The sequence below is a fragment of the Plutella xylostella genome, chromosome 20 (assembly GCF_932276165.1).
Source record: "Plutella xylostella chromosome 20, ilPluXylo3.1, whole genome shotgun sequence".
NCBI classification, from domain to species: Eukaryota; Metazoa; Arthropoda; class Insecta; order Lepidoptera; family Plutellidae; genus Plutella; species Plutella xylostella.
In genome coordinates this window covers 7,845,469-7,917,557 of record NC_064000.1, presented here as the reverse complement: position 1 = coordinate 7,917,557, position 72,089 = coordinate 7,845,469, and the positions used below count along the sequence as shown (strand labels likewise).

General features: G+C 39.7%; 5 protein-coding genes and 1 long non-coding RNA gene across 6 annotated transcripts in view; 1 reads left to right on the top strand and 5 right to left on the bottom strand.

Moving 5' to 3' along the window:
* Nucleotides 1-1,689, top strand: part of LOC105388755 (arabinose-proton symporter) — a 5,510-nt gene extending 3,821 nt beyond the window's left edge. Inside the window, exons 5-7 of the mRNA XM_048628254.1 lie at nt 440-566; nt 936-1,174; nt 1,482-1,689. Coding sequence (XP_048484211.1) covers nt 440-566; nt 936-1,174; nt 1,482-1,688 — 573 coding nt within the window. The 3' untranslated portion in view covers nt 1,689. The remainder of the gene's footprint in view (nt 1-439; nt 567-935; nt 1,175-1,481) is intronic.
* A 10,703-nt stretch (nt 1,690-12,392) lies between these two features.
* LOC105388363 (venom serine protease) lies at nt 12,393-22,447 on the bottom strand. The gene is made up of 12 exons (XM_048628343.1): nt 22,397-22,447; nt 21,270-21,348; nt 19,992-20,132; nt 17,781-17,907; nt 16,582-16,691; nt 16,075-16,155; nt 15,542-15,662; nt 15,321-15,384; nt 14,789-14,922; nt 14,291-14,442; nt 13,760-13,802; nt 12,393-12,549 (listed from the first exon to the last, which is right to left on the bottom strand). The coding sequence occupies exons 2-12, from the start codon at nt 21,342-21,344 to the stop codon at nt 12,413-12,415; spliced, it is 1,185 nt and encodes a 394-aa protein (XP_048484300.1). The 5' UTR covers nt 21,345-21,348; nt 22,397-22,447; the 3' UTR covers nt 12,393-12,412.
* Nucleotides 22,448-25,238: 2,791 nt separating this feature from the next.
* Nucleotides 25,239-27,342, bottom strand: LOC105388737. Its single transcript, XM_011559694.3, has 4 exons — nt 27,230-27,342; nt 26,477-26,614; nt 25,775-25,892; nt 25,239-25,535 (listed from the first exon to the last, which is right to left on the bottom strand). The coding sequence occupies exons 1-4, from the start codon at nt 27,335-27,337 to the stop codon at nt 25,318-25,320; spliced, it is 582 nt and encodes a 193-aa protein (XP_011557996.3). The 5' UTR covers nt 27,338-27,342; the 3' UTR covers nt 25,239-25,317.
* A 6,588-nt stretch (nt 27,343-33,930) lies between these two features.
* Nucleotides 33,931-36,830, bottom strand: LOC105388738. The gene is made up of 5 exons (XM_048628258.1): nt 36,680-36,830; nt 36,286-36,383; nt 35,801-35,941; nt 35,329-35,446; nt 33,931-34,084 (listed from the first exon to the last, which is right to left on the bottom strand). The coding sequence occupies exons 2-5, from the start codon at nt 36,379-36,381 to the stop codon at nt 34,008-34,010; spliced, it is 432 nt and encodes a 143-aa protein (XP_048484215.1). The 5' UTR covers nt 36,382-36,383; nt 36,680-36,830; the 3' UTR covers nt 33,931-34,007.
* A 1,236-nt stretch (nt 36,831-38,066) lies between these two features.
* LOC105383463 (trichohyalin) lies at nt 38,067-53,317 on the bottom strand. The gene is made up of 13 exons (XM_048628101.1): nt 52,877-53,317; nt 52,390-52,559; nt 51,998-52,138; nt 51,659-51,755; nt 51,177-51,312; nt 48,013-48,167; nt 47,497-47,604; nt 46,765-47,058; nt 45,917-46,079; nt 45,240-45,407; nt 44,732-44,867; nt 44,156-44,343; nt 38,067-39,048 (listed from the first exon to the last, which is right to left on the bottom strand). Exons 1-13 carry the CDS (start codon nt 53,007-53,009, stop codon nt 38,883-38,885), a joined length of 2,055 nt encoding a protein of 684 aa, XP_048484058.1. The 5' UTR covers nt 53,010-53,317; the 3' UTR covers nt 38,067-38,882.
* A 4,905-nt stretch (nt 53,318-58,222) lies between these two features.
* On the bottom strand, nt 58,223-59,332 carry LOC125490126. The gene is made up of 2 exons (XR_007267472.1): nt 58,932-59,332; nt 58,223-58,588 (listed from the first exon to the last, which is right to left on the bottom strand). It is a non-coding gene; the product is annotated as an uncharacterized LOC125490126 (long non-coding RNA).
* Nucleotides 59,333-72,089: the final 12,757 nt, after the last annotated feature.

Sequence of the window (72,089 nt, the reverse complement as noted above, 5' to 3'; positions counted from 1 at the left end):
GGCCATAAGATATATCCTAACTAATATTATAAATGCGAAAGTAACTGTGTCTGTCTGTCTGTTACTCTTTCACGCCAAAACTACTGAACGGATTTGAATGAAGTTTGGTATAAATACGGTCTAGACCCTGGGAAAGAACATAGGCTACTTTTTATCCCGGAATTCCCACGGGAAAACTTTTTAAGGCGAAGCGAAGCGCGCGGGGACAGCTAGTATGTAATATTTATGCTTAATAATAATTAGGGTAGGTATAGACTTGACCGATTAGGGGTTAAGGTTGCTTTGGATTGACTAATAACTATGCTCTGATTTCCTCTGAAGTAGATAAGGTAGTTTGTTAGAGAGCTACCGTAACTTGTGCCCAGCAGTCTTTTCAAAGCATATTCTGTTAACCCTAACCTGGAGCAGTTTTAATGACCTCCCATGTATTTATTTCCAGAAAGCCTCCGAGACGCTCTGTTGGCTGAAATGCGTGAGCTCCACCGACATCACAGTCCGGGACGACGTCAACTCGCTCACGATCGCACAAGTACATGAATCTACTAAACTGTCGCCGTCACGTATTTGTAAGTTACCTACTATTTCTCCCCTAATGATTTGAATATAATGGTATTTGACGACCTGATTGCGCAGTGGTTGTTGCCTCTTATTACTGTGCCGATGGTCTGGGGTTCAATCCCCTGCCGGGCCAGGTATTTGCTTTCAGTTTTGGGGATTTACTGAAAGTATTGTTTGTAACGCTCCAGTCTTGTAGGAGACCCATGTTCTGATGACATTATTAACGTAACTAGAAGCTGGCGGGTTTTCTGGGTCCTGGGCAGCTCAACATGATATTCAGATAGGTGTCATTATGTTACCCCTGGATTAATCTTAAGTGAGGTTGGCTAGGGTTTTTCAACAACGTAACCATAATTTCCTTTAACTTTCCGTTTCAGTCGCAGACAAGACAACCATAGAAGCGTTCTTCATAGTCCTCCTACTAACAGTTCTGAGAGAGCTATGCGGATCCCTCACCATCCTCACTTATAGCAATGAGATATTCGATGCTGCTGATCGGTTCACTCCTACCAACTGCTTCATTCTGACCAGCAACCAGCAGGGGATCCTGGTGGCTATGGCTCAGGTGTTGGGACTCATGTTGTCGTGTCTGATTGTGAACCACTGTGGAGCTAAAGTGAGTAAAAGATGTTTTGGTAAACCTACTTTTACCTAATAGAGGAACATCATTATGATAAATACTGTATCATAAAGTCCATTTAACATTTAAGAACGAATATTCTCGAGAATATTCAGAGCTCGTCCTTGCCGCAATAGACGACCTTGCAAAATAACCCTTGACACATTCCATCCGCAGCCCGCAAAATGATCAAATCGCGCAATAGTCAAAGTCAAAGTCAAATATTTTTAAAGTACCGTGTACCGTAATAGTCATGTACCGTGTTACCTATTTCAACATGCCTTAACCTAAAACTTCCTTCCAGCCGCTCCTCCTCGCGTCCACCATGCTCATCTCTCTCAGCACCAGTCTGCTAGGCGTGTGGTACTTCGTCTCTCACCACGGCGCGGCGCTGCCGGGCTGGGTGCCCGCGGCGGCGGCCTGCGCAGGCTCGCTCGCCGACGCCGTGGGGCTTCGGCTTGTCTGCTTCAGTGTCGTCACTGAGATGTTCTACCATAGGGTGAGGTTCTAGTAATGGTGTTCGGTGCATTTGCAACCTAACACCTTGTGTGCGCCCGCCGCGCCGCCGCCGCTTGGCGACACTTTACCTAAAGACATCAGTTCACGTTCGGACAGCAATTACGCCGCGTGTGCTCACCAGCATATCAATAATTATCATTGTTCACCATCAGTCCATTCTAGTTATAACATATTGAAGTGAAATAAACTATTATTAATTAATCAAGCATCTTATCATTTGAACTCTAGTACTTTAACGTACATTTTTGGTCCTTCGAAACCTATCGAGGATCACGCGCGTCGGTATCGGTTACTCGGAACTTTGACTCGCGTGTGACTTGTGTGAACCAGTGAAGTGGTGGTGAACCTAGCAGATTGGATTTCAGTGAGGATACTCCTCGCTTATCAACTACAGATAGCAAGGCTTTGCGTGTGACGCAAGCTTGCACTCAGCATCAGCAGCAACAGTAATCAAGTAAGATCTACCCTTACTATACCTTATCAACCATGAGCATGGATACAGCAATGGATTCTCTCTACGAGAGTCAAAAGAACATCTTCGAAGCCATGACCAAGCTTCTTTCTAATATGAAAAAAGACCCTGCCGATAGACGGACTGTCGACAACTGTAGGCGGAAAATGGAAATGTTAGACTTATTATGGTCGGAGTATGACGCCAATAACAAAAAACTCCTTCCATATGAGTCTATGGAGCATCAATACTTTCAAAAAGGTGAGTTCGAATCAACAAAGAAGCTCTACCGTGACATCAAAGCATACATCGAGAACTTGGAAGGTGAGATCAAATCAAGCGCCGGCAGGACAGCAGCAGGTCAGCAACCAGCACAGCAGCAGCAGACTAAGCAACCTCCCGGGAAACCCCAACCTGGGACATCAGCACAGCAGCAGATATCAGCCACGCAGGCAGTGGAGCCTGCAGCACAACCAGCGGTACAGTATAAGTCGAGAGGGACTAACAGCAAACTCGACGACTTACTCCGTAAGCAGACAGTTAATTTCAAAGCATTTATCAGAACGGTTAATACCATAAACATCGAATCGGTTTCCGAGAAATGGGAGTTTCAGGATTTATTGAAGTCTCTGGACAGCCGGTGGACGGTGATTGACTCTCTTCACTGGGACATCATCGACGCATTGGAAGGTGAGGAGGACGACGCATATGAAAGTATGTTTAGCAGACATGAGTCAACATATAATCGTATCAAAAAGGCGCTAAATTCTAAGATGTGGTCAGTTTCACACATTGAAAAGTCTACACCTACAATAGAATTACCAGTCTTCACGGGCAGTTATCAACAATGGGTGTCATTTCGAGATCTATTTTTAGAAACCATACATAAAAATCCATCGTTATCAAGTGCACAAAAGATGCAGTTCTTAAAAAGCAAAGTGAAAGGCGACGCCGAGCGACTTATTCAGCATTTATCAATCAGCTCAGAAAATTACAGCATCTGTTGGAAAATTTTAGACCACCGTTTCGAAAACAAGAAGTTAATTTTTACTTCACATGTCAACACTCTTCTGAATTTACCTAACATGCAAACGCCAGCATGTAACCAAATTAAAAAGTTACATGACATCACCGTGGAAAGCCTCCATGCTATTAAGAATCAAGGCGTGGACATAAGTACTTGGGATCCTCTACTTGTGCATCTCCTATCGCAAAAATTAGATAGCATTACGTACGGTGAATACGTCGAATCATTAGGCAACTCGCGAGAACTACCAATTCTACAGGATTTCCTAGATTTCTTGGAACTCAAATTTATCACGATGGAATCGGCGCGTAGAAGGCAGGAATGCACACCAAAAAGCAGCAACATTCAACAACAGCCACTTCCCCATCAAGTACCTACTCAGAAATTTTCGGCAACTTCAAGCCCAAGAAAAGCATTCGTTCCCAGGAACGGCAACAACGAAAACGTGGGCAAACCATTTTTCAAGTATTCCCACGCATCAACAAGCATCAAGTGTCCGCTTTGTGAAGCCGAACACGGTTTGTTCATGTGCGACAGGTTTCTGAACATGCCTAACGATATCAAATTAAAGACACTGAACAATCATCAACTTTGCATAAATTGCTTGTATGACCATCGCGGTAAAAAGTGCATTTCGACAAAAACATGCCGAGCATGTAACAATAAGCATAACACGTTGCTACATGACGCCTTAGCAAAGCAGAAATCCCAGGAAATGCCGCCGCCGGTAACTAGAGTAGCAAATAACAGAAATAATAATTCCCATGTGTCACAGTCACAGGGTGATGCATCGGAAATTTTACTAACTACAGCATTAATTAAGGTGACTTCAAGGGATGGAAATCAACACATTATGCGAGCCTTAATAGATCAGGGTTCCCAAATTTCCTTGATAAGTGAACGCGCAGCACAGCAACTAGGTATAAAACGTCAATCATGCAACGGAGTTATATTTGGAATAGGAGAAAAGGAGAACAATTGCAAGGGGATGCTCGACATAACTTGCCAATCATTACACAGTGACTTTGTTTTTAATGCAAGGGTAATGATAATGAATAATTTGATTAAAAATCTTCCGCAAAAAACATTCAGCAAACCAGCATGGAGCCATATATCAGATATCAATTTAGCAGATCCCGAATTCTATGTCAGCCGCCCTGTTGACATTTTATTAGGTGCGGAAATTTATTCAATAATCATGATGGACGGAATGATTCGTGGCGATGAAACGCAACCCCTGGCCCAGTTGTCGCAACTAGGGTGGATTCTTTGCGGCAGCGTGACTACTTCGTATCACTGCAACGTCGTTTTAAATCAAATTGAAGACATACAGCAATTCTGGCACATCGAAGATATCCATGATCAAACCGAGATGTCAGCCGAAGATCAAGAATGCGTGGAATTTTATAATTCTACTACGCGTCGTCTACCCAGTGGCCGCTATGAAGTAGGGCTACCACTAAAGCTCGCTGAAGTTGAAAAATTAGGATCAACAAAAGAAACCGCCATGGCGCAATTCAGCAACTTAGAGCGTAAATTAGCAAAACAAGATTATCTAGCAGAGCAATACAAACAGTTTATGAAAGAATATCAAGAATTAAATCACATGAAAATATCAGAAGACAGAGAGAAGAAGGGATGCTATCTCCCACATCATGCTATTCAGAAAGAGAGTGAAACAACGAAGGTACGAGTTGTATTCAACGCAAGTAGCAAAAGTACTTCCGGTCTAAGCCTCAATGACGTCATGCACAAGGGCCCCAATCTACAACAAGATCTCATGGGACTTATATTGAAATGGCGACAATATCGCTATGCGTATACCAGTGATATTGCTAAGATGTACAGGCAGATTATGATGAGAGAAGTAGATCAAGAATATCAGAAAATTGTTTGGCGCGAGTCACGTGATCAACCAATACAAATATATCAATTGGCGACCTTGACCTATGGAATGAAGCCAGCTTCGTATATAGCAATGATGACCTTGAAGAAACTAGCAGCTGATGAACGCCAACATTACCCGGAAGCATCAAAAATTGTAGAAAGTTCATTCTTTATGGACGACTTAGTCCATGGCGCGCACAGCATAGAGGAAGGGAGGCGAATTATTTCTGATCTTAACAATCTTCTTCAATCAGGAGCATTCACACTAAGAAAGTGGGCATCTAACGAGCCCACACTTCTATCAGACATTCAGCAAGAACAACACAGCAATAACAACAATTATACATTCAGATCAGAAAGCACGGCGAAAACTCTAGGCCTCCAATGGAATTCCGAAAATGATACATACACATTTAAAACGGACATACACAACCACTCATCATCAAAAATAACAAAAAGAGTTCTTCTATCGGAAATATCACGGTTATTTGACCCGCTCGGTTGGATAGCACCCGTAACAACAAAGCTAAAATTACTTTTTCAAAAGGTATGGTTAGAGCCTAATTTACAATGGAATGATCAAGTCCCCAAGGACACACAGGAAGAGTGGCTGAGATTAAAAAATGATTTAGCTACACTAAGCGAGTTCGTGATTCCGAGATGGCTAAACAGTCTACAGGATGACGTCATAGAGTTGCATGGATTTTGTGACTCATCGACTAAGGCTTATGCTTGTGTTATCTATGCACGCATACAGAGGGAGGGTCAGGTTTCCGTAGTGCTCGTTGCCGCCAAAACCAGATTGGTACCAAACTCAAAATCAGTGTCGCTTCCGAGATTGGAGCTATGTGGAGCAGAATTATTATCAAAACTTATGTCAAAGGTTACAGAATGCCTACAAAATTATCATAAAAAACTATTTGGCTGGTGTGATTCTATGGCAGTACTTGGATGGCTGCAGGGAGAGCCCCAGCGATGGAAACCATTTGTGGCAAACAGAGTTGTAAATATTATCAAAGTCATGGGACCCGAATGTTGGAGATACATAAAGACGAAAGAAAATCCCGCTGACGCGGCTAGCAGAGGCTTGACGTCATCGCAACTAAAGGAGCATTCGCTATGGTTTAATGGGCCGGCGATCTTATCAACAACAGCTGATTTGAATAAGGAGCAACAACAAGCAAACTATTCCACCAATCAGGAAATAAAAATTACCAAGCAATCAAATGTTGTCCAAAAAGAGCCACCATCATTTAACATTTATGAGAGATTGTTTGAAAAATACAACTCATTCACAGAAATGTGCAGAAGCCTTGCATGGATTCTACGTTTGAAAATACCTAGAACAAGCAAAAAAGTAAATTACCTAACATTACAAGAACTCAATCACGCAAAAATGCTCATAATTAAATACATACAAAGAAAAGAGTTTCAAGTGGATATCGAGAGATTGGAAAATGGACTTTATCCACAAACAAACAGCAACCTATTGTGTCTCAACCCGTACGTGGGCGAGGACGGCGTGATGCGAGTCGGAGGCCGACTACGTAACGCCAACATCGACGAGGAAACGAAACATCCCATCATAATACCATACGATAGCAAATTAACAACGTTACTTATCAATCAAGCACATGAGTTGTGTTATCACGGTGGACCACAACTGACATTAGCAATTTTACGTAAACGTTATTGGATTATAAAGGGTAATCGAGCCACAAAGAAGGAATTGCGTCGCTGTATCACATGTAGAAAGCACGAACCACTGAAGCAAAAACAATTAATGGGGGACTTACCAGAATACAGAGTCAACCCCGCACCAGCATTCTACCATACAGGCGTCGATATGACAGGATTTGTTGAGGTCAAGGCCAATAAAGGCCGCGGTATCAAGACGACAAAAGGCTACATTGCGCTCTTCAAGTGTCTCGTAACAAAAAGCATACACATCGAGATAGTATCAGATATGACCAGTGAGGCCTTCTTAGCAGCACTGCGTCGGGCAAATGCTCGCAGAGGCCCAATACAGAACTTATATAGCGACAACGGCACCAACTTTTGCGGCGCCAATAGGCTATTACAGCAGGAATATGACCAAATCCAAAGCACATTCGACGACACCTTACTAGGAAGCATAGCCGACATGAACATTCAATGGCATTGGAACTGTCCATCCTGGCCAAGTGCAGGTGGTATATGGGAAAGATCAATTCGCAGCTTGAAGCAACATCTGAAAAGAGTGGTTGGACATCAGAAATTGACATATGAAGAGTGGAGCACTTTGCTGGCACAAATCGAAGCGTGTCTTAATTCACGGCCCTTATGCGCCCTATCAGATGATCCGAATAACCTGGATTTCTTAACACCAGCTCATTTTTCAACGGGAAGACCAGGCCAAAGCATTATAGAGACCGCACACGATGCCAGAACTAGATGGTATTTAATCTCTAAGCTCTTCCAAGACATATGGCAGCGATGGAGAGATGAATACCTAACCACATTGTCACCGAGAAGCAAATGGTTAACACCTAAATCGAACATCAAAGTCGGAGATCTGGTAACCATCCATGACGACAACATGATATCAGCAGGAAAGTGGCCCATGGGGCGTGTAACCGAAATACACCCAGGCAAAGACGGCCTAGTGCGTGTGGTAACACTAAAAACTAAAAATGGATTTATAAAACGGCCTGTTTTAAAGTTATCAATCCTACCCCTACACAATCAAGAAAACAAACAAGAAGAATTGCCAAAAAACAACACGGACAGTGAAGCACAAGGCAACCAGCATAGCAAGACAAAACAGCAAGCAGCAACTCAGCATTTCAGCTTTATGGCAATAGCACTTGCCTTAATATGTTTTTTGAATATACTGTGTCCAGCATCAGCATCATATAATATAACAGATTTAGAAGGCAACAGAACATTGTATTTTGATTCATTAGGGAAAATGCAAATTCTGGGAGATGAGTGGCGACTCATCACTTACTATAACATGACACCATATTGGGAAGCAATCACGGCAGTAAATAAATATTCAAAATATATAGATCATACATGCAAACAAATACAAGAGCAAAACTACTGTCATATGATATTATTACAAGTAGGTCACGATGCCAACGAACTCCAGCATTACAACGAGTTGTTGTTGAATCAGCACTTCTCACGGTCAAGGACTCGTCGAGGCATTATAAACATTGTAGGCAATGTTGCAAACTCCCTGTTCGGAGTATTGGATGACCGCTTCGCCGAACAATATAAACAAGATATAGAGCATATTCAAAGGAATGAGAATCATTTATCTTATTTACTTAAGAACCAAACTTCCATAGTTGAAGCCGAATTTAACCTATTAAAGAGAACTGAAGAAACCATCGCTAAACAACATACCATCATAAATCAACACATCAGTCAGCTTAGTGGAATCACCAATTCAATGCAAACAGAAATACAAGGAATGTCACGATTGCAAGATGTTACCCTGTCAGCATTAGCAGTCAGCAATATGATTCAGAACTTACGAAGAATCCAAGACACTCTTTTAAACACAGTTACTGATATTTATCACGGCCAAATAAATGTGCACTTGTTAACACCCAATCAGTTGAGAGAACAACTTCAGACCATATCAGCCCAATTAACAAATGATTTGAGACTGCCTATAGATAACATACAAACAGATTTTTATAAGATGTACAAACTCCTTAATATTCGCGCCAGAATGTTAGAAGACTACTTCATTTTCGAAATCACCATACCATTAATTAGCCGAGAAAACTACAACCTATACAAAATAATACCTCTACCACATCAAATAGATCAGCATATGATAAGCGTTGTCCCAGAGTCAGAGTATATAGCAGTAAATTTGAGAAAGGACTCGTATATCCTAGTGTCCTATAACGAATTATTAGCATGTAAATATGAAGATGGCTCATACAGGTGTCATTTATCATCTACTCTCAATCATCTAAACTCTGATGAACAACTCTGTGAAACCGATTTAACCAATAAATGCAAAACAACCAAAACTGTCTGTCGAAATAAATGGACACAATTAAGCAACCCATCAAGCTACTTATACTTTGTCTGCAACACATACACGATAAGAGTCATATGTGACAAGGAAGTAGCAGTTCGTCAACTCAGCCAGGTTGGGATCATTGCCCTCGACCATACTTGCATAGCAAAAGGAAGAGATATCACGATACACTCCCGTCAGCAGAACCCGAAGTCTGTAGTAAACATTGAGGCAGACGTATACATACCGAGTATATCAATAAACAATGTGTTGAATATTTCTACACCAATAGAGACAAACTTAAATGAAAATATGGACCCTAAAATTAATGGGTCCTTAAGCAGACTAGGAGAACAAATTAGAGAAATGAAAACTGTAGTGAACAGCTACGAGAATGAGAGTATATCGAGTCACGACATACACCAGTACTCCATAATGTACGTGCTGGTGTCAGCAGCGATAGTGGCAGCAGCAGTGTTCCTGTGGAGACGCCGCCGGCGCGCAGGGGCCGCCGGCCGGAGCGCGCCGCGCCCCCCCGCCCGGGCCGCGGCTGCCGCGCGCTCCCGCCACGCTTCTTGTGAGATGGCAGATATGTGTAGTGCGCGAAAAGTCTCTTTATCCGTAAAAAGTGATTCATGTGAAAATAGTGTTAGTGTGCATAAACCGAATCGTAATTTCGGTCGTAGTGTTAGTGAAAGAGTGAAGGGTAGGCAAAATAAAGCCACCTCACCAATTATGAACAATCGCGTATTTAGTGTGCACGATTCTTTAGTTTAGTTATCATTAACATTTAAGAATATTGTTTTATCACCTTGTAAGCATTTCATTCATCTCATCATTCATTATTATCATGAAGTACTATCAAATATTGTAAAATGTCTTCCAGCATCATTTCCCGGTCGGGAGCATGTTCGGTGCATTTGCAACCTAACACCTTGTGTGCGCCCGCCGCGCCGCCGCCGCTTGGCGACACTTTACCTAAAGACATCAGTTCACGTTCGGACAGCAATTACGCCGCGTGTGCTCACCAGCATATCAATAATTATCATTGTTCACCATCAGTCCATTCTAGTTATAACATATTGAAGTGAAATAAACTATTATTAATTAATCAAGCATCTTATCATTTGAACTCTAGTACTTTAACGTACAAATGGTTACAATGTTCCACTGCTTTATAAACGGTTCTTGCAAAGAGTTCTATTATCTTGGATAGATGCGTCTACAAGGGCTTATCTGCTTCACTTGGTTTTGCTGGTTCATCACCATCAGGCAACGATCATCCACTGTCTAGTCTCCAAACCAGCTTACCAAGGTAAGATTCGGCGACAATCAACGCTCTTTCACTGCTGGACGTAGTATTCTCCCAAGAAACGGCGACACAAGAGACACTACACTCTTTTGCTATCGGCTTTCCTCATCCATCCTCTCCTACAAGTCTCCTGATCGTCTGGTACTGGGTCTGCCACTACGGGGCGGCGCTGCCGGGCTGGGTGCCCGCGGCGGCGGCCTGCGCGGGCTCGCTCGCCGACGCGGTGGGGCTCCGGCTGGTCTGCTTCAGTGTGGTCACCGAAATGTTTTACCACCGGGTAAGATGGTTCTTCAGGGATAGATGCTTTTGCATAGTCTGGTCTGCTCTGGCAATAACTTTCCACTGCTCTGTAAGTCGTTCTTGCAGAGAGCGCTAATACCTTGGATGTACCTAAGCGTTCGCGAACGCTGGTCTTCTTCACTTAGCTTTGCTGGTTCTTCATCATCAGGCAACGATAACGTAAGTAATTTAGCGACAATCCACTGCTGGATGGAGAATTCCCTCTAGGAGCTACACTAAGGGACACGACAGTCTTTTGCTATCGAAATTCCTCATCCATCCACTCCTACAAGTCTCCTGATCGCCTGGTACTTCGTCTCCCACCACGGGACGGCGCTGCCGGGCTGGGTGCCCGCGGCGGCGGCCTGCGCGGGCTCGCTCGCCGACGCCGTGGGGCTCCGGCTTGTCTGCTTCAGTGTGGTGACTGAGATGTTCTATCACCGGGTAAGATTGTTTTACTGGTAACAGTCTACCACAGCAGCTCTATAAAGGGTTCTTGCAAGAAGCCCAATTCCTCGAATAGATTCGTCTACGTGGGGCGGTCTGTTTCATTCGGTTTTGCTGGATCATGATCAACAGACAATGATATTCCACTGTCTAGTCCCTAATACCGGACTTGGATACATCCTATATTTTAAAAATTATAGTAATTATTCAGGTATCAGATGTTCCAGCATTGGGTAAACAAGATCCATTATACAACAAACTTCCATTTCTGTACAACAGGAGCATCACTACCTCAAAAGTATATTTTCATTATCATCAAACATTTATCTCCTTCCAGATTCACCACACGGCGTCTACAATCTTCATCGCCATCACCGCGCTGATCAACCTTGGCCAGACAAGGTTCTTCCTCCCTCTGGTCTCCTGCATCGGATATCACCATGTCTTCTTCATATTCAGTGGAATCTCCATCCTACTCTTCTTCTACGTAGTATTTAATGTCCCAGAAACAAAAGTAAGAGAGGTTGATGAAATTTATGATGAGTTGAAGGAAGACAATGGTGCTATTACAGAGGATGAATCGGATATGGTGTACCCTCAACTGCAAGACGCCATTTTGAATGAAGGTTCTGCGTATATTCTGACTCCGTTCATGAGCAGACGGATGTGGAATCGTTGAAATTAATAAGGGAAATTAGTTTATGCCTAAGGATGTGTAAATATGTATACAATTATAAATAAGTAAAGTACTTATAAAACTAGGTGGACCTCTAAATTACTATTAGTAATAAAATTTTGTATCAAATATTGTTTCCTTTTTACAGTACCATTTTACCTTTTAATAATGATGATTGATGATAGATCTATCGATGCACTAACATCTTTATGAGAAATCAGTATTTTAAACGATATAGGTAAGTACCTATTCTTACTTAACTTTATGGAATATGAGACCACAATCTAAGTAAATACTCACGTAGAAATATACGACCTTATACTTACTTGGTCTACATTTTACAGTTACTGCGTGGCAATAGAGCGACACACATTTTAAATCTATAACGCACCCATTTTTAACTAAATCCATCGGGGGTTAAAAAACTTCATTGGTTTTAGACACACTTCAACTCTTCAACCCATAGAACAACGCGCACTTGGGTTATCAACCAAATTATCACACCCATAGACTTAGTATACTAGCGTAAGTATATACTAAGTCTATGATCACACCATACCTTTCTTGTTGGAGTAAAAAAAAAACAAAAGAACATTGCTCAGACATCATTCATTTATTTCCTGCAATAGTTGACGCCGGGCGTGCTAGACACGATCCAGGACAGTAACTCCGTGACCCTGGCGTTCACACTGGGGGAGGTGGAAGCACAGAACTTGCCGTAGCTGATGATGCCCACGAAGTACTGGAGCCCTATATGTATACAAACCTATAACGATAACGCACCCATTTTCAACTATTTCCATCGGGCGTTCAAAAACTTTCATTTGTTTTAGATCTACTTCAACCCTTCGATCTTTCATGTTGGTGTGCTTTCAACCAAACCATACCTCTCTTGGAGTAACATGTCATTTTTACGAAATACACATTTAAAATCTATAACGCACCCATTTTTTATTAAATCCATTGGGCGTTCAAAGAGTTTCACTTGTTTTAGACACACTTCAACCCTTCAACCACGCCACAACTAAATCAGATAAAAAAAAACAAATGAACATCATCCAAAGTCAATTTATTTCCTGCAATAGTTGACGCCGGGCGTGCTAGACACGATCCAGGACAGCAACTCCGTGACCCTCGCGTTCACACTGGGCGAGTAGGAAGCTCAAAACTTGCCGTAGCTGATGATGCCCACATTAGATTTTTTAGAGCGTGGCCATAGATCTACACACAGAGATACACATTTGAAACCTATAACGCTTTTTTAGTAAATCCAGCCAGGGTTCAAAAACTTTCATTTGTTTATTAGACACGCTTTAGCTGTCGCTGTATTTCCTGCAATAGTTGACGCCGGGCGTGCTAGGCACGATCCAGGACAGTGACCCGCGCGTTGACACTGGGGGAGGAGGAGGCACAGAACTTGCCGTAGCTGATGATGCCCACGAAGTACTGGAGCCCTATATGAATACAAACCTATAACGTACCCATTCCATCGGGCTTTCAAAAACTTTCATTTGTTAAAACCTGCGTACAGACCGGCCAAACGAACGCCAATGAACGGGTTTCGTTGACCTTCGTTGCTGCAATCTGCCCTGTATTATGTATGATAAATATTCATCGTTGGGCGTTCGTTGGGCGTTCGTTGGGCCGGTCTGTACGCAGCTTTAGACACACTTTAGGGCTTGTACACATAACTGCGAATTTGTTTCGCATCAAAAAGCCGTTTCAACATTCAACCCCACCTTTATTACTTCTATGACCGAACCTTACTTTCTGGTTCTTGGAGTAGTAAAAAAACAAAAGAACATTGCTCAGACATCATTCATTTATTTCCTGCAATAGTTGACGCCGGGCGTGCTAGACACGATCCAGCTCAACAACTCCGTGACCCTCGCGTTCACACTGGGGGAGGTGGAAGCACAGAACTTGCCATAGCTGATGATGCCCACGAAGTACTGGAGCCCGTTGTTGGCTTGCGTGTAGAGGAGAGGGCCGCCGGAGTCGAACTGGTGGAAGGTTTTTATTAGTTTTGTACGGTAGAATTAATAATAAATAGGATTATAGCTTAGTTTGAAAGGAGCCTCTTCAAATAACGTATCAACTGTACCTTATATAGTACGTTGGGCACACCTAGGGCATTTCTTTGAACCAGCATCTGCCACGAAGCACAAGTTGTAGCACAGAACGTTTTAACGACAAATTACGCACGTGCGTCAAATACTACAGCCAGTACGATGAGGTTGTCAGCTCTAAGTGCGCCAAAAAATTATAGTTGACACGTCACTAAATGAAACATTTCGTGAGCTCGGAGATGAATTGAGTTATGCTGTGGTTATGCTATAGGAAGCTAGAAGTTGACCAAAACTATTCCGAACATAATTAAGCCTGGATCTTTCTGTCACAACAGAGATTGTATGACATCTCCTGCCTCCTGAAAAGGGAGAACCCTGCCTAACATCCTCCTCCAATCGTCTTATTATGTTAATGTCTTCACCTGACAAGCGTCCTTCCCAGGAGTATACGTGCACATCTGCCGGCTGGTCAGGGAGCTGTAGGTCCGCTGGCACGTGGACTGGTTGATGACGTTCAGGTTCACCTTCTGAAGAGTGGGGGAGAGCGGGCCGCCCGACTCCTTCGTGCCCCAACCTGGGTGGGAGATACAGGGTGTTGATAAAATGGTATTCAGAATTGGGAGTCATACAGGTGTGGAAAAGGTTTTTTCGGGAAAGCTTACAGGTTTCTTAGGGGTACCAGTGTTTTGGAGTTGCTGATTGGTGGAATGGTGATGCTGGCTTGTTATGAATTTAACGAGCTTACTTTGGACGCTTCAATTTAATACAATACTGGATTCCATGCCGCTGTTCCAACAATCGGGATCCGTCTGCTGTTATTGGATGAAAAAGGCTGAGGATTGACAGCAGCGTTGTGTTGCTTCTTAAGAGAAGCCTTAGTGGAGCTATCAGAATTAGCCAATAACATATGATTATAATACCTAGAGCAGTAACAATGGCGCCTGCAAAGTCAGTGGTTCCGTAGTTGAAGGGCAGACACACGGGGCCCACTCGCTCGCTGAACACGATGTCGTACTGCAGGCGCAGGATCGAGATGTCGTAGTCGAATGTGTCACTGCGGATTAAGACGAAGAAGGTTACATAAGATCGGTGGTGGTCGTAAGGTCAGTCAGGTAAGGCTGGTTTTTGGCAACAGAGAGAGGGTTAAATCTAGCGCGTGATATTTACATATTTACAATGAGAAGGTTACGATGAAGGAAGGAAACCTGCATATTACGTAGATTTAGCACATTTATTATATGGATCAGTGTTGTGGGTAGGTAATTTTTGAAGCTTATGATGGAAGATTACACCTAGGGAATATGCTCAAAATTTCAATAATCAGGTACTTACACCCTCACAGATAATAATAGAAGGATAGTCAGAAAACAGGTTTTTACTAAGCATTGCTGTGATGTGCTGGATGTTAAGTTTAAAAGTATATAAATAATGAATTACATGTAAAAGACTTACGCATTATAATTTGGATGGATCAGAAATTGGGTTACTGGGATAGACTGGGTGGCTGGGGATTCTCCTGAAAACATGATACAAAAATTAAAGACTAGTGTCTGTAGACAGATAGCCATTAATCAGAGGTTAGATGAGAAAAATGGTATTTTGGTATTTCTTGAGATTGTTATCCAGAAGTAGATGAACATTTGGATGCTGTTAAAAGCAAAAACTCCACCTACCAGTGTTTTCAACATTATGGTCCCCCACCACAGCATTGATATTCGCCGCGTCCATATCCTGCATGCAGTGGGCGGCCGTGACCACGTAGCGCCGGTCGATGATGACCCCCCCGCAGTAGACCTGGTAGATATTGGGATAAGGCATTAGCAAACAGCAGGATTACTTTAAACATACATATGCACTCACGACTGTAATCCCCGAAGGGGTAGTCAGAGGTGGCTCACAAGAGCCACCCACTTTTCGCAGCACATTTGTACTCATGTGATAGGTTGCGAACCATATCGCCGTTTTGGAATAAGTACAATGCACTAAGGATTTAGGATACACATCTAGAAAGTAGATGTGTATCCTAAATCCTTGTAACTTCCTCACGATTATTGTACTTAAACTCCTTGATTGAAAACACAATTGAAAGAATTCATTGGTACAGACCAGGATTTTAACCCACGGCCTCTCGATTGAGAGGACGAGGCCTTATCCATTACGCCACCACCGCTCTTTCAATAGAATATATGTATACACATGTAGATACCTGGTAGATGCGCTTGTCGTAGATGCCGGCCATCATGGGGTACTCGTTGACGCCTGTCTCCGTGCCGCCGACGATGCGGTTCTGGGGAGAAAGTTGGTTGAAAATGCGAAGAGGTAGGTGATTTTGGTGAGACTGATGTACTTATACAGGACTTATAGATCTATTTATGTATTTACTTAATTGTTAATTGGAACAAATAGTACACAATACAACTCGTGCTTAGACTATAGTTACATAGGTCTTATTCTAGTACCTTGTACTAGTTTTATATGTAAGTATTCATTCACAACATTTGCCAAAACTTTTCTATATCTAAGAAGTATGAAGATGGAACAGTAGCATACTGTTGGTACATAAATAACACTGCTTGCGAGCTTCTTAAAAGGTTTACCCGTGGGTATTTTGGGATAAAATCAGCCCATGTATTAATCTAGGGTCTCTGCTGATGCTGTAGTATATGCCAAGTGTTAACCTGTAATAATAGTAACTGTAATAACCGGCACTCACCACTTTCCTGTACCCACAGCTGCAGGTGGGGGCGGGGGCCGGGGTCCGCGGTTGCGCCGTCAGCGTGCAGAAGAACTTGCCGCCGGGACTGTTCCTGGCCGCTTGGAGACCTGGAACATACTTGTAGATAGGTCACAAGTCCCTCTGACAACAATATATTATAGTCTTCTGAGCTCCTCACCAATAAAATTTCTACTTCTCTAGAGAGAAGCTGATTCAACTCAGGGTTAAATATTTGTTTCACTGGCCTCGTTGCATAATACACTTCAGTACCTAACTGAATCTCTGAAGGACACCAGTTCGATTTCCCGCTAGGCTTGCATAGGTATTTATTGAATCAGAGATGATTAAAATGTAGTCTGTTAGAGATTTATCTTGAACATAATATATATATAAAAATAAAAATATTGAAACCATGCACTGCTGGACATAGTTTTCTCCTAAGTGCCCGAACACGCTGTCTTCGGTCTCCCTCATCCAGCCACTACCAGCCTATGGATATGTCGCAGGCAACTGGTTTAATCTCCTGTTTGATTGAACCACTAGCCCGTTCATTGGATGGCGCTATTCAGTTGTATGACTAAAGGACAACTCGTCAAGTCGTTGATTGTAACGTTCGACGTCTTGACTGAACGTCATTCAGCGAAGTCGTTGAATGGGATATAGTATAGCAACTTTGTAATGTCTGGTTAGGGTGACCATCACCAGACAAGAGTCAACAAAAAGACTATGTTACAAAGCTCTTATCTCACAAATTAACTAAACAATAACAATAAACGTTCCTTCATATTGTTGTTCATAATTATCCAGTTTCGCCACTTTTTTTCTTTGAAACTATCCGCCCGCGGCGTAATAATAGGTAAATCCATGTTGTCACACTATTTTAACACAAATAACGCACTTTAAAGCTAATTTATTTGCAAAAAACTAACAATATAGGTGCTTTTTGTGTCAGCTGTTAGCTGTTAGACGCCATATTTGTTTTATTCACCACCTGACTGATTTTAAGTCAGCTAACTAGTTGGACGTTTTGTGACGCTTGTACAATCAACGTTCGGCCTAGTCATACAATTGAACAGCGCCATCCAATGAACGGGCTAGTGGTTCAATCAAACAGGAGATTAAACCAGTTGCCTGCGACAGATATACAACGTCGACAGTATAGCGGAGGGCGTTGAACGCTACGTAGGCTGACTTACCGACGCTCAACTGCTGTCCTTCCGAGCTGACCGTAAGGGTTCCCCTGCCGCAGTAGGACTGCGCGCCGGCCAGCGTGGGGTCTCCGGTGCGGGAGATGAGCAGCCGGTCCAGGGTGCAGCCCGTCGTCTGGTAATTAAAGGAAAAGTTTAGTGAGACTGGAAAAACCTTTTATGGTAAAGCAGTGAAAGGAAGCGATAAGCGGTAGAGTAAGTAAGTAAGTAACTACCTATGTAATACGGCTGTCGCTACACGGGTTCGTTATCGACGTCGATAAACTCGTTTAATGCTCGATCCCTTCAATCACAGCGCCATATTTATTGCGAATCGTGATATAGTGATGTTTATCTACGTCGATGACGAACCTGTGTCCGCTACACAGCCGTACTACCTGCTTATTATCTACCGCTGCATGATAAAATGAGCCTTAATTCTAGCGTACAGTTGCGATTATTCATCATCTCACATAATTTTAGCCGCTCGGCCCCGCGGTAGTTAGCTACAATACGGTCACTTACGTATGGCAGGTCGATGTCGGAGCATTGCAGCTGGCAGTAGTACCCCTGGGGGCAGGCGGCGATCCAGCGGCAGCTCGTGCTGGGCGGGTAGGGGTTGGAGTAGTACGGACTGTACTATCTACATACTCTATGAACGCACTTACTTGCCAGTGTCGTAGTAAGGACAGCGGCTGCATGGATTCGTTATCGACGTCGATAAATACCTTTAATACGTGTTCCACCAATACCAGCGCCATATTTATGGCGAATTGCGATATAGTGACGTTTATCTACGTCGATATCGAACCCGTGTAGTGGCAGCCTTACTACCTAGTTACTCTATGAACGCACCGTTGTCACTGTGTCAACCGCATGCTAAAATAACCACAACCTCTAGCATACAGCTCTGTATATTCCGCAACGCATTGAATTTTAGCCGCTCGGCCCCACACTAGTTAGCTATAACAGGGTCACTTACGTATGGCAGGTCGATATCAGAGCACTGCAGCTGGCAGTAGTACCCCTGAGGGCAGGCGGCGATCCAGCGGCAGCTCGTGCTGGGCGGGTAGTTGGAGTAGTACGGACTGCACTATCTACATACTCTATGAACGCACTTACTTACCAGTGTCGTAGTAAGGACAGCAGCTTCATGGGTTTGTTATCGACGTCGATAAACTCGCTTAAGACAGGTTCCACCATCAAAGCGCCGTATATATGGCAAATCGTGATATAGTGACATTTATCGTCGATGACGAACCCGTGTAGTGGCAGCCGTACTATCTACTTACTCTACCGCTGCATGATAAAATGAGGCTAAATTCTCTAGCGTAGCGTTTATTCTGCAACGCACAGAATTTTAGCAGCTCGGCCCCGCGGTAGTTACTTATAAGACGCAAATATATGGAACTTACGTATGGCAGGTCGATATCAGAGCACTGCAGCTGGCAGTAGTACCCCTGGGGGCAGGCGGCGATCCAGCGGTAGCTCGTGCTGGGCGGGTCGGGGTTGGAGTAGTACGGACAACGGCTGCTACACGGGTTCGTTAGCGACGACGATAAACTCGTTTTATGCGCGTTTCCCCAATACCAGCGCCATATCTATGGCGAATTGCGATATAGTGACGTTTATCTACGTCGATGACGAACCCGTGTAGTGGCAGCCTTACTACCTTCTTACTCTATGAACGCACCGTTGTCACTGTGTCAACCGCATGCTAAAATAACCACAACCTCTAGCATACAGCTCTGTATATTCCGCAACGCGTTGAATTTTAGCCGCTCGGCCCCGCGCTAGTTCACTGTAACAAGGTTACATACATATGGCAGGTCGATGTCGGAGCACTGCAGCTGGCAGTAGTAGCCCTGGGGGCAGGCGGCGATCCAGCGACAACTCGTGCTGGGCGGGTAGGGGTTGGAGTAGTACGGACTGCGGCTGCTACATCTACATGGGTTCGTTATAGACGTCGATAAACTCTTTTAATGTGTGTTTCGCCTATCACAGAGCCGTATTTAAGTTGTTGAATCGCGATATGGTGAAGTTTATCTATGTCGATGACGAACCCGTGTAGCGGCAGCTGTACTACCTACTTAATCTGCCGCTGCATGATAAAATGAGCCTAAATTTTCTAGCGTATTTCTTTTTATTCCGCTACGCATTGAATTTTAGCCGCTCGGCCCCGCGGTAGTTACTTATAAGACGCAAATATATGGAACTTACGTATGGCAGGTCAATATCAGAGCACTGCAGCTGGCAGTAGTAGCCCTGGGGGCAGGCGGCGATCCAGCGACAGCTCGTGCTGGGCGGGTAGTAGTTGGAGTAGTACGGACTGTACACGTAGTACTCTTGGTTGGGCTGGACCTGGTAGGGCAAATGGGGGCGGGGTTTTATTATAAGTATTTTTTAAAATGGGTTTTAGGAGCGACGAAAGTAAGCTAAGATAACAATTAATTATTGAAACATTATCCTAACTAATATTATAAATGCGAAAGTAACTGTGTCTGTCTGTCTGTCTGTCTGTCTGTCTGTTACTCTTTCACGCCAAAAGTACTGGACGGATTTGAATGAAATTTGGTATACATACGGTTTAGACCCTGGGAAAGAACATAGGCTACTTTTTGTCCCGGAATTCCCACGGGAAAACTTTTTAAGGCGAAGCGAAGCGCGCGGGGACAGCTACTTTTTTATAAAACCAATTTACAAGTGCACATGAGTACTGCCCTCTGAACTATAAAACTCTGTAATTCAGAGAGAGTTCTCTTCCAATGATCATAATTTCATTACTTGTGGTTATAAAAGAAATTTGAAAAGATGCTCATTGCTCAAGCATCTTTTTTCTCCTTAGAGCCTTTAATGGTACTTAGTAGAGTATTATTTCATTGACTAATAGGTCATTGTAAAATTTTACTTCGAATTACAAGGTTTTATTTGATTAGGGATGCAGTCGAGTTATCCTAGAATGGAAGGATGATAATGAATGACCATCCGCATTAGCATTAGTAACACATAAATCCCAAAAAATGTGCAATAATCTCTCTTATTTAAAAAAACATGAAACTATTGATATAAGTGATCGATTTTAGCATGCAGATAGTTATGATGACGTGCCAGCGCTATAGAAAACAAAGCCTCTATGAAATAACCAACATTATGCTCTATATCTTTCTGTAAGGTGAAAATGGTCGTGACCCGGTCATATCTCCCGAACAATCGATGATGTTAGTACATGAGTTCTCAATCGGAGACACCAATCAGTGAAATTTAGAGCACCCTCCGTTCAACTAAACCAACTACTATACACAGGTAGGTGACCCAATGTTGTAGTGGTTAGCAACCCTGACTGCTATGCCGAATTTCCAGGGTTCAACGGGGGTCCGGGGCAGTTATTTGTTACATGACAAATATTTGTTCTAGGGGGGGCGATTATTTGCGAGTTTTCTTTGGCGAGGCCTATGTCCTATGATCATTGGCTCATGATGATTATTATGAAGCACTTACATTAGTATAGTAGTCACACTGGCCCAGCACTGAGTTGGCCAAGCTGATGAGGGTGGGCACCACAGCCAAAATCATCGTGCTGTAAATGAATAAAAAACATACATATACAGATGAACTTCCTCTTTTTTTCGAAGTCGGTTAAAAAATAATTTCTTTCTATTCTATGTTATACATAAATACCACTACAGATATTTCCCTCCTTAAGATTACTATCGACAATCGATTTTCAAGAAGTACTTATTATTAATTTATCATGGAGACAGTCATGATGACGTAGCAAGACTGCTTTCCCAGTAGGCAAACGGTTTAGTATGCCGAGAATTCACGGCTTGTAAGTAAGTACAAAAAATATATTTAACTTTACCTTTAAGGCACCCGTTTAAGGGGCCGTCCATTAATCACGTGAGGTCGTTTTTCTAATTTTTTGACCCCCCCTCCCCCCTGGTGATATTTGGTGAGGTTTGGGACCAACCCCCCCTCCCCCCCCTTGGATCACGTGTATTTTTTGGGAGTCTATGTAAAGGCTATTTTTGACTAGAAAAAATATAACGAAAATTGCGTTTTGAATTGAAACGCAACGGCGGGCGAGTCAATCAAGGTAAGGCCCGGGTCTCCTATTTACTCCGTAGGTCGCGTCAAGTGTCACCGCCGTAGGCCGCGTCACAATGCTCATTATGTCTACGCGCCAACGTCGGCGTGTGAGGGAGACCGCATCAGTACATTTCTATAGTGAGCATCGTGACGCGGCCTACGGCGTGACGCTGGACGCGACCTACGGCGTAAATAGGAGACCAAGGCCTTATACTACAAATCGTTCAAATTTTTGCGCCCTTCAAAATTTCGGTTTAGAAATACCTAGCGCTTTTTGGCAAAAAATTAATACACGTGATATCTAACGAGACCCCCCCTCCCCCCACGTGATGTTTCGTGAGGTTTTCCGTACCCCTCCCCCCCTTTTGAGCCTCACATGATTAATGGACGGCCCCTAAGTACTTCATTAAAGTTAAATATCCGGGAACATTCAGCTACTGACAACAACTGGCTAATCCCTTCACTAACGGTAACAAACCCTAATTAAATGAAAGTAAATTAATAAGTAGAAGAAGTAAATATTAAGCAATACATACCATGTATAATATTAGCAGACACGTCAATAGATACTGAACAAACTGTTATCAAAACCGAGCACTCGTTAAACTTGAAAGAATTTTAAACACCACACTAAACAAATAATTATTTATTTGCTTACAACCATTTACATGGCAATACACGATATTCAGTTAAAACACTTGCACGGGATTATTCCATTAACTTATTATTATTTAATTTATGGCACTTATTGAAAGTTTAATTTCCTAGGATCCAAAACCGAAATATTACAACCTTGTCACTATAAAAATCCTTACAAAGGCTTTGGGAATTTTGCAAAATCGCGGCAAAATAACTTTAACTGAGTTTTCACTAGCAAAATTTTCCGACCTTATGGCGAGTTTTCCCGCTCCTTGTTTGACAGATCTGTGCTACAAAATGGCTACAGATTTGTTTTTAAACCTCATTAATAAAGTGACAGAGATAACGTGAATCGGGGCGGCACCATTAATTACCTATTAGAACCGAGATGAAGATAAGGCTTTACAGGAAAACATTTTGCGGAATAAAAAATTGACATTCACACTTAACAATTATCCAAGCCAGGTTAGGACACTTCTTCGGAGGTTAGAATTTTCGGGATACCCAGGTATATAATTTATGGGTGGCTTGCTACTCCTAGATACACATAGAAAAAATCATGCTTACCTGTATAAGGGCTTCATATTAAAAGTGTACCTATTGTACTACAATTTTAATTCAGCAAAAATCTGGACAGTATGAATTAAATTACGGAGTATGAACCTGCATACTTTTTAACGTAAACTCATCTATTCGCAATGCTGAATTTCCCAAAAGGTATTCTTATCTTTATCAGTCGGCAATTTACTGATAATAAAATTAAAACATTATCAATTTAATCGATAAAATAATCATCATTTTGATTCATATCGGTCGGAAACTATCTTGTTATTGTATTCCGAAATCTTTAGATCACATCAATGGAAAGTAATATTTTTCATGTGATTTAGATTCTAAGAACTTCTTTTATTCTATCAGACAATGTCAAGGACCTTTGATTAACAATACGTAAATTGTTAATCAAAGTAGACGATAATTATATTTTTTAGCAAAGATTATTTTCTTTAATCTAAGAGTTGAAGTGCTAGAGTCATTAAAAAAACAGTTACGCTTGTTATTTTAGTTTATTCTGGAAGTAGGTATAGTTCCTGTAGGTACTTGGCTTTCTCTAGTGGCACCTTTACTTGTCCTCGTTTTCAGATCATTCGTTCTAGCGTCTACTGTTACGTCCTCATATTTTTGGTGACTCTTTGTCCATCCCCGTGTACCTGAGTACTTGGCAATCATTATGATACTTACATCACACATGGTCTGGATCAGAAAATATTATTGTTGGACCTTTCTGAAGCTCCACACAGCTCTCAATTCTCGGCCATAGACTAATAGTCTATGCCTCGGCCTTCCTCGTCCCTCCAGTGGTTATCTATTTAATTTATTTAAACACTTTATTGTATACAAAACATAGTTTTAAACAAAATATAAAGTTAGAAATAGTAAGTACACATAGGTAGGCTTATAGCCAAAAAGCAATTTCCTCAAGAAAACCCTTGATTGATGGAGATTAGTTCTCACATTTAAGGTCATCATCCAGTGGCATCCCAGGTTTTCCGGTTTAAATCTCATGCTCTATCTCATGGCCTTTGAGGTTACATTTTGGCATTGTTGTTTTTATTTAATAAATCTCTCTTGAATATGGTATCATGGTATTTATTTGACATGCAAGCGATAAGAAGTGACATAGTACCGCTGAAACATTCGTGCTTCAGTAAATAGAATGTTTTCTGTCGGAGATAACAGATGAGGCTTGATTCGATATTTTTTGCCAATTTTCAGTTACCATATTTTTATGAGAAATCTTATTTTGTTGATTATTTATTTATTTATAAACACTTTATTGTACACATATACAAGCAAAGATAAAAGAGAACAGTTACAACTAAAAAACACATTATAACGTATACAAAAGCGGGCTTATTGCCGAAAAGCTATTTCTTCCAGCCAACTTTCGACTGGGTGAAAGATTTAAATAACATGCATTCGTAGTAAGTAGACAGAGATGATGACAAACACTAGACTTAGACACTAGTCGTGCCATCTTCACCCCAGAGTTTGCCTCCGTGGTGAGGGATTTGCCAGTGAAATAGTTCCCAGGGCGCCACTCATGAAGAGTACTCCTTTTGGGCACCCCAAAACTACCAAATAATCAATCTACCCTTTCTGATTTTTTCATTACTTTTGATGCTTAGATTGCATAGTCGGTTATCGTTACGTTTTAATTAGTTTCTACACGAATTAGGCTATCGATATTCACTGAATCCGGCTGCTGAAAGACAGTGAGGCCAGCTGAATAATCGTGCGGGCGACGAGTATGACGCTGGTGTATATTTGATTGTATTCACTTATTAGCCTTGTCTTCAGCTGAATTATTGTCAGATGTCGTGACGAGGACGATGCATCGAAACGTGTTCATTTTGTAAAACTACTGCCGTATGTGGGGTTTGTTTTTAGTTAAAAGAAAAGTATGAAAGTTATGTTTTAACGAGTAGCGGTCGCGTGACGCATAAGACTTTTTTGGAGAGTCTGAGGGGTAACAGCCTAGCATGTAGGTACTACAGTCAGCTTCATTAATACATACTGAAAAATACAGTAGTTGACTGAAAAACTCATACAAGTTTCTATCACTTCAATGTTACTTGAAGTTGAAGAGCATGATGAACTTAGGGCTCTTAAATGAAATAAAACAAACCAACTACTCGTATGTTCACCAATTCAACTACGAAGGTATAATAACAACAATTATAAGTATTTACATTCTTTAATCTATTACCAACATGAAACAACTCTTAAATCGTCCGTAATTTTCGTTATACATTTCAAATTATTCATAATCATCATTTTCTTCTGAACTTTTTATGTCCTCACTTTGATTATATTCTTGATCAGATTCTTCTGGAAGCTCTGGTACCTGTGGGACCTGTGGGACCTCTGGGACGCCTGGTTGAGCATTGAGGGTCGGGCCAGCTGGGAAGTCAGGCCCCACACACGATATCTTGCACAGGAACTTCCCGCCTTTAGAATTCTTCGGTGCTACAAGGGCTGAAAGTTTGATGTTAGTGCAGTCAACGGGTAAGTATAATGGCCACTGTTTTGAGTATGTGTAATATGAGGAGAAGAAATGGCGGAAGAAACTCTGTTAATAATCATACTTGTTACACGAGCAATGAAAAATTTCCACCAAATTACTCCTAAACGGCAAAGTCTACCTTAATGCCGAAATGAACAAATAACGGTAAAATTTTAGGTCGAATAAATTATGAAATCTAATCTGAACTCACCGACGCTCATCTGTGAGTCCTCGGAGAGCTCCTGGATGGGGCTGGAGCCGCAGTAGCTCCTCGGGACCTTGACCTTGGAAGTTTGCACCGAGAGGTGGTCTTGGCCGCAGTTTTCTGACTGAAAAATTATAATTTTTAGGTGTTTTTGAGTCATCTTTAATTTTATAGAGAAAGATAAGATCTCAGTTGTAGAAATTGGATGTTATTGGAAACGTATCTTTTGCAGTGACGCTCCATCTTGTGCTGTAACTAACAGGTATTGGTTGGATAAGGAAGTCCGAAAACTTTACAATATTGAGGCTCTTTGATTTTGCTTCTCCATAAAAAAATGCTTGGTTACTTTTTACTAAGCCGTTTAGATTTTTTCCTGAAGCACAGACACACAGTTCAGAATGGCTAGCCCCTATTTTGCAACACTATATAATAAATAAATAAATATGTGGGGACATCTCACACACGGCCATCCAACCAAAAGCTAGGCAGAACATGTGTTATGGATGTCGGACAGCTGATATATCTACACAAATACTTAGATAGATACATACTAAATATAAATATCAACACCCAAGACCCGAGTACAAATATCTGCGTTTAAACAAATATCTGCCCCAGCCGGGAATCCAACCCGGGACTTTCGGCATTCAGCACTCAGGGTCACTAACCACTTGTACGTGTAATCAGGGTTATAGTTCCTCCACTCACCTCAGGCATCTCCACCCGAGGGCAGTCCAGCCGCACCCGGCCGGCGACGCAGGTGGTGAACCAGTTGCAGTACTTCTGCCCCCCGTACGAGCCCAGCGACTGGCTGCTGTAGATGTAGTACTCGTCGCCTGGGATCAGCTGGAAGGAGAATGAGGATATTTAGGGTGGTTCAGTATCTGGGTGCCTTTCCACTAGAAATGTGGTGTGCAGCTATTCGGTGCTGCGCGGTGCAGGGGAGTCGAGAAGTTGACATTGTAACGATGCGACGCCACCTCGACGCCCCCTCGACTGAAGCAGTGGGTGGGGTGTCAGGAACTCTGGTGGCTGATCAAGCCGGGGCCAGGCACTCCAGACATGTGTATTATTTGCCATATCCAATTACCGTATCCGTATCGTCAACGCGTACAATGATCGCATATGTGGACGGTTAATGATATGCGTATCTCGATACGCCGTTGTGATACGGCCTGTTCTACGAGTATGTCCTGTCCTGGTTTCTGTCCGACCATCAAAGGTGACCATGACTATGGTGAAAATACGGATACGGATTAAATCGGAGGCATCCACAACTTGATGCGGCGCTTGATACAATATGATCGGGCAAATGATGACTGACTGGACTGAATCTCTGCACCCCGTTGAAGGAATAAAAGTAAACAATGGCTCATCAATCATCGCTCGACGACGCAGCACTAACGTAGCGCATGGCATGGCTGAAGTGGAAATGTTGTATAAACTCATAATAATACTTACCCATTTAGGGAAGTAGCCCGCCTCCCCGCACTGGTCCACGAGGGGCTGCGCCTGTGACGTCACCACGTGGAGAGTGGCCACCAGCAGGACAAGCGCTTTCGAAGTCATTTTTACTAGAACAATACAAATGATTTTAATTTATAGGAATGCGAATTCTGATACTGCCTTGTGCGATTTTCAAACGCAATGGAAATAGTGAGAGGTAAAATACCTAACAGTCAAGGAAATAATGAAACACACCAGTAAAAAAAAACATTTCCAGAAAAATCAAGCAGAAGAACCACAAATTTTATGTAAGTACTTATGGGATTCTTAATTACCTATACAAAACATAACCCTAAAAAGCACCAAATCTAAAAGCAATATTCTGCAGTATAGTTGTTCTATGGTTCTAGACTAAGCGTCGCTCAGAAGCGTCGCATTTCTCTCGTGTAAGTATATGCTTTAGAGAAATTTCTAGAAAGTTCATGAGTAAAATTTCTTACGCCATCACTTCACAACTGCCTGTAGTCCCGTTGTCCCCGTAACTGTGTCCCCGTGACGGGGACAACGGGACGTCATTATATTTTCGGTCCGTTGTCCCCTTTGCGGGCAATAGTGAACGGGGACAACGGGCTGTCAAAATTTTACGTGTCGTTGTCCCTTCCGAATTCTATTAGCACGAAAAGGAAAAAATAAAATGAAAAAAAAAATGTTACATGATCGGCTTTTGGTAATGGGCAATGTCCGAAAAAATTCGACAAGTCTCATAATTTTTCTGATGATCGGAATATCCTCAAATTTTAGTAATTTTATAAAAATAAAAACATTTCAAGTTTCACAAAACGGGGATTTCACGGACTTTAGGACTTTTTCCATCGTCTCAATAAGCAATAAAAAAAATATGACAGGTATGAATGTTCAAAAGGGTTGTGTAGTTACGGAATCTCTCATTGGTTGACTGATTTAGAATAAGCCAATGAGAGTTTTGCAAACAACAATCTTATCTGTGCTTTTGTTTCGCGGCAGTATTTCGTCGTGCCGTTAGCGCATCCTTTAAAATTTACACGTTCATCAAATTATTATCAACCAGGTTAGTTATGAATTGATCTAAGCTAAAAGCGATTTGATGTGAAGATATTATATAAAATTCATGAAATAAAAAATATACTTGTGTTTCTTAAGGTTTATTTTGAGAACGGGGACAACGGGTCTGATTTTTTATTTTTTTATTAAGTGCCGCTGTCCCCGTTGAGGAGCTCACGTCCAACGGGGACAACGGGCCTGATTTTATTTATTTTCTGAAAGTACCGTTGTCCCCGCTTAACGGGGACAAGAATTACGGGGACAGCGGGACTACAGGCACAACTGCTTCAATATTCATAATTAATTCCTATCCAACGATATTTCCTATCACATGATATTAAATAAATAAACATAAGTTAAAAACATTACCCTCCTTCTTCGCCAATCGGGTAAAAAAGGGTGCTAATACAGGGTGTGATTTTAATGTTTCCGGAAATTTGGACCACCTTATCTATGGTCAAACTGGACTCAAGAACCGTGGAAGTGCAATTTTACAAAGTTTATTTTAAACATTTTTATAAGAAGCATTCATTCAATCTTAAAATAATAATAAAAGTATAAGTAGGTACTATGAGAAAGCCTTTGATTCTATTGAGCTCTGGGCGATGCTTCAATCCCTTCAGCGGTGCCATATAGACTATCGCTATATCGAGGTGTTGAGATGTATGTACAATGCTGCCACAATGTCAGTTCGATTACACGAACATAGCACAAAACCGATCCAGTTGCAAAGGGGCGTGAGACAGGGAGATGTTATTTCTCCGAAACTGTTCACCTGTGCACTGGAAGATGTTTTTAAGCTTGTAGAGTGGAAAAGACTGGGCATTAACGTCAATGGCGAATATATCTCTCATCTACGATTTGCTGATGACATAGTTATTATGGCGGAAACGCTGGAGGAGTTAGGCGAAATGCTCACAGACCTCAATGATGCCTCTAAACAAGTTGGGCTGAAAATGAACATGGACAAGACAAAGGTCATGTCGAACGAACATGTTTCATCATCGCCCGTAACTGTAGGAGGTGTCACCATCGAAGTTGTCGATCAGTATCCCTACCTAGGACAAGTGATCCGATTAGGTAAATCCAACTTCGATAAAGAGGTAGCTCGTAGAATCCAACTCGGATGGGCAGCGTTCGGGAAATTACGACACATCTTCACTGAAAACATACCTCAGTGTCTGAAAACAAACGTTTTCAATCAGTGCGTGTTGCCAGTGATGACTTACGGAGCCGAGACGTGGTGCTTCACCAAAGGGCTTATCCACAAGCTCAGAGTTGCTCAGCGTGCTATGGAAAGGGCTATGTTAGGCGTGTCCCTGCGAGATAGGATTCGTAATGAAGAAATCCGCAGGAGAACTAAAGTTACCGACATAGCCAAAAGGATTAGCACGCTGAAGTGGCAATGGGCTGGCCACGTAGCCCGCAGAGCCGACGACCGCTGGAGTAGAAAGGTTCTGGAGTGGAGACCCCGTGTCGGCAAACGGCGTGTCGGTCGCCCCCCAACCCGTTGGTCTGATGATCTGCGGAAGGTAGCGGGAAGCCGCTGGATGCAGATGGCGGGTGACCGTTTGGGGTGGCGATCGTTAGGAGAGGCCTATGTCCAACAGTGGACTACAGAAGGCTGAGAGAGAGAAGTAGGTACTTATATAGTGGATAAAATACTTGGGGATACTAAAAACACCTAAGTATATTAAACTGTTCACTCATTACGGCAAACAATGACCACTCATGAAAAAAAATCACTCCCTATCACGATTAATTACCTACAATAAATACCTTAGGTACGAGTACCTACTAAAATCAATATTTGATCAGCTGATATTTTACAAGTTAATAAAATTTTAAAAACACTTGAAAACTTCAGTGATTAGCCTCTAGGTAACACGTTTTGGCAAAAACAAAACTTACCTTTCTTTTGTGAAGTCGAGCAAATACTATGGTAATTTCGCGACCAACATCTGGTATATAAACCCTAATTAACATAACGATTGTTTTTTCCCGGCATAATTATTTAGTTTTTATTCTTTAGTAGACAAGTCTCTGAACAGTAGCTAACTAGTGAAACCAAATTGACGAATTGACATGTAGTGACGTTTTTAAAAACTAGCTGTCTCAAAGAGTCTGCGCCACCATTTGGCCACCATTGAAGTCTTACGGCAAAAGCAGGAACTAAACTACTTATCCATAGGAACTGACAGTGTCATCTGACACAAGTCTGTCATTAAAATTTAGTGCTGTGAGCGTCTTCGGACTTCAGTGGTGGATCGGACTCTACCATAGAAAGTAAATAAACTAAATGTCTCATAAGTTATACAAATATACATATACTTCAGCTCTTTCATGTGAATTTGTTGTTTTCTTAAGGGCTTTAATTAATGCACCATTAAATATAGTAAATGGCCCATCCCTAAGTAACTAGACCTCTTAGGTACAACCAACTAACAATTTGAGTACCTATTTATAAATACTATACCAATAGCTTTACAAATACTAATGTGGTATACCACGTTAGTATTTGTAAAGCTATTGTAATGAATACATATAAGTACAAACATAAGAGCATAAAATTTGACACTAGTTTTACGCTGCTGGAAAATCTATACTACTAACTACTTGCTTAATTTAGAGGAATAACAAATGGCGAATAACAGAACAGTCAATTGTTTTCGGACAAAAACACAACATGCGTCTAAATATGCGTGAGCCATTGTGAGATTTTTGAGTAAAAATTTACCTGAAAAGAATAATATAATATATACTTAAGTACTTACCGACTTTGAATACTGTAATCTAAGGCGCTCAAAAATTATTTTTTTTTATTTCAACAAAAACTTTTACACTATTCTGACAGTTATGCACCAATACAATAGTGAAGTGACACAATAAATAAAAAACAGCCTATTTATAACTAAGTACTACTAAATATTTACAAAAGGTATAAGTACAGTATGTACGTACAGAATAATATCAAACGAAAACATTTAAAACCAATATCAATATACTACATAATTTTACACTATCAAAATGGTATAGGTACCTACATACTAAGCCGAAACCTCCGTGTATAGCATGTTTCCATAGAAACTTTGCTGGTCACGTAACTTTTATACTTACCCTTTTTGCAACACTCTGTATAATACCGGCAAACCATTTGCCAATATTTTTAAGTATAGCATCAAATCTAATTACCTACCTAAATCAATTATGAGGAATTATGAATACTTAGTACAAATAGGTAGTATTTCAGAGGTCTACAGTTTTCAGTTTCACAGTAGCCAGTTGACGAATGACTCTACATAACGACTTCTGTACCTGTGTACCTACGTGCCACTTGCAAAGATTTTTCTATTCTTGTCGAATACACTTGCTTCTAAATAATAATCCTCCAAAACGAGACAAATGAACAGTTTGTTCGTCACTGCTATTGTTTCAGACGTATCCTGCTGAAACTCTGCTGAAAACGTTATTCATAAAACATTGTCGTTCGTTTGTTGGAATTTTGCATAACTCTTGACATTACCTAGACCAATTTTGTGCCTCTTGAAAACCGAAGCAAACTAGAGTTAAGAATACAATACTTACCTGTTGACAATATTATAATGTTAATAAGCTACATAACACTAGTGTCTAAATCTAGAAGAATTCAGAAACATCCACTGAAATCTGAGTGATTCTTTAGAATTTTTACACATGAATTTAGACATGAAATGGTCGCACTGTGGTTATGACTCTACGTGTTTCGTCATTTTTTATTCGTATGTAGTACGCTCGGTTTCAGGAGGGATACTCTATACTGACGAAACACAAACGAACGAGAGCTGTCGTGCAACAAGATAGAGTGGTGGCTCGCGCAGCTGCGCTTGGAAACTTAGTTTTCAAATATGACAGCATGTTGTGAATGAATAAATAAATAAAATGAAAAATTTCGTCATATAGAGTGACCCTCCAAACTCTCGTCAAATTCAGCGCGTGCACTTTATTCTATTCTCTGTGGGGATGTAAGTACCTGCACCTGGCTCTCTCGAGTGGAACCTTTGTGCATATCCCCAAGGTCTAAACTGCCTTCCTAAGCTTGGACCATTTACCACCACGCTGGTCCACTGCGGGTTGGTGGGTTCCCATATCTTGATGTGCTAGATCTAGATATGCAGGTTTCCTCACGATGTTTTCCTTCACCGTAAGAGCGATGGTATATACATTGTACTTAAGTTAAAAGAACTCATTGGTACATGTCAGCGCCGGGATTCGAACCCGCATCTCTGGCGTGAGAAGCGGGCGCTTACCCGACTGAGCTACCACCGCTCTGCGCGTGTACTTATTATAGGGTGCTTTCGTTTACACGCGACCTACAGTTCCCCTATGAGTAAATCTGCCTAAGCATGTAAGCATTAAATATAATTAAGCTTAGCGTCCAGATTCATATTTAATTTTCAATGAGAAACTGGCGTTTGTACCGGTTTTTATAATTTGGGTGCCTACCTATAAGCCATAGGAGGATAACAAACATAAGCCCACTTACTATAGATAGATAGATAGAGATAGATCTGGTTTAGACCCGGCTTTAGACTACTGATTTGTATGAAAACTCTAGACTATGATGAGTTCTCAACTAGTACTATTTTAGTCTACCTTTTAGAATAAGGGACTAACTAGATATTATGAATATGTATTAAATACAACACACACAATACAACTTTATTGAAAAAACACACAATATACATTGGGTTCCGCTCATCTCGCATAATCTTTATTGACCAAAACTCATTTCGCATAACTCGTATGGTCTAAACTTTTTTGGCCGAACCATCACTTTGCCAAGACTTATGTGGCATAAGGCTCGTTTCGTCTAAAACTCTTAAGGCACAATCTTTAAACACCTAAGTTTCGTTTGCTCAAATTTATGTTCGTCTATACCTATGTATAATCTTGTTTCTCCTAATGTTATCTTAATAAATAATATATTAAGTGTGTAGTAAATGTACAAATTGTGGTATTTTTCTCCTACATCCCGAAAATCACGATATTGTATGATCAAAAAATCGAAAGTTAACGACCAATATAATTATTACAAACCCCATGAGATCGAAACCTAAAAATAGGTGCGACGACGAGCAAAGCGAGGAGGAGCGTGTTAGGTTAGGCACATGTTCATCAAAACCAAAGCGGAGCGCAGCGAAGCGGAGCGAAGCGTTTTCCAAACAGCGGAAACAATACAAGGCACCAGTTTGCGCTATGTAGGGAGACGCTCCGTCAAAGTTAAAGCCAAACGAATATTATTACTTTGTATAAACCTAATAAAGCTATGCCATAGCATTATTAGGCTATTCAAGATTTGGCCATACCATTATTAGGCTAAACAATGTTATGCGAAATAACTTTTTACTAAACGAGATTTATGCCATACAATTTTCGGCGTAACGAGACTTTGACCAAACGTTACTATGCAATACGAGATTAGGCAAATAAATCTTATGCCAAAAAAGGTAGAACCATATACATTAAATAACAAAAAAGAGTAAGCACAATAGGCGGTCTTATCGCTAAAAGTGATATATATGTATTATTAGAATATATGTTAGGTATTCATGAATAATTTGGAGCAAAAAAAAATTAGAAATAAAACACAAATAGAGTAAATTTATCCATTTACTTATGATTTTTATTTTATTTTTTGAGCCTAAAAGTTGCAAACGAACAATAAACACACACACTAGTATTTTAATGCAAAATTACATGATGTTTGACACTGGAAGTGACCACCCTCGGTGTCCTCCGGGGCTTGAAATGCTGAAAAATACGATAATATATTAATTACTTAGATACGACCGAATGGCGTAGTGGTTAGTGACCCTGACTACTGAGCCGATGGTCCCGGGTTCGATTCCCGGCTGGGGCAGATATTTGTTTAAACACAGATATTTGTTCTCGGGTCTTGGATGTGCCCGTAAAATGGCAATAGGCCCGCCCCCTATTACATTGGGACTAACATAACACTCTGGCGAAAAGTGGGTGCAGCAATGCACCTCTGCCTACCCCGCAAGGGAGTACATTAGTACAAGGCGTGAGTGCGTGTTTTTTTTTTTACTTGGATCTGATATAGTAATAAAACAGTTATGATACACAAATGTAGTAGTAAGAAGAATGATCACGGTGGTAAAAGAATAGGCCAGTCAGATTAGCGTCCGTCGCTGACTGCCCAGGATGCACCGGACCGAACGCATATAAGGAAAGCATATTGATCTACCTACTGAAATCAGGGTCTTGCCTTATTTGTTTCATACAAATAAGGCAAGATTCTCAAGATTTTTAAAAAAACATTTGTTAATTAAAATCTAGATACCTATTGTCTGATATTTAAACAAGTATCAAGTTAAATTTATTGTCAAGTTTCTTAAAAAATAGAATATAATATAATTAGTTTATTAAGAGTGAAGTCTGAATCCACAGACAAACCAGTAAACTGGTTTTGTGGGTCATTATTAATTGTACTGTGTTTTTTATGTTTACTTAATAAATACATTGAAACAAACAAAGGCGCTTCGCCCACAGAGTCGAGACGGCGTCAAGGCAGCGTCCCATCGGCGCAGAGAACAATGTCTCGCGGGGAATGTGTCATTTAGAATGTCAAGTTCTCGCCTTGCCTGCACCTCGCCCGCACCGCGACTCCGCCTCGACTTCTGCAGTAAGCGTCTTGGGCTAACATATAGAAAATATAGAGAAGGCGCGCCTCTTTGTCGCGACTGCCGAGACGCTGCCTCGACTCTCATGCAGAAGGCTTACTTCGTTTACCCCAAAGGCTAAGTGTGTTTTTAATAGCATTCGGATTTTTTCAAGCATGCGGGATCACACGCCAATTTCTCGTGTCCCACGTGCGTATTCCACGCATTGCAATAAATAATTATAACTATGAAAATAACACTTTTGCGAATGTCACACGTGCGAAGCAACCCCGCGTTCGTGATGAAATCCGCACGCTATTAAAAACACCCTAAGATTTCCTCAGATGAAAAACAATAATAAAAGGCGCTTACAAACTCCCATGACGTTTCCGTAAGATGCAGTGCTGATGGTCTGGTTTCCGCAGAAGCTCTGAGGGGCTAGACTTGTAGCTCTCTTGATGAGCAGACGATCGCGTTTGCAGAGGTGAGACTGGGGACAATATTCATACGTAAATAAAGGTGGACAACGTGGCATTTTAGGTCTTTAGCATAATACAGTTAAAAGAAGGTAGGTACCTACTTTTTTTTATTAAAAATGGCATAAGTGTCCGTGATTAACGCGGATTACGGAATGGAAAAGCGGATTGTCTTCGAAGAATTAAAATGTTGACTTTAGGGTAAGTAGCTATATGAACTCTCTATCCACCGGCCGTTCTCTCTTGACAGCCATAGTTTCTTATACCGGCGTTGCAAAAGTGTTTGGCTTAGAATACCACTTTTTGCGACACCCTGTAGAGTTCTTATCTCCCACCAAAACGAGTTTTAAGTTTACTCTCAAACGCACCTCAGGAATGTCGACGAAGGGGCAGTCGATGATGACGTCAGCGCCGACGGGACAAGTCACGAACCAGTAGCAGAGCTTCTCCCCCTTGTAGCTGCCACCGCGGGGGTTCACGAAGATCAGGCCAGTGTCTACGGGGCCCAACTGGAAGCGGAGGTTTGTTGTTAAAATAATATTTTTGCAATCTTGTGTTGTCTTCATCACAACCCATCACGCCCCTACGGCGGCACGGATCTCCTTCAACTGAAGGAAGGGTTTTCAGGCCTAGTCCACTACGCTGGCCTAGCTTGTGCTGAGACAGTTGTCGACCCGACTGTTAGATGTTTTCAATCTGCCCAAAGGGGCTTTACGACTGCTATACTAATGAGGAAGCCTAAAAGATACACTAAGTATATGAGGAAGATACACTATATGGGTCAAATAGTTAAATGGACAATGGGTTATTAGGTGGTTATTAGCATTAAAAGGGGTATGCAATAAATACTTACATTCTGCACATAATGGTCATCAGGCTCGCATGGGTAGTCACTGTTTGCCGTTGACATGGAAGCCAGCACAGCCAGAAGGAACCATTTCAGGAGCATGTCTGAAAACAAACGCTATTACAGGGTGGAGTTCTGACAGTGAAATAAGTAGATAGGAAGAGTACCTACTACTTATACTGTACTAAGAAATAATGAACAATTTTACATGACAACAACATGTACAAAAGAATAGCTTATAGCGATCTCTCCCTGATCCCAGACAACCTTCCATAGGTACATTGACATACTTACTGAGCCAGACTGAGAAACTTTATTATGTAGGTAAGTATATTTTTTTTGCTAATCCTAGGGTTAGACCTAATTTAGGAACTATAACTAATCTAGTACTTTAACTTACCTGATTATTAAACGAATTTCTAGGTAAACAACACCACTTCACGATAAATAGGAAGTAGACAAAAGATAATGTTCTAGAAACACCCAAAACAGATGACTGGACCTGGCGGAGTGGCAAACACACCGAAATATTGGGGCTTTAAAAACATTCATTATACTTACTTATTTCGTGTTTTCCCACTTCTTGTTTTTACTTACGTAGAGTCGGCGATTCGTTCTACTTCGAAAATCCATGTCTGCATTTGCAATTATGTACTTATTAGCATAACACCTGTTTTCCTGAGACATTGCGGTAGCGTGTTTTCACTACTTTTTAAAATATATTGATTCTTTCTTTGACTTCTACAGGGTGTGGTACACCAGACGCGTCCTTTATTCTCTATCGTTGACCAGCAAAGCAGTGTTTTATTTATTTATTTTATTTTATTTATACTAAATTTACAGATTCAGTCGAAATAGAACGATACGTTACTTAATTGCGGGACAATCAACTGTTGATAGTTCAGAATCTGTCTTTTTAGTATCTAAGATAGAAAATCAGACTTTAGATAGCTATCTAAAGAATATCCAGCTGCTGGTGTAGGGTTTTCCACTGTGATTGTCACCACAGATTAGCCGTCACCAAATGCCCAGGATAGGATAGGATGGGACCTCCTGAAGTATGTATAAAGTATAGTCACTCGGGGCGACACTCAAAGTGGCTCCTTTCGAGCACCCCAGAAAATACTAGAAATGTCGTCAGGAAAAGATAAGAAAATATGTACATTGTCCGTTATAGCTAACAACAGTATAACAACCGTGAAACTGATGTGAAACTGCGTCACTGAAAATGAATCTTACCTTGAGTAATTACGTCATACTGTCTGCAGCGGAGAAGAAATTGTAAAACAACACACTGACAGACTCGTATGACGGAGTTTTTCAATTAGCCATGCATGGAGTGGAGGCCATGGGACTACAAGCCATCGTAGGTTGGGACGCCTTTTGCCCTATACATCAGCATTAAAGTTGGCGAAATAAACCCAATATTATGACATTTGATCAGTAGGTACCTCCTGTAGATCAGTATTTTGGTTACCTGTTAGCAACATTAACCATACTCTTCTTTAGCAACCGAAACCCTAACTTCATAGGTAAACATTATAATAAAATGATCTACAACATAATATTTAGAAGTATTTATTCATAATATACTTACATTGTTGCTATTTCTAATTATTTATATAGGTACATTGTGACGTGTAATATCTGATGTAAGATAAGATCTCTTTTGTAGCTTTTTTTTAAACATGACTGAGATTTTTTAATTAGGTAATTTATCGTATCGTACGAAATAATAAAATTTCAATCAATAATGAAAGGTATTATTTTATACCTTTCAACGTATATCCTTCGTTTGCAACGACGATTTCATTAATAAATCGAGGCCAATAACCGTTTATAACACAATTTACAATATTTACACGCATTATAATGTTAAGTATCAATAAAGTAAGTGTAAATTTACAATAATACTTAATTTACTTATACATAAAATCGTACAAAATCGTACCAATAAAATTTAAACTCATTACAATGACTACCAATAGGTACCTACGCATAGAGGGTAAAATAAAATAGGAACTAATTGACTATTTAGACTTGAAATACATGAACAATCGTAGCTTATTGACATTTGTACTATATTTATCTGGCATAACGTATAACCTATATCATCATATTAATATATATAAGACGGTGACAATGTATAAGGCAATACTAGAATATATTATAGGTACGTTACTATCATTAGATTCACTAGACAAGACTACAATAGAATTTCAAAAAGTGGCAGTGCATATTTCAACTATACTGACCTTTAGAATAGATGGTACCTTTAGAAATATCCCCTTGTACAATAATTCCAAAGAACTCACATTTAGTTCGAAGCAGTCGCATTTTAGTTTAGAAACTAACGCTATTTATTACAATAAATATAAACACCCAATGTTTTAATAATAAATATAAAGATGTTGGTTCTAAATGCACACAATTTAATTTTAGTGATTTGAAACTGACATTTTTGCCAGGGGAAAATTAGATTTACGGATTACAGTATAGAGTCCAATTTTAAACAAAGAATTAAGGTTTTTACAGCTGTAAAATTAGTATTTATGCCTTCAGAATCGACATCAATGAAGTATTATCTCATCTTCCTCTTGCTACTAAGAGTGGCTTCCTCTCCTCTCGCCCCTGGTCTCCTGGTAGTACCCGCCATGAGCGAAGGTCAGTTTACTCTGTCTTCTCTTCTCTTCCGTATTCTGAGGTCTGTCTTCTGGGGAAGTGTCGCTGACGATGCCTTGTAGCCGCTGCGTGTTCGTTTGACTTAATCTGCAATGGATAATTTGAATTATATTACCAATATTCTATTCTATTCTATTCTCATAGGGGGTGAAGTTCCTGTACGTGGCTCTCTCGAGTGGAACCTTTGTACATATCCCCTTGATTTCAGCTCAGCCAGCCTAGCTCCCGAGTAAACTGGAGTAGCAGGCCTGGGTGTTGTAATAGCTGAGGTAGGCGCTCTGTTGGTCCAAGAATAGATAATCTTGTTTCTGTAGTAGGTGGATAAGCTAACAGAATATGTTCAACCGTCTCATCTACTTCCTTACATGTCCTACATAAGGGACTAGTTGAGTTACCTATGGTATATAAGTGTTTATTCACGCAACAATGTCCTGTTATTAATCCTACCATTAATGATATATTACTACGGGACAGGTTGAGTAAGTAGCGTGTAAGTTTATGGTTGTGTGATACAATAAACGCTTTAGTTTGTCTGCAATCTACACGATTTTTCCACTCCTGATTGTGTTCAGATAGTGTTTTATCGGTTAGACATTGCCTTATTGCCTTTGATGACAAACTAATAAATGGTTCTGGCCCTATTGGTAGGGTATTTGATCCCATTCTTGCTAGTCGGTCAGCCTCGCAATTTCCTATGTTGTCGTTATGACTTTTAATCCATTGTACTGTTACATTATTTGAAATGCTTAGGTTTTCCAGTGTTCTGTGACATTCTAAAATTAATTTAGATTTTGTTACAGTTTTGCCTAAGGCACCTAAAATAGCCATACTGTCTGTGTAGAAGCAGATATTGCTATTTTTGTGTCTTTTATTTGTGTAGCTCCGTCAAGTAGGCTGGCAGCTTCTGCCTGAAAAACAGTAGCTTTGTTCCCGAAGCTGACAGAGTATTGTAAATTAAGTTCGGGGCAGAAGACACCTCCACCGCTGCCCTTCTTGTTCTTGGCTCCGTCAATGTAGATATTGATGTCGTAATTGTTTTCGTCTGATGTGCCACACTGATCTCGCTGGATAGTGTAGCTTCTGTTGAAGATAAACGTCTTTATAGTAGTGTCGCTGCATTCAGTGCACCCGGGAGCCGACAACTTGGCAATGTCAAGTATGCGACTGTGTCCCTGTGCAGTGGTATTCGTTGACCAGAGTCCCAGGTTACTTAGCCTTATCGCCGCCGCTTTAGCTTCCTGCTTGATGATAAAATCGAGCGGTGGAAGTCCTAGAATTATTTCTAGGGCGGCTGTTGGGGTTGACTTCATACATCCGGTGATTGAAACGCATGCAAGTCTTTGAAACTGTCGTAGTTTGTTTTTCACAGTGGTGAGGTTTGATCTTTGCCACCACACTACTGCTCCATAGGTTATTATAGGTCTGACCACCGCTGTGTACAGCCATTTGCATAGCTTCGGTTTTAATCCCCATTTAGATCCAACAAGTTTACTAGTTTGATAAAGAGATATTGTTGCTTTACTCAGGGTCTTGTCAATATGCTTAGACCAGCTTAAACGGTGGTCTAGCCATACGCCAAGATATTTTACCTCATTTGTCAACTTTAAGGTTGTATTAAATAGTTTAGGTAGTTTTAAATTGCCTATTTTAGTCTTTTTAGTAAATAGCACCATTTCTGTTTTGGTCGGGTTCACCGACAGTTCATGTTTATGGCACCATTCCTCTATAATGTTTAGTGCAAGTTGCATTCTTTCACATAAGGTGTTAACAAACAAGCCCCCGATGAGAATAGTGATGTCATCGGCGTAGGCTATTGTTGTAAAACCTTTATTATTTAGTTCGCAAAGTAGATCATTCACAACTAAAACCCACAGCAATGGAGATAACACTCCACCCTGCGGACATCCCTTTGCTACTTTGCATCTTATTGTATTTGTTGAAGTAAAAGATACTGTTCTTGATTTAAGCATATTTGTTATCCAGGCACTGATGACCGGGTCTACATCATGATTTTTAAGGTTATTACTTATGCTATTGAACAAAGTTTTATCAAAAGCTCCTTCAATATCGATAAAAAAAACTGCAAGGCAGGATTGTTGTAACAATATTGAGTTTTCGATTTTGCTTACCACTGTGTGTAAAGCCGACTCTGTCGACTTACCTGGTTGGTACGCATGTTGATTAGGATGAACAGGTTTCACAGAAAGTGCACCGTCACGTATATATCTATCGCAAAGTCGTTCTAAAGTTTTTAGAAGAAATGATGACAGACTGATGGGTCTATAGGCTTTCGGAGAAGTGTAGTCATCTTTACCTGGTTTAGGTAAAAATACTACCCTCACCTCTCTCCATCCCTTTGGTATATATCCCAGGGCCAGAGAGTATTATATTACCAAACAAAACATGATTAGATACCACAAAGGTCTTAGATGGATGTGTGGTAAAATGTGTCAAAACTGTGCGTCGTATGCCGCGCGGCTGCTATTGGTCTATTGCAAGATTAAATAATCGCTATTTTGTTTTTCTTACAAGATAGCATGTGCAAATTAGTAAAAAAAAAGCCTTTAATAGCTTCTGGCCATTTTATATGGTTTCATACTAATATTTTTATCCTCGACATCGGCCACATTGCCAATAAGGCTCCTGATGATGCACTCCTCCCTCCTCAAATACAGATTTAATACATTACCACAAACCAGTTTAAACCTAGTTTAAGGAGGGTCTGCACCATATTTTGACAGCGCCAAATATTAAAGCCTAGATTTACTAGAATACCACAAAACAGTTTAACCCTGGTTTAACAAGTGTCTAAAACCTACCTGACTTCCTCAACATCGGCCACATTATCAATGAGGCTCCTGATGATGCTCTCCTTGTGCTCCAGCAGCACTTGGGCGCGGCCTATCTCCCTCCTGTGTTCTGCTTCAGCTCGAGCTGCTCCAGAAGGGCTAGTACGGGGCGCATTTAAGACGTGACAAAAGTTTTGCATCGCCGTCACTCACATCGCTCTGCCTCAAGAGTGAGCGCGACAGAGAACTTTTATCACGTCTTATTAGTGCCCTGTGCTACAGGGCTAGACTCTTGTAGGACTATACTACAAGACAACTCGTCTAAGTAGTGTTTGAACTTGTCTTTGATAACTTAGTGTGGTTTAGACATAGTTTAGCGGGTGTTTATAATGGTTTGACAGGTTTACAGCGTCAGCAAATAACAGATTAAACAACGTTGAACCAGTGTTTAATATTTATAATATTTGTTAGTTTTATAAACATCTGTTGAACACTGTCTAAGACCTAATAGATACTTTGTTGTTTACCTATTTAGATCTGGTTTAACGAGTGTCTAAAAAGATATTTGACAATGCAAATTTTACATGAGTCTAGTATAATTTTGCTACATTTTGACGATGCTGGCGGATTGCTAAACCAATTTCAATGAATCCCCCACCCACCTGACTTCTTCGACATCAGCCACGTTGTCAATAAGGCTCCTGATGATGCTTTCTTTATGTTCTAACAGCACTTGGGCGCGGCCTATCTCCCTCCTGTGTTCAGCTTCAGCTCGAGCTGCTCTAGACTCTTGTAGGACTATGCGACGCGACAACTCGAGGTTGGTTTAGAGTTTAGACATAGTTTAACGGGTGTTTATAATAGTATTGACAGGTTTACAGGGTCACCAAATAACAGATTAAACAACGTTGAACCAGTGTTTAATATTAAATTCTAAGACTAAGACCTAGATACTTTATTGTTTACCTGTTTAGATCTGGTTTAACGAGTGTCTAAAACAATATTTGACAGTGCAAATTTTACATGTGTCTAGTTTAATTTTGTTACATTTTGACGATGCTGGCGGATTGCTGAACCAATTTCAATGAATCCTCCACCCACCTGACTTCCTCAACATCGGCCACATTGTCAATAAGGCTCCTGATGATGCTTTCTTTATGTTCTAACAGCACTTGGGCGCGGCCTATCTCCCTCCTGTGTTCAGCTTCAGCTCGAGCTGCTCTAGACTCTTGTAGGACTATGCGACGCGACAACTCGAGGTTGGTTTAGAGTTTAGACATAGTTTAACGGGTGTTTATAATAGTATTGACAGGTTTACAGGGTCACCAAATAACAGATTAAACAACGTTGAACCAGTGTTTAATATTAAATTCTAAGACTAAGACCTAGATACTTTATTGTTTACCTGTTTAGATCTGGTTTAACGAGTGTCTAAAACAATATTTGACAGTGCAAATTTTACATGTGTCTAGTTTAATTTTGTTACATTTTGACGATGCTGGCGGATTGCTGAACCAATTTCAATGAATCCTCCACCCACCTGACTTCCTCAACATCGGCCACATTGTCAATAAGGCTCCTGATGATGCTTTCTTTATGTTCTAACAGCACTTGGGCGCGGCCTATCTCCCTCCTGTGTTCTGCCTCAGCTCGAGCCGCTCTAGACTCTTGTAGGACTATACGACGTGACAGCTACTCTAACTAGAGTTTAAACGTGTCTTTGGTAAGTCAGAGTGGTTTAGACATAGTTTAACAGGTGTTTATAATGGTATAGACATATTTATAGGGCATTTGACAGCGTTACCAAAGACATGTTAAAACAACGTTCAAAAAAGTTTTATCTGTAACTTTTTAACACTGTCTAAAATCTGTATTGACATATTATTGCTACTAAATAGTTTAAACCTGGTTTAACGAGTGTCTAACACGATTTACAATATTTGACAGCGCAAAATATCTGTGGAACACTTTAAACCTGGTTTAACAGGTGTCTAAAACCCACCTAACTTCCTCGACATCAGCCACATTATCAATAAGGCTCCTGATGATGCTCTCCTTGTGCTCCAGCAGCACTTGGGCGCGGCCTATCTCCCTCCTGTGTTCTGCTTCAGCTCGAGCCGCTCTACACTCTTGTAGGACTATACGACGCGACAACTCTAGCGAGTGTTTAAACTAACTCAGTGTGGTTTAAACAACGTTTATCGAGTTTTTATAATGGTATAGACAGGTTTATAGGGCATTCGACAGCGTTATTAAAGAAACGTTTAAACAAGGTTTAACCAGTGATTTAACACAAAACATTTTAGACATGGTTTAACTAGTGTTTAACACAATACACGATATTGAACAGCGCAAAATATCTGTAGAACACTTAAAACCTGGTTTTACAGGTGTCTAAAACCCACCTGACTTCCTCGACATCGGCTACATTGTCAATAAGGCTCCTGATGATGCTCTCCTTGTGCTCCAGCAGCACTTGGGCGCGGCCTATCTCCCTCCTGTGTGCTGCTTCAGCTCGAGCCGCTCTAGACTCTTGTAGGACTATACGACGCTCTAGCTCTTCTAGAGATTTGTAGGCGCGGGATTTAACTGCCTGGGAGATAGAGAATGGTGGATGAATAAAGATTAATGGATTTTCATTATCATGATTGGTTTGTAAGTAAGAATTGAATGAAAAGAGGGGTGAAAATAGCTCTTTTCGTGCTAAGGGAAAATGGCTTACAAACTAACTTTATTTCTTAAAATTCAAGTTCTTTTAGCGTGTGAGTGACACTAGCCCGACGAGCTAGACAGGGTTTATCAAAATAATTATGGATTGGCCAGTCAGATTAGCCTGATCGCTGACTGTCCAGGGTCGCGCCGGATGTATTAGATACAGATGATACACTCGGAAAGACTCTTACCGCATATCCCATTGATTCTTCTAAAAGGCAAAATTTTCATCGAAGTTTTTCTACAATTACATACTACAACAATCTCACCTTAATCTCGCTCTTGATCCTGCTAAGTTTCATGAGTGCTTCCCTCAAGGGTGCAGAGTTGTTGGATCTGCTCCGTCGCACAGACGCGCTCGCTTTTAATCGCTGACGGAATATTACAGCTGCCTTGCGGTATAGACTGTTGGGAAATTAGTAAAATTTAGTTGATTGTTTAGTACAGAGTGGTAAATGTGGGTTTTGGTGGTTAAATTGAGGCTTTGCATTGCCTCTGTACAATTTCTTAGGTGGGGTTACCGAGAAAATTCACAAGCTATTCTACAGCACTTATTGGTCATCTTTCGTATACTAAATTATACCCACACTAACTTATCCCACGAGCTTCGCTTGGACAAAAGGAAATCCCATGGGAATTCCAGGATAAATAGTAGCATGTGTTAAACCAGCTTAAAACATGCCAAATTTCCCGTGAAAAGTAACAAAATATCCCATCCATACATTGAAACTTTCACTTTTAAAATATTAGTAGAATTTAACATAACTATAACCTCACCGAACATTCTTCAAAGCAGTGGCCAACTCTTCCTTCGTCTTGTCCAACTCTTCACTCGCTTTCTTCAACCTATCTTCCGTCTCGCTCTTCTGTTGTTGCAGTTTGGCCAACTGCTCGTCTTTTCGTTCTCGCTCCATTTGGTATTGGTGCTTTAGTTCTTCTAGAAGGCTGTCGAAGAAATATTTATGTGGTTAGTAATTATGTTTGTGTCATTTTATTTTGACTTGGCCTTTAGAAGGCTTTTAGCGTCGATCAATTGAATTTCAAACGCATACATAAAGTTAAATGCATAACATTGAGATGGAACGGAGACATGATGTCACTTCTAAGCGTAATATGTATTTACATTGTATAACGCTCGCAAATAATGTAACAATCAAAAATGGCGGCGTTCCTTCGCATTTTTTGACGATAGATAGCGCCACAGTGGCTACAATAGGAAGCTTCTGACACACATACGGCAAGATGTAATATTGCCTCTTACCACATAAACTAGACACTCATAACACAATAGTTTAGCGCTCTAAAATCATACATCTGTCAAATACAGACAGCACCCGAAAATATAAATATAAAATTTGTCTAGAAATGGTTTTTGGATGATAGATGTCGCCACACTCGCTGTAGTATAGTTCACTATACAGTCAATAGATGGCGCTATAGTTTAATATCCTCACCATTGACAGTCCCTGACTCTTCTCTCGTGTAAATCAGCAGGCACCGTGGTCTCTCTCAATGCGGCGTCGAGGCGAGACATCTTCGTCTCCGACGCTAGGAGAAGGTTCTTTGTGGTGAAGTACTCTCGGTGAACCGTTTCATAGTCGCGGAGCATGGCTTGCACTGGAAAGCGTGGTGGGAAATGTAGGTTATTTATTTATATAGAGAAATAGACACACCAATGTGCTAACATACGATAACAAATTCTGTTAAATGTTCCTGATGTCAAAAGTTTCGTTATAGTTTCCACCAGAGGCGCCACTTTCCGAATCGAGAAAACGCAACTTTTTGCAGTTTATACCAAACCCAACCACGCTCGCGTGATTTTCGAAGCACGACTTTGTTTTGAAAGTGGAAATGAATCATTGTATTACTTCTATACTGGCGAAAAACTAACGAATGAGAGCTGTCGTGCAATCGGCACGTTTATCGCGCAGCAACGCTCAGAAACTAAATATTTCGTCATATAGAGTAACCCCCAGAGCTGCAGTGAATCCACATAATGCACCTACGTTTACGGTTTCGTTCGCGGTACCTACTCACGCGTGCGTAAAAAACCCGCACGACGATGCAGATCTGGACTCTCGCAAGTACGTAACGTAGGCTCGTCCGTCGACACGCAACACGCACGTGATGCGGGGCAAAGTGTGAATCTTCTATGTTTAACAGATCTTCTAAAGTTTAACAGTGTTGTGATGGAACTTGGCAGAAGGTAAAGATAAAGATAAAAAATCTTTAGACGCCCAAGTCCAGCGATGGACGGTTGTTGATAAAAATGATTTTTAAGAGTGATTGAGTTTTTACTTACTTTTATCTTCATACAACTCATACACTTCCTTCAACTTAGCCTCCGCTTTCTCGGCTCTTTCGGTCAACGTTTTCTTCTCAATCTCTACCATCTCTTTCTCTCCTCCTATCTTCTTCTCTCTTCTACTGACAGAGAGTAACTCTTCTTCTAATGAAGTAACTTTTTCGTGTAACGTTTTGTTTTCGTCTATAATCTGTTTGGATTTTTTGTTGAGGGATTCGAATTGCTTTTCGTAGTCTAGTATTAGGTTCTCCTTCTCTTGCAGGTTTTCTTGGTACGCGTCGAAGAGGGGTGCTTAAAAGAAGATTAGAAAAGTTTAGTGACTGACTCAAATGTAACCTTACTGTATTACCATAAAACACTATTTACAGGTATTTTAAACGGAATTAATGCATTTATAAGACATTTGACAATATCTTGACAATGTTTAGCATTTGTCTAGTTTTGTCCAACGTCCTAGGTCTAAACTATCTTCCTAAGCTAAGGCCATTTCCCGACACGGTGGATTGGCGGGTTCACACATCCAGATTTGATGAAAGATGTAAATATTTCCTCACAATGTTTTCTTTCACTTTATTAGCGATAATAGGATGTTTGTTACTTTTTCACTGGAAAACGGATGAACCATTTTTTATGATAACAAATAGGCTACTTTTCGCTACAGAATTTACACGGAAAAACATTTAACTACTATAAGTAACATATAAAAGTAATAACAACATAATTATGTACCTATAGCCTGTGCACTGAGTAGCCCGGACACATCCACCAGCCGACCCGAGGACTGATGTATTGGGGTGTCCTGGGCGCTCTTGTTAGATGCCTCCGAGTTGGGACGATCTGTGGAGGGGTTTAGGGGTTAGTTAGAAGGTGTTGTAAAAGTTGGGGAGCACGAAATAAAAATAAAAAACAATAATTTAATAAATGTAGGGAAAAGTTACTATGTTATGTATCCCGTATGCCAATTTTATACATGGTCATTTAGGGAACAATTTTTAACTTTTATCATCTGTTTTGTTTTAATTAAAAAATGGTTAAGTATAAGAGACTTTGTGCCATTTGAGTTGAAGAATATTAATCGATAAATACCCACACATTAAATAAGTTATCTTCGAATGATATGTATATAACTCGGCAGTAGATTTTAATAAGGAAGAGGGTGTCAACTTATCTCTTTTTCTTTATATACCATAATCTGTTATTTTATATACGAAAAGATAAAAGCAACCGTGGTTCAACCACACTCACCTTGTTTATACCCCAAACTAGACGCAATAAGCGAGTCCAACACATCCGCAGCAGGTTTATGCACCACCTCTGTCCTATCTCCATGCAGCGTATCCCCAGAGTAGTGGGGGCTGGACCGCAGCCGCTCTTGGTACTTGGCTAGTTGGACGTTTAGCCTGGAATATGGAGTTACAAGGATTTAAAAAAAAACAGAGTCTCATTCTGAACAACATTTGTTTGACAAAATAAGTTTATTCCAAAGTCATGTGACCAACATTTTTTTTTCTTTGCGATATTTATCCTTAATAATGACAATAATAAATATGTGTGGACATCTCACACACGGCCATCCGACCCCAAGCTAGACAGAACCTGCGTTATAGGTGTCGGACAGCTGATATATCTACACAAATACATAGATAGATACATACTAAATATAAATATCAACACCCAAGAAGCTAGGAATCGAACCCGGGACCTTCGGCATAGCAGTCAGGGTCACTATAACCACTACACCATTCAGCCGTAATAACATTAATACCACCCAAACACAAACACTTTAGCTCCGCTCAAGCTAGGTAGATAGGACCCACAACACCACACAGCAAAAAAGATACTGTTTGTAGATAGCGAGAGGAAAAATTATCTATTTTGCCGACTGTACCTATTAGTGATGTAACAAATATTCGCATTCGCATTTTTTTGGATATTCGCATTCGCAAAATTTTGTGCGAATTTTTTGCGAATATCAGTACTTATTAGAAAAAACTATTTGAAAATAATGGTAGGTTAACAAAATCAAAATCCATTCATCTATAACCTTTTTATTACAAGTTACCCTCTTTATCACATTACCGGTCACTTTATCACTTGGTATTATTTATTTACTTTGGGAAACGAAACTGTAGATATAGTGAAGGTGGGTTATTCCTAAAGGTTTTTGGTCGAGTTCGCTACATGTTCGTATTTTGTCACATTATCAGAACTGGTTGGGTTATTCATGTAACGTCGCTTTGTATACTTGAATATACAACCTAAAACTCTGTTTCATAGAATTCTGTAAATACTCTCGGAATTCATAAATTTTTAAGTTTAAAAAGTTGATATTTTTTCGTAATTCGAACATATGCGGGAACCGATTACATCGAAAAATTAATTTTAGTTAATTTAAGCTAAAGGTACATAAGAGTATTTTTCGATAAACTTTAACCTCGCATAAATATGTATCGTAATATTGCCTAGAACTGTACAGAAGTACTTTTACACATTTATGTGATATTTATAATTCAAAATTACCCGATCCACAGAATTTCATAATAAAATGTTCCAACTAGTCGGCTAAGTCCAGAAAATACAAAAAAATATGAGTTAGGGTTTTTAAACTCACAACTTCGTGAACAAAAACGGCAATCTTTTGGATGAAAAAACCACTATTTAAATAACTTAACTCATTTCTTAATAAACGATGTGCGGGTAATTCCGAAAATTTAAAAATGCCGAAATATGTACTTTTTTACTAATTTTACATTTTAACACGCATGCTCGGTCCTAGCGCCCTGAGTCAACCCAAGCGAGGTTTTTAAGTTGCCATCAAGGTGAATGGCTCCACAGTTCAAAGTATGGCTGCGTTTGGAAGAAATAGCCTATAATCGAGCCGACTTCAAATAGTTTCATATGACCTAAATGTAAATAAACTCTTTAAACAAACAAAAAGCGTATTTTGACAGTACAGTGATTCCATAGATTTAAATTTTAAATACGTTTAAATGGTTCGTGTAAGTCGCCCTCAGAAACCGCACACAGTCGCAATGTGTCGTAAGAGTTACGGAGCTTAATAATAATTAAAAAAATTAAAAAACCGACTTCAAAAAACCACTAAAATGTAAGAAATAATTTAAGGTTTACACAAATTCTACTCGTATGAGACAGTACAAATATACCTAAGCAGGAACTGTTCTTTTTTGATGTTGGTGCGGTGACAAAGTAATCTGAAGAAATATGGCACCAACTTCAAAAAAGAACAGTTCCTGCTTAGGTATTATTTGTACTGTCTCATACGAGTAGAATTTGTGTAAACCTTAAATTATTTCTTACATTTTAGTGGTTTTTTGAAGTCGGTTTTTTAATTTTTTTAATTATTATTTTATTTAATAGTTTTTAGTTTATTTGTAATAATTTTCAATCAAAAGTAAGGTGCAAATGATACCAAAATGTCCTACTAATCAATACGAATCATTCAAGCCTAAACACGAAGTAGTTGCTATATACCGTTGAGGAGTTCCCCTGACTGCCTTCCGTTTCCATCATCAGATCAGCTCAAGGTCACCATCATATTTTTTTGTTATAAGAACTATATTTACGTTCTTAATTTCATTAGAATCGGTTAATATGTGCCCAAAATTGAAATTCATACCCTGTTTTTACCCCTTTACCCACCCTTGGGGGTGAGATAAAATTCTGAAAAAAAAATGGGACCACCTGGAAGCTCAACCCAATACAACAAAAAAAGAATTTTCAAAATCGGTTCATAAACGGCGGAGTAATCGGTGAACATACATAAAAAAAAATATAAAAAAAAAAAAAAGATCCCGACGAATTGAGAACCTCCTCCTTTTTTTGAAGTCAGTTAATAAAGTGTAGCTACTTTTTTAAAAAACTGCGTCTTGTATTGGCTAGTCTGATTCGGAATGCGCCTAGAACCGAACGTACCTCGTTCAGTATGAGACTGCCACCAAACCATACAAATGGCGCCAATTTTGAACACAAACTGAATATATATTCGCATTCGCATTCGCGAATTCGTGTTGCAGCTCATACATACTTCTACTAGGGGACTATACCGAGTAGGCACAAGTACCAGCCGTTAGTGGAGGTAGGTAGATAGAGAAAGTGTGTGAAAATGACGGTCGCCATTCATGTTATAGTATCTTTATCTGTGTTATCTATCGACCGTCATCTTAATATTGTGTCTTTATTTGCGTGACTTACACGCCGCCATCTCTATACAGCTTCTTTATGTGACTTACAAGCCGCCATCTTAATATAGTTTCTATATTAGTGTGTGTAAGTTTCTATATTGTGCTGGGGTGGCATTTGTCGAAAGTAAGCCAAACGCATACAGTGAATGCAGTATTATTTTCTATAGATACAGTTTGACATAATCTGGTGAGTACAAAATGCTTTACCTATATAACAAGTCTTTAAGCGCCTGCATATCAGCCTGTAGCCGCGAGTTGGTCTCCCTCAGTCGAGTGAGTTGCAGCTGCCTGGTGTTGCAGCTCATGCATACTTCTACTAGCGGGATGGCTGTGGCTTCGTGGTCTGGAAACAGAGGGTTAAACAGTTATTTATTATTTGTTAATAGTGCATAACCTTTAAAATCGAGTACTGTGGGCATTCCGCCTATACATTTTATTACTAGCTGTTTTCCGCGATCCTTGCTTTGCTTTGAAAAGCTTTCCTGTGGGAATTCCGGGATAAAACTTATCCTATGGTGGGATCCTGGGTGTCAGCTTATGGCATACCTACTTACTAAATTTCAAAAGTAGTTTTAATGTGAAAGAGTAACAAACAGTCTCATAAACTTTCGTGTTTATAATTATAGTAGGATTAGACACACGCTGCGTAACTAGTTATGTTCTGATTTGATTTATGATTATTAACTAACCTCTATCAATCTCCTCAAACGTCCTCACTCGCTGTTCGAGCTCCTGGTTCCTCAACTCCAGATCCTTATTGCGGGACTCCGAATCACGCACCACGCCCTTAAAAAAATACATAGTTTATTAACAATTATTAAGATCTGTATGCAATAATTAAATACATACAGATCTTGTTTGTTTTTTATCGCGCATTAAGTGAGTTTGTCGACGTCGATAACAAACTCGTGTAGCGGCCGCAGGAGTAATAGGTAAGTACCTATTTGCTTAAAGTTTTTGGCTTTCAAATACTGATAGATCTAACCAATTTAGTTTAATTAGGTACTTATAAAAGTATTTTAGATTACCTTACACTCCTCAATGTAGCTGAGCATAGTGGCATGTTGTTCCTTCAGCTTGTCATTCTCATCGGCAAATAACTTGTTGTATTCCAGGACCGCTTTCAGTTTCTCCTTTAACTTCGCTATCTGTGATTCTTTCTGAGTTAGCTGTGGGTTAAATTAAAAAAATATTGTATTTTAAAGAGACACATGTCCAGTGCTTATGATGATAATTGTATAATATCCGCCCATTTTATGCAGCACAAGCATTTAACATTCTAGCCTTGCAGACCAAAATATTTGGCACTGTGATTCAAACTTATTAGAACTTTCACAAAATATGTATCACTAATGTAATGTTTTCAACTTTACAATAAATTCCAGAAACATAGACCAGACTACAATAACTTGACACTAACCAGCGACACATTATCCTCACACCGGTCCATGAGAGTTGTAATCAGGTTCTCATACTTCTTGGTAAGTTTCCGCTTCTGTTCCTTCAGTAGTGACTTCCCTTCCTTGCTGAGCCGCGGAGACAGGGCTGCGGTCTGCATGTTTCTCTTACGAGGCGGCTTGAGTGGAGCCCCTGAAATAGGATACAAGACCATTTAAATGCTTGGTCTTATTAATAAGGTTGGCAATTGAATGCTATGAGAGATTCTATAGAAGAGTTTGGATTTAAGACTTGAAGATAGATGGAAAGATAAAAATGTATTCATGAAATGATATTTTTGAAAGGTTGGAACACCAAATCACTTGGTCTTCTGCCTTCCTTATCCGACCATTATGGACTACCTGTCTAAGATTTTTGATCCAGTAAGCCTGAAGTCCATTATATTATCATGTGGTGAAGCATTGGATGGAAATTATGTGTATTTACAGAAATAAAGCAGAAGAACTCACCTATAACATCTCGTGGGTCTTCATAAGTTGGATTATCGGATGGAAACACTTTCTCTCCTTCAAACTCATCCAGCATTTGATTAAGCACTTTGGTCTCCTTCTTTGAGCCAACACTAAAGAGATCTCGACGCATGTTCGAGTGTTTACAATGATCGGTAACGACAAATGATCTCTCAACTTTTGTGAAGTTACCACATAGTGTTTTCTTCTCTGGACTTATTTTAACATGACATTCTTTAGAGGCTTTGTTGCATTTTGATAACTGTAAAAGAAGTATCCTGAAGGTCAGCACCTTTTTAGTGTGTTGTTCACAATAACTCGAGCTGGACTGGCATTGTCTCAATGGCAGGATTAGCCAGTAAGATTAGGTGTGATGGTCCAGACTCCAGAGTGTGCCGGACATCTATATATAAGGTGCAGTTTATATGGCACTAAGGTGTGCACCCTCGGACCCAATACCTAATAAAGGCTAGTGTACCTATCTAGTTAAAGAGGTTGTAAGATTGTGAAAGAAATTAACTAAGTAGATTATTATAGGTAGGTAAGCTACTAGTGCTATAAGTTTTAAGTTGTTAAGTTAAGTTGTTGCAGGTATCACCTTATTATGAACTGAAAATATTTTATGTGGATAGAATGCATATAATAAAGAATACCTTTGGTTTAGTCCTAATGTAGGCACTGCCCATTATCTTCTTGTTAGTACAAGAATAAAATATTCACAATATATTGTAACTTGCTCCATTGTGATGTAATTTAAATACGTTTACCAAATGTTTTCTGGGTCAGAAAACAAGGGAAGTCCTCAGAATATAGGTCAAAAAACAGTTCAATAACTATTTTATTGATATAACAATAAAGTAGGAACTCATCTTCTTTATTTATCAGCTACAATTCAGCTTATTTATCTCCTAAAAAGAAACTTAACCATGAAATTTCTGAAGGGCTCCACCGATAATAAATATTTTAACCTACTCAGATAATAAACTTCCTATTTACAAAGAATAAAAGGAAACAACACAACACACTTGAATATTTTCACAACCCACACAAAACTGCACAAAACAACAAAATTTCAAATTCAAAGTTTGTCAAATTTGTTATATTTGTTGTCATGGCAACAACGGTTGTTCAGTTACCATTGCAAAAAATTATAGTTTTTACGATAATTCTCAGAACAAGCACTTTCCTGCCCAGCAGTATGATAAAACCAGGATAAAAAACGACTTAAAATAAAATAAAATCAAGAAAATACTAAAATGTTGAGAACAATCGTGTGTCTGTAAAATACAAAAAAAAAATGTTGTCTTACCTATTAGTGTTTTTTGAAGTTAGTAAGAAATATTTATTAAATCGATCCCAATTTCAAAATACAAAAATAATCAGACCTAAAATCTACTATTGTTTCGTCAAAACCAAATAATACATACCCACCCGGCCCAAAAGTCCCCATAACGCTAGCCGCATTGCAATATCAGCCGAAATGAGAGCCCTCCGCACGATATCGTTTATTGAGTGATGCCGATGCCGTGTGGTCCTACCTGCACTACCTGCAGTTGCAGTTGATTTTTATAATTTTTTTATTATAATTTATTTTATCAAGTTAAGTTAAGTTTTTTATTTTATTTGCAATAAGTAATTTATTTGATGATATCCATAAAGTTACCTAACTTCATGACCGAAACGTCCGTGTGTCCGTCGTCGTTTGCCAGTCCGTAGCGTCGCGGCAGCCAATCTCTGCGGTGGAACTAATGCGGTAGCAAAATATATACGGAATGTAATGTGAGAAGTTGTGCGCAGGAACGTATTAAAATATCGATTGATCTTGGTTGTAAAAGAAGTCTTTTATTAAATATGTCCGGTGCTTATATACCTATATTAATGCTAGCGCAGCACTATATGCGTATGTTGCAGTTCATTCTAACAACTAGCCAATTTGCAGATACTACCATACTACACCTCCCCTTTAACTTCCTTCACCCTCGGGGTAGCGAAAGAAAAATAATTTCAATGTTAAAGAAATTATTTTTCAAACCTATAAGTTATGATAGTACTTGCAATTACAATATTGTGATATTCTACTCTACCTAAATGCATTGTTATAAATAAAAGTGCAAGGCAGAGCTATTGTAAAATGCTGACAAGTTTCCTAGTGTTAGATTGCTGTATGGTATTAACAAATTCTTGAACAAAATAATGACCTGGATAATTGCTATTTACCTGTCTTTAAATTTAATTTTGAATAAAAGAGTTACAACAAGTTACACACACACATATTTTAAAACTAAAAATGAACATGTAATATAGAAACTGAACATGAAAATTTCTGTAAAATAAAATGTCACAATTTATACATGAAATTTTTTAAAACACCTATAATTCGATAAAAAATTAATAAATTACTGATACATTTCTAAAACAAATATAATCGCATCTAAATATGTGTAACCAAAATACATTATACCTTTTGACTTCTTTATTTATCTTCTATAAGTACCATTATAATCTACCTATAAGTACCATTTATAATCTAAAATAAACCATTATCATAATAATAACACAACACAACATATTATAAAGTACGTAAGTACCTATATGACATACCATTAGTTACATATTAATATGACATGACATGTACAGAGTGATTCATTTCCTTGGCTTGTATATATTTTATTTATGAATTTACGCAATTTATTATTACTGTTATATAGTCATTATTTCACATTTCATTTTACTCATTAATGTATTTACTTGAAAATAGTTCTTATCTAACTAGTGTCACGTTAATTAAAAAAATATCTAAATACAAAATCAAATACCTACTACAATTTCAACGCAATTTACTTGAACATTCCTATCGTGGTATCGGTATCGGTACATTTTCCCCCTTCATACACATTTACACTTTTGGTTTTTAACCCATAATGAGCATCCTGTAGCTCTCAGTCATCACTCTGATTACTGACATTCTGAACTCTGGGAAGTGAGAACTATCGTAACATTTGGGTGATGAAACCAATTGCTAGTCAAAACTCCTTAACCTTTGTGTCCTCAATCATTCATTCTATCTTGTATACTATTCCCACTAATGCCTTACTACTAATTAATATTATTATTATGTCTTTCACTGAGGGCACGATAGTCCAAACACTATGATCAAGAACATAATTCTCCTAGGGCTGTATCTCTACACCCTTAATCTACTTTGTGGGCATGGTCACCCTACTTATTGGCATATCAGGCCACCTATTTTGTGCACCTGTATAATATAAAATAGAGCCGCTACAATTTAAAGCAATGGCCTCCAATCTGCGGGGTTATTTTCTATCTCGTTGATAACTCTCTTCACCGTGATCTTACTGTCAAAAAGCAAATTTTGACACTATTCGTATTTTGTATGTGCGGTTGGGGTAGAATAATGACGTCATAGTTGGTATGGGCTTCAATACCCACCGGCCGCCATCTTGTTAAAATTTTGTATGCGAACATTTTATCGAAACCCGAGATTGGTATTATGTATCGGATAGTTGGAATCATAAGTACTAATTTGGGTTGGCCAACTGTCTTGTCTTGGGCAACTAGTAAATAGTAGCTTTTAAACCATAGAGTCACCATAGAATGTAGAAAATAACGTTTTTTTTAAAAATTGTGACGCTGAAGTATTCTTGTTCTTATGATCTTGAACAAAATAATATTTCTTTCATGTTTGTTTTGTGAATCTTGCAAATTTTTGGTCTTCCATAATTAGTAAATAGTAAGTAATTAGTTAGAAGGAAATTATTTCAGTAGGTATTTGTTTTTTTTCAGTAAGTATAGGTACCTAACTGTTGTTTTAAAGGGTTCCCTACGCAATTTCGAAACCCTATTTCTAGAAATTCGTTTCCAAAATGACGGTTTACCGATAGATTAATATAGCGAATACTTGTTTCCCTGATTGCTTGGTTACTCGACGACCTTTTTACCGATGGTTCGTTTTACCGAATTTTATTATCTCGATAGTCAATTGAGCCGTGCTTTATATTCTCGAAATACTATTAGAATCGGTCAGAATTACTATTATTACCCGACTGCCGAAGGAGGAGGGTAATGTTTTTCGATTGTATGTATGTATGTATGTATGTTTGTCTGTTTCTTTGTTCCCTCCTGTAGCCTAAACGGCTTGATAGATTTTGATGTATGAGGTATCGTTAGAAGCGTATTAATAGCGTGATGATTATAGGCTATGTGAAGTTACATTTAAATGTACATAGCGCCCTCTACAGGACATAATGTGATGATCGAAAAAATATTTTCCAACTATGCCGTGTGGGGTATCAAATGAAAGGGCTTGATTTTCAAATTACAAAAATATGCATATTGTAGGTATTTAAATAACAACACCAAAATTATTGAAATAAAAAAATGTTCATGAAGTAAAACCCGACTACTGACGTAAAATTTAATTAAATAAAAACAACTAAAAAGTTACAAATAAAAAAATATATATAATTATAAACAAAACAAAAAATCCGACTGCACGCTAAAAAGATGAAAACAAGTCCCAATGTTAATGGAAAGTATCGCAGGCGGGGACCAACTTGACCGCCACACAAGGCCGTTTTCTAAGTAACATTCAGCTAAATGGTGAACCCTCTGCTGGTCCCTGGTTTTCATCTTTTTAGCGTGCAGTCGGGTTTTTTGTTTGTTTATAATTATATTTTTTTTGTTATACTATTATGCTATAATCTACTATAAGTTTACCTATATTAATAAAAAGTGTTATAAATTAAGAATCGTTTTTTGCTTATACCTACAAATACATCCAAAAACCTACTTATTATTATCGTAATAATCTACTTAATACTGAAAATACTTATAAATTAATGATTGATAGAAATTGATAGATAAAAATAGGTTTCAGGGGACTCTGGTTATGCTCTACGGCCATGAATGTTAACACCTATCCTCAATGCAGCTGTAGGATCCCCAGAAGAACACTACACTGATCTACACTGCCGTGTCAGAAATACTGTGGAGCGGTGCATTGGGGCCCTTAAAACACGCTGGAGATGTTTGCTGGCACACCGTGTGCTTCACTATGAGCCCACCAAAGCTGCAAAAATAGTAAATGCCTGCTGTGTACTACACAATATAGCAAATGCACACAATATACCAGTGACGACAACTTGCCTGCTGCTGATAACATTCGGGTGCAGCATATTGGTAACGTGGCTTATGGTGCTGCTCATGCAGATGCAGGGCGCATGAGGGCCAACCTTGTCCAGGCTGTGAATTTGAAGGAACTAAAATAACCTGACTCTGATAGGCTGATTTTTGCTGTATATGTATAATTTAGTAATAAAAAACACATTTTATATTAATGGCTTTTATTTTTTATTAAATCACATAACTACACATCACATTTTGCTTCTACTAGTCTTACTATCATTATTAAAATATTTTTTCTACTTTAACCTTTAAGTTATTATGATTGCACATTGCCACTTTACATGTGAATGCCCGTCAGAATTTTTGACCAGTTTTTGTAACTCCAGACCCAATTGAATATAATTCATAATATAATTGTAATGCTGCACTGTCCTATAGCCGACGTGCTGATTGTATGCCTAGTGGGCCGGGTGTGGGTACCGGCCAACAGCAAGCTCTTTATGTCTTTCAACGAACTCCAACAAAATGTCCATTTGTCGATCTGAGACTTTTCTTAAAGGCGCCATCCTGGAAATAAAACACAATATTAATGTCCTATTCAATCTTTTTTCTTGCCACATGATATGCCTCACAAAAATATTACTAACAAGCACAACCTGCACAAATGTGAAGATTATTTAATGGCTCAGTGATCAATCTACTTTTAATAACTGAGTTCCCAGTACCAAGTGTTAGATCTCAATCATCGACTTATATTACTAGCGTATAGTACTAGAAATCATTGATGTCAATGCTTTTATTAAGTACAATAAATGATCATTTTTCACGACTTTGTAAAAATTTCCCATATTTCGTTCTGTGTATGACTAAGTTTATATTTTTTATAGTAATACGTTAATTATGTACTTACCTTAGATATAATGAACAATTAAAACACAGGAGTCAGGTAATTATAACAAAACACACACCAAAATCAATCTCTGTTTTGGATGGTTCCTTGCAGTTTGTTTTGACAATCATTTGACAATAGCTTCCAGTATCGCCATTTTTCTAAATAATGCGGCAAATTAAAGATTTGATAAATGCAGTAGTCGTAGTTTGAAGTGAAATGACTTTTTCATTTAGTCGGCTAACCAAATCACAGAATATTTTCACAAACTTTTTGCAACCTCTAGTGTATCGATAAATCTCATACCCACTATTCGTTTAGTGATAATGACCGAGATAGCCGATGCCAAAAGACGGTTAGAAATCCATAATAGATTTATACGGTTGGAAATCGCGAATCCATGACACCCGAGATAGAAAATAGACTAGCTGAGCTCCCAAACTCCTTATTATATATTTTACCAATGTACCGATTCATAAAACTTTCTAATTCACAACAAAAAAAATATCATTTACTTATTAATTCATTTACTCAAAATATCTCTATTCAATTGTCATTAGGTAGTCGGTTTTACTAACTTGACCTAGAAACTTTCTGCAGTCATTCAACTCTGAATGCATTACATATTTATTAGCGATACCTAACTTGTATGCTATTTTTAGAATACCTATTCAAATGGTTATGTTTTAGAAGAAAAAAAAATTACTCGTGATTTGTGACACTAGGATGTTAAATGCAAGATTAAACGATGGTTAAAAAAATCTGAATAAAAATCTAAGTATGCTTCTAATCCTTCCTGAATAAATTAATTTGACTCACAATAACAATATTTCGTCGAAGGATCGCTCTTTGCCTTGTACTCGTCGCGTGGATGGTGGTGACGACGGCGGCTGGGCGGACGTGACGCACGATGACACTGATGATTGCTCGATGCACGTGGTTGGTCATCTTCTTGAGTTGGCCGGGATAACCCTGGTCCGCTTGATGGCCGGGATAGCCCTGACCTGTTCGAGCCGGGATAGCCCTGACTCCTCGTCCGGTCGCAGTATTTCTTCGTATTTTCTGGACTCACTTGTACATGTTTTCTTCATGTCATTCACCGAGGTTGGTTGCCTTGGTGCCGCTGGTGTTTATTCTTGGCACTGGTACTGCAGGTGTTGGTGTTGGTGTGCTGGTTCTGGTCTGTCGGCCGATATTGATCATCTTCGTGGGCCGACCGGCGCCGCTACCAGCAGCGCCGGCCTGGCAAGGTCGCCATGTGAGAAGTTGTGCGCAGGAACGTATTAAAATATCGATTGATCTTGGTTGTAAAAGAAGTCTTTTATTAAATATGTCCGGTGCTTATATACCTATATTAATGCTAGCGCAGCACTATATGCGTATGTTGCAGTTCATTCTAACAACTAGCCAATTTGCAGATACTACCATACTACACCTATACCACATTCTAAATTAAATTCATTGGTAAATGTCAGCGCCGCGACGCCGTCGCCACCGTGATTCGAACTCGCATCTCTTAGTTATCGGTTGTACCTTTTTTGGCGTAAGATTTATTTGGCTAATCTTGTATTGCATAGTAACGTTTGGTCAAAATCTCGTTTCGCCGAAAATCGTATGACATAAATCTCTTTTAGCAAAAAGTTATTTCGCATAATCTTGTTTAGCCTAATAATGGTATAGCCAAATCTTGAATAGCCTAATAATGCTATGGTATAGGTTATATAAAGTAATAATATTCGTTTGGCTTTAACTTTGATAGAGCGTCTCCCTACATAGCGCAAACTGATGCCTTGTATTGTGGCTTCTATATAGGAAACGCTCCGCTCCGCTTTGCTTTTGACGATAATGTGCACCTAACACGCTCCTTCTCGCTTTGCTCGTCGTCGCACCTATCTTTAGGTTTCGATCCCATGGGGTTTAATGGCGTTTGTAATCATTATAATGGTCATTCACTTTCGATATTTTGATCATTTAAGGCTTGTATTTAAACCTCCACCAAAAAATATTCAATTCTGCCTCCAATAAATTCGAAATCTCCGCCAAAACGGATAAATCGTCACCAAATTATGTGTCCTATAATATTGCAGAAATGAACCAATTAATTTTTTACTGTATAACATAAAACTATATCAATACCATTTAAAATTTCAAACCAGATAAGCTATATAGTCGCTAAGTAAATGTAACCAATATTTTATTTTATGAGTATCATTTTATTAACCCTGCTATACCAAAAAAAATGGGCACCTTGGGCACCTTGGGCACCTTGGGCACCTTGGGCACCTTGGGCACCTTGGGGACCTTGGGGACGGCAACATACCTTATTTGGTTTGAAATAAATTTTAATGATGTTCATATTATTTTTATGTCATGTAAATAGTGCCAACATTTCTACAATATTATAGGAAACATATTGACGGATAAGAAGCACATATTCAATGATGTCTCAGTGATCAGTAGGGTTAAGACCGGCAGCGATCACCGACTCGTAAGAGGCACTTTGAATATAAACTGCAAAATAGAACGCTCCCGTCTAATGAAGTCCACGCTCCGTCCTACTCCTGCTCAAATCCAGGATCCCGAAAGCTTTCAGTCTGAGCTTTGCGACCGCCTGATATGTTTAGCGAATTGCGTTACAGTTGACGATTTAAACAATAGGTTTGTGGAAACTGTCCGAGAGGTAGGATCGAAATATTTTTCGTCCCGAACCAACCGAGGACCTCAAAAACTCTCAGATGGGACTCTGAGTCTCATAAGAGAACGGAGAGAAATGAGGTTGCAGTCTTCAGTTGATATGGTCGAATACAGACGTCTAAACAGACAGATCGCCAAAGCAAGACGTTGCGATATGAGACGCTACAATTGCAAGCGCATTCAAGACGCAATATAGCAAAACAAGGGCTCCAAAGTCTTTGCTAGAGATCGATCTGTTCGGCAGACTCTGTTGACCCAACTGAAGACCGACACTGGCAACACCGTTTCATCAGTGCCCGAAATTCTGGGAGAAATTGAGAGATTCTACGGACAGTTATACACCACAACACAAAACCCTATTACCAGCGGTGCTCACGACAGCCGAGCGCCACTCACCCGACACTATACCGAAGATATTCCGGACGTCAGTCTAGACGAGATTAGTATAGCTCTCAAACAGCTAAAAAACAACAAAGCTCCGGGAGATGATGGAATAACGACAGAACTTCTGAAAGCCGGCGGTAGACCGATTTTAATAGCACTTCGGAGGCTGTTTAATTCCGTCATACTCGAAGGCACAAGCCCGGAGGCATGGAGCAGAAGTGTAGTGACTTTGTTCTTCAAGAAAGGCAACAAAGCCCTATTGAAGAATTATAGACCCATTGCACTTCTGAGCCATGTGTACAAGCTGTTTTCGAGAGTTATTACGAATCGTCTCGAGCAAAGACTCGACGACTTCCAGCCACCCGAACAAGCCGGGTTCCGAAAAGGCTATAGTACCATAGATCACATACACACGCTTCGGCAGGTTATACAGAAGACCGAGGAGTATAATCTACCTTTATGTCTAGCGTTTGTGGACTATGAGAAAGCCTTTGATTCTATTGAGCTCTGGGCGATGCTTCAATCCCTTCAGCGGTGCCATATAGACTATCGCTATATCGAGGTGTTGAGATGTATGTACAATGCTGCCACAATGTCAGTTCGATTACACGAACATAGCACAAAACCGATCCAGTTGCAAAGGGGCGTGAGACAGGGAGATGTTATTTCTCCGAAACTGTTCACCTGTGCACTGGAAGATGTTTTTAAGCTTGTAGAGGGGAAAAGACTGGGCATTAACGTCAATGGCGAATATATCTCTCATCTACGATTTGCTGATGACATAGTTATTATGGCGGAAACGCTGGAGGAGTTGGGCGAAATGCTCACAGACCTCAATGATGCCTCTAAACAAGTTGGGCTGAAAATGAACATGGACAAGACAAAGGTCATGTCGAACGAACATGTTTCATCATCGCCCGTAACTGTAGGAGGTGTCACCATCGAAGTTGTTGATCAGTATCCCTACCTAGGACAAGTGATCCGATTAGGTAAATCCAACTTCGATAAAGAGGTAGCTCGTAGAATCCAACTCGGATGGGCAGCGTTCGGGAAATTACGACACATCTTCACTGAAAACATACCTCAGTGTCTGAAAACAAAAGTTTTCAATCAGTGCGTGTTGCCAGTGATGACTTACGGAGCCGAGACGTGGTGCTTCACCAAAGGGCTTATCCACAAGCTCAGAGTTGCTCAGCGTGCTATGGAAAGGGCTATGTTAGGCGTGTCCCTGCGAGATAGGATTCGTAATGAAGAAATCCGCAGGAGAACTAAAGTTACCGACATAGCCAAAAGGATTAGCACGCTGAAATGGCAATGGGCTGGCCACGTAGCCCGCAGAGCCGACGACCGCTGGAGTAGAAAGGTTCTGGAGTGGAGACCCCGTGTCGGCAAACGGCGTGTCGGTCGCCCCCCAACCCGTTGGTCTGATGATCTGCGGAAGGTAGCGGGAAGCCGCTGGATGCAGATGGCGGGTGACCGTTTGGGGTGGCGATCGTTAGGAGAGGCCTATGTCCAACAGTGGACTACGGAAGGCTGAGAGAGAGAGAGAGAGATAGGAAACATGATTGGGTGATGATTTATCCGTTTTGGTGACTAAAAAGATTATCTATTGTAAACTTGCAATTATTTGGAGGCGTGTTTATTTATTTTGGAACGTAAATGTTTTACTTTGGGATTTCTATTTTGGAGTTGGTTTAAGTAATTTGGTTTAAATTTTTTTTTTGGTGCAATGTATTAGCGTACAAATATTTTTTTTGTTGATGATTTAAATTGTACCCATCATTTAATATCGTGATTTTCGGGATGTAGGAGAAAAATACCACAATTTGTTCATTTAAAACATACTTAATATAGTATTTGTAAAGATAATATTAGGAGAAACAAGATTATACCAATACGAACAATTAGAGCAAACGAGACTTAGGTGTTTCAAGCTTGTGCCAAAAAGTTTTAGACTAAACGAGTCTTAAGTCACATACGTCTTGGCGAAGTGATGATTCTACCAAAAAACTTAAGACCTTACGAGTTATGCGAAACGAGTTTAGGGCAATAAAGATTAGGCCAGATGAGGGGAAGTAGGGGAACCCCTTAACCCCCCCATTTCGTAAGAAGCGGGGGCGCTTTATTACGGCACTTACCCGACTGAGCTACCACCGCTCGCGGAACGTTGTAGATGTAACAGCATGTTTTCACAATGCCATTGTATATTGACTTTTTTTGAAGTCACTTCTGCTTGCTAACTACTTATTTTTTGTAGGTAGGTACATATTTTTAAAATCTGCTTTTCCAGTTGCGTATACTTTACACGGGATAATCTCAAATAGAAAGAAAAATAATTCAGTAGGTGGGTATTTTTGGCATCCATGAACAACTGAAAAATAACAGCATTATAAGGTATTTAACGTTACGACGTTAACGGTAACGGTATGTTCCTACCAATACCAACATAATTTTATGACGCTAAGGTAATTTTGTAATAACGCTAGAATAATAACGTGTGTTGTAACGAAAAGATTTTATAGAGTGAGTTTATAATTTTTGAACAGATACCTATCCTGGTTTTACGATATAACCGAAACTATAATAAATTAAATTTGTAACTCCGGTGATAATCTATTATTCTGAGGACACGTATAAATATTTTTAATGGCAACACTAAAATTCTCGTCATTCCATTAGTTATTTCAATGACCAATAGATGTCGCTAAGAACCAAAACATCATTATAATACTCCCACTTCAAATTACCTACATTCAGAGAAGTATCATAGTGAGAGAATACTACGCTTTCATTTAGCCGCGTAATAGCACGCGAGCATGCGCCGCGAACAGCTGAGCGTTTATCAGCGCCATAAGGCCATAAGCGGCTATCTCCGGAACTAATCAGTCGCATCATGTCTGCTTGCCGGTTCGGTGTATGACGCTCGGTTATTTTGATAATTTCTAACCTAAACAGTTTCCTAGTGCTTCCGTCCGATTTCTTCGGCTTTTCATTGTTACTCACGTTTTATATGTAATCATTAGTGGTGTCAATTTGAGTGTAACAAATACAGGTGCAAGTGAATGAACCTGGAAGTGCTACTAGCCGCTCCGCTACCCTTGGAGCTAGCGTTATCGATTTTTATTCGATGAAAATTATGTTTTGTTTACCTCCTATCTGAGTGGAAATAGTTGGGAATGTGTGTTGTGATCTAGTGCCCGGTTCTGAGTCAAGTATGCTCGCGGGTACGAGCGAGGTATCGTGTTTTGGATGACAAGAAAATGGAGTTTGAAAACGACTTCAGTCTGAAGGAATGGGCAAAAGACAAGCCTTTGTCCATCCTTCAGCTGGACCCGGCTGACAGAGCTGTGCTGAGGATAGCAGGTGGGTCCTAAACTCCTATCATAGCCTAGCATTTTCCTCACTCCATCTCTCCTGCAGCTATGTTCGCCTGGTACTTTTTGTTTGTTTGCATGCGAGGTCACGCTATCGGTTACACTGATAATGAAGGCGTGCATATCTTTACGATGCTACAATAGATATTGTTACGAACTGCGAAAGCAATTTTGTACGCTGAACCAGTTTTATAATAATTCTATTTTTAGACGCGCAACTGAATCCCTAGTTGTAATGTTCCCCCGTCGTCGTAGGTTTAAAAGTTGCAGGGTTCGTTTACGAAAACCATAAAAATCACCCCCTACCCTCTACGTTTACCTGCCTTTATAATGTCATCGTATTTTAGAATAATTACAAAGGGTGTGTTAAAAAAAGCAGTGTTATTGTTGCTATGCCTCTTTCTATACCAACCCTATCCATATCAGTGGTAAACCTATGCTTTCTTTCTGTTTCAAATGCATAGCAAGAAGTTAAAAGGAAGATAGGGCGAAAAATACCACGTGATACCTAGGTATCTATCTAATGGTTTTAATGATAACATAGATAAAAGTGTTTGCCTTACCTAGAAGCAAAAACTCCGTCCCGTAGGCAGTAGGTAAATAGATATACTGAAAATCATGAATCTTATGGCAACTATGTAGGTTAGGTTCCTACCAAATATGTGTTAACGTAAAGATACAAGGTAGGGTATATTGTCCTATGTCCTCTATAGTTGGCCGGCTGTCCTTTTAACAAACTCGTTCGATAAAATAGGGTAAATCCCACTATTACTGGCACTGTCATTGACATTGAGTAAGCCCTTGTACACTAGTTTGAAGGGCACCAGCAAGGACTGGCAGGTACCACCCTCCACCACCCCACCCTATTTCAGCTCTCATTATTGTATGACCTATGCAGGTACAATGTTGGCTAGGTTTTCAATGTAGATTAGTAGATTGAAGGTTGATTTTACACTGTGCGTAAGATAGATGCAAATATTTGTTCAATTGGAATCTAAGTATCTTTGATAATATTACAGTGTTCATAACGACGCCAATTTCAGTACCTACCAATGTAGTTGTAAATTATAGCTACATAAACTGTCTATTTAAACTTGCTTTACTAAAGTAATAAATGCACTTTGTTACTAAATAGTGCGAGAATTTTTCTCGAACACGGTCGATTGGTACAGAGTGCATCATCACAGTGTAAGAAAATATTTGGCTTCACAGCCTTCTGAGTTCTGATTCCGATTATATCCTTACAGGACGGATAAACGTACACGTCTAGTACAGCCTGGCCTGTCTAATACAGGTTTTGCAATATTTGAAAGTATGCAAGTTTACGTTTTCTTCTATTATCCGCATACATTATCTATCAAAAGTTTCATGATAGTTTCGCAATAGGCACCACTTGTAAGCAAGAAAACGTAAACTTTTATAGTTTTCACCAATCTGTCAAACCTGTACCCCCAGATAGTGTGTCGAAAACTATAAAAGTTTACGTTTACGCCCGTACAAAGTGGCGCGTCTTACAAAGCCCGTACAAAGTAGCGAAAACTATCATGAAACTTTTGACGGATAATGTATTGTAGATGACTGAAGAAAACCTAATCATTTTTCGTTTACGTAAATCGCAATACCCGTAGGTACTTGAGGCTTTGACAAATTGACGCTACTACAAACGATTGCGCTGTGACTTACGTCGTGTCGGGTCGTTGGCCCGAAATGGGTCATTGTCTCTGTTTCGGGACCTATCCCACGCCTGCTGGCCTAGTATGTAACGTGGAGACAGGTACCTATTTAAAAGTTTAAGAAGATCTTCTCAACCTGTCGGTGATAAATACTAGAGTTGGACTGGGCTTTGTAACCGTGTTGAAAGGATTAGCTCCAATTTCTCCATAGTCGGTTAGATCGTAACGAGGGAAATATTAAATTCTTGACAGAAGACTAATCCCTGGTTACAATATAACCGACTATGGCGAAATTGGAGCTTATACAGTCAGATTTGTCGTCAGTCCCGACTGGTGACTGCCCAGCGTGAAATGGTCATACATTTAAATTTATGCTGTCAGTTCCATACAAGTTAGGTCATTTTGACAAGCGAGTGACGCTGCTTAACGATAGCAACCCAACAGTTTTATAATAGCGGTAGAGGTGCATTGCCATTGTACCCACTTTTCGCAAGTGGTTATGTTAAATGTTACTGCGGTTTATTTTACTTGCGGTACAAAATATAAAGTGTTAAGGCGCCGACACATTAGCGGACGAGGCTATCAGCCGCGACTGATAGTGTGCAGTTGTGCACGGTCTTTTGGGACAGTTCGTGCCAGATCGCCCTCGGACGTCTGAAAGCTGAACGACAAAGACGCTAATGTGTCGGCGCCGTTACGCTGAAAGAGTCCCCGGTGGACAAAGCGTATCGTGGCGTGAGTCACGTGAACCCGTCACACTGATCCGACTCAGTGTCGCTTAGTTAAACACTCACCGACCTGTTTCCTATGTCGGATTATAACTTGGGACTCTATGCTAATTGGACGGTTAGGTTTTCACCCATAAATAAATGGTCGAAAAAACCTGTTATTGCTGGAAAATAATCATCATCGATATGAACAATCTACTTTCATTGAAATTAATGTTGGTACAAATCGACCCCTTTTTTTTAAATCCTGAATACCCACGGGTAAACCGAAACTTATGATTCAAAGCACTCAGTATAATATGCCTATCTATAGTTTATAGCTCCTTAAGTTTCTTGTGTAATAGCTACACCAAGTTACAGTGGTCTACTGGTGCAAAGTGTGTGTAGTTTGTAAAAATTGACGTTCATCAGAAAATTTTATATTTTTACGATGAATAAAAAATTTTGAGTTTGAGTTTGAACCAGTGTCTCAATTTACGCCACCAAACGAAGCGGCATCTCATAAACCCGCATTTTAGGTGCACAGAACTAAATCACGAGTGAAAATTTAACTACTAAGTTCCTTTTAGCATACATATATCGTAATAATTGAGGTTCCCACACGCGTTTTCCTTGTAGGAAGTCTAAAAAACCGCCGTAAAAATGTTAGGCGTTGAGATTCCATTGACGTTTTGATCGTCCACCACGCCTTCTGTTTGTACGATACGAAATTGAAGTACCTACCATTATTCTTTACTATTGCTCATCTTTTATATAATATCTTCATACTTTTTTTTGGTCTTCATCTTTTGAAGTACCTACCATTATTCTTTACTATTGCTCATCTTTCATATATCTTCTTACTTTTTTGGCCGACCTGTAGGTATTTCCTAGTGATTTGTCTGCCAAAATGTTTTCGACAATAACCTTAAAACACTTCGACATTCAAAAGTAGCGTTACTTTATTTTGATAAAATATGGATAAGAACTCACGGTGTAACAATAAATGTAACCCAAAATAAAACTAATCTAAAATATAATCAGTCGTTTGGGAGCTACACTACCACAGATATACACACAGATACATAGACTAATTAAACTTATTTTATTTTATTTTATTTTATTTATTACACAATGAAATTACAATTTTGTGGGATCATAAGATCGCAGTAAGTTGTCTGCACACTTCACTAGGCAGGCCCGTGCTGAAGTGTGAAGGTTCTGTTCCGTTCCTCATTATGCTTTAAATTTTATTAATGGAATGTTTTGAACATATTAATATTAAAAAAAAAAAACTAGGTAAATTATATTTTGCCTACTGTATCAAACAAACTAATTAATTTTAATATATAATACGTATATAAATAGGATAATTTAACATAAATATATTAAACCTGGGTAGAATACCTAAAATAGAATATATATTATACATAAGATATGATATATATATAGGAAAAGTAATGTATACCTCAATATGATTTCACATATAATAGGTTAATAATGTGTGTGACAATCAGTAGAAGTAACTAGAAAAAATCTCATTTATTGATGTGTTTTAATAGTATTTCTGAGTCCACAATACCAATACCATTTATCCACCTTTTACATGCCCTTTTATTACGCTCTAAGTGAAATTTTACATCGGCTGGTATTTTGTTATACAGTCGCGGGCCAAGCCAATAGTAGAATCTCTGCCCAAAAACAGTATTTGTAGCATCTACCAGTAACTTACCTACGTGTGCGGATCGAGTAACAACTCGAGTATTCAGTTTATGTAGATGTTTATTGTTGTGGTAATAATTACACAGCCTGTACATATACTGTTGTCGAATATTAAGGACACCTGCTTCTTTATAGAGATCCTCATTATGATAGCGTGACGGTTTTTTGTTTATCACACGAATTATACTATTTTGGGCAGGTTGAGCCAAACTAAGCGTAGTGGCGCAAGCACCTCCATATGCTAAAATGCCGTAGTCAATGACGGAGTGTGCAAGAGCATAGTAGACACTCCACATTAAGCTACTATCAGCGATGTTACGAAGCTGCCAAAAAAAGTGGATCAAAGACCGAAGTTTCTTGGAAATGGCAATTATGTGCGGTTTCCAAGAGAGATTCTGGTCAATGATAATTCCTAGGTATCGTATTTGGCTAACCCTCTCCAAATTAACACAGTGGCATCGCAGACTAGGAGCACATTGACACGTTTTTAAAGTGAATAATGTAGATGGCTGTGAGTTACTGTAGATGGAGAAGCAAATATACTTGGTCTTTGTTTTATTGAGAGTCAATAGTTTGGAGTTAAGCCATTTCATTACTGTCGTAAATCCCTTTTGAGCAAACTCAAACGTAGCTTCCCAGGTGTCACCAGTAAATATCAGTAGCGTATCATCAGCAAAGGATATTACGTTGCCTCCATCAAGACTAAGGTCACAAAGTGCGTTTAAATATGTCAAAAATAGGACAGGACCCAAGACGCTACCCTGCGGCACACCGTAGCTCACCCTCTGCTCATCAGAGAACTCCTGGGAAGCGTAGACAAGCTGTTTTCTATCCATAAGGTAGGTTTCAAACCACTGCAGGGGTAGTCCACGTATACCCAGAGCTTCGAGCTCGCCGAGAAGAATGGGAAAAGCCACAGTGTCAAAGGCCTTTTTTAGGTCCAAGAATATTCCTATGCTCTTCTTCCCTCCATCTAAGCAACGGGCAATCTTCGAAACAGCTAACAGGATAGCATCTTCAGTGTTTTTGCCTTCCTGAAAGCCAAATTGGTTTTTGCTAAGAAGGTTGTGCTTATTAAGAAACTTTATTAGTCTTGCCTTAGCAACCTTTTCTAGAACTTTTGATATAACACTGAGAAGAGAAATAGGTCTAAAATTTGATATATCACTAGCTGCACCTCCTTTAAAGATGGGAACTATTTTTGATTTTTTTAAACAGCTAGGAAAAAGTCCCGTACTGAGGCTAAGGTTTAAAATGTAAAGTAATGGATCAACTATGAAGGGAAAATTTGATTTAATAATCAATGCTGGAATTTTATCTAGTCCTGGAGAGGATGTATTTTTTAATTTTTTTATAATTTTAGCTAGTTCTATTTCTGTAACCGGATAGAAGAAAAATGAAAAATTGTTGGAAAATGACTTGCTTGATATTTGGGATACCAATGTGTTAATATTAGTGTTAGTGGTTGTCATTAACTCGGTAGCCAATGATTCACCTACTGAAGCAAAAAATATATTGATTTCATTAAGGGGTTTGGAATTGCCACTCTCTTTTAATGTTTTAATTAACTTATGTATATCAGAATTATCACTTTTCTTCTTATGTGCATATGTGTATTCATTAAGGAGCTGCCAGCATTTTTTTGGATTTTGTCTATTTTTTGTGATAAGATCCTTATAGTAGAGAGAGCGCGCCAACCTCACGGCTTCCTTGCACATATTTCTATAGTTTTTATAATATATCTGTATGGTAAAATCATTCGGGTTTTTGTGGGCTTGGATGTGAAGTTGGTCTCTCTTTCTCAGGCAGCAAAGTAAGCTACTAGTAATCCATGGCTTAAATGTTTTATCTTTATGTCTTATTTTCATAGGCGCAGTGCAAGAATTAATTATGTTTTCTATGGAAGTAGTAAAGTATTTAAATGCATCGTCAACATTTGTTATTGTATATAATTCTGACCAGTCGAACATTGATATTAATTTATTAGCTTCATTATAGTTAGTTCGTACGGGTTCTGGGCTCCGTCGAGGATGACAGGATGTCTGGAGACTCGTGTGGACACCGAGCATTGTCATTGAGTGGTCAGTAATGCCTGCGTGATACACGGCAGCCTTATACTCACTCTTCGACCGAAGGAAAAAATGATCCAGACAAGTGTTGGAGGCTAGCCGAGTAGGTACAGTAATTGTGGGGCAGAAACCTAACTCCTGCAGTCCAAGAATGAAACTTTGAACTTTCTCATTATTTAGGTCCAATATATCCAGGTTGAGCTTATAACACCCCTCTTTTTCGTAGGGGATTAAAAACGGTCGTTTGCATACAGTTTTGAAAACTATAAATTTTCATGCTGGCGCTTAGTCAACAGACGTTATCGATCCGTGCCATACTTTCACTGTTACAACTCAATTAGATTGGAAACTATCGGTTCCGATGAAAAGAAATCGACTGTAATTCTAATTTAAAATGAAGTCTATTTTTTTATTTTATTAGAATCGAATAGTGTTTATCGAGCCTTGGGTCCCCATTATCATAAGCCTATATGAGTCAACTACTGGACATACGCCAAAGCCTCCACTGGATGCGATCTAGTATACGCCACGTGCCGAGTCCTGGGTGTGCCCGAAA

Bases quoted from the DNA above. Each gene is read 5' to 3' on its own strand.
- LOC105388737 (XM_011559694.3), bottom strand. From the start codon at position 27,337: ATGACTTCGAAAGCGCTTGTCCTGCTGGTGGCCACTCTCCACGTGGTG. The intron at 25,893-26,476 runs GTGAGTGGAGGA...ATAATTTTTCAG, and splicing joins CTCGGGTGGAGATGCCTGAG to TCAGAAAACTGCGGCCAAGA. The intron at 25,536-25,774 runs GTGAGTTCAGAT...TCAAACTTTCAG, and splicing joins GGACTCACAGATGAGCGTCG to CCCTTGTAGCACCGAAGAAT.
- LOC105383463 (XM_048628101.1), bottom strand. From the start codon at position 53,009: ATGCGTCGAGATCTCTTTAGTGTTGGCTCAAAGAAGGAGACCAAAGTG. The intron at 51,756-51,997 runs GTAATCTAAAAT...TATTTTTTTAAG, and splicing joins GCTACATTGAGGAGTGTAAG to GGCGTGGTGCGTGATTCGGA. The intron at 48,168-51,176 runs GTAAAGCATTTT...TCCATATTCCAG, and splicing joins CTTAAAGACTTGTTATATAG to GCTAAACGTCCAACTAGCCA.
- LOC105388363 (XM_048628343.1), bottom strand. From the start codon at position 21,344: ATGATTTTGGCTGTGGTGCCCACCCTCATCAGCTTGGCCAACTCAGTG. The intron at 15,663-16,074 runs GTATCTACATGT...AATATCTACCAG, and splicing joins ACGACAAGCGCATCTACCAG to GTCTACTGCGGGGGGGTCAT. The intron at 14,923-15,320 runs GTAAGTCTTTTA...CTTAATCCGCAG, and splicing joins ATCCATCCAAATTATAATGC to TGACACATTCGACTACGACA.
- LOC105388738 (XM_048628258.1), bottom strand. From the start codon at position 36,381: ATGCTCCTGAAATGGTTCCTTCTGGCTGTGCTGGCTTCCATGTCAACG. The intron at 35,942-36,285 runs GTAAGTATTTAT...CTCCGCTTCCAG, and splicing joins ATGACCATTATGTGCAGAAT to TTGGGCCCCGTAGACACTGG. The intron at 34,085-35,328 runs GTAAGCGCCTTT...CGTATTTTTCAG, and splicing joins CGGAAACGTCATGGGAGTTT to CATTTCAAGCCCCGGAGGAC.